Source organism: Coregonus lavaretus (assembly GCF_964263955.1).
Source record: "Coregonus lavaretus genome assembly, chromosome: 2".
Lineage (NCBI taxonomy): Eukaryota > Metazoa > Chordata > Actinopteri > Salmoniformes > Salmonidae > Coregonus > Coregonus lavaretus.
In genome coordinates, this window is record NC_139989.1 from 36462452 (window position 1) to 36534540 (window position 72089).

At 41.3% G+C, this 72089-nt stretch overlaps 4 protein-coding genes across 7 annotated transcripts; all 4 read right to left on the reverse strand.

Moving 5' to 3' along the window:
• Positions 1–5351: 5351 nt before the first annotated feature.
• Positions 5352–7328, reverse strand: LOC311150362 (homeobox protein Hox-B1-like; the record flags this gene model as incomplete). The annotated part of the gene is made up of 2 exons (XM_084187795.1): positions 5352–5671; positions 6692–7328. 2 exons carry the CDS (start codon positions 7326–7328, stop codon positions 5352–5354), a joined length of 957 nt encoding a protein of 318 aa, XP_084043921.1.
• Positions 7329–31520: 24192 nt separating this feature from the next.
• Positions 31521–33642, reverse strand: LOC311146412 (homeobox protein Hox-B2a-like; the record flags this gene model as incomplete). Its single annotated transcript, XM_084182917.1, has 2 exons — positions 31521–32276; positions 33222–33642. The coding sequence occupies 2 exons, from the start codon at positions 33640–33642 to the stop codon at positions 31552–31554; spliced, it is 1146 nt and encodes a 381-aa protein (XP_084039043.1). The 3' UTR covers positions 31521–31551.
• Positions 33643–37363: 3721 nt separating this feature from the next.
• On the reverse strand, positions 37364–39990 carry LOC311147282 (homeobox protein Hox-B3a-like; the record flags this gene model as incomplete). 4 transcript variants are annotated; one of them, XM_084183966.1, is made up of 2 exons in its annotated part: positions 37364–38759; positions 39510–39990. In XM_084183966.1, 2 exons carry the CDS (start codon positions 39988–39990, stop codon positions 37996–37998), a joined length of 1245 nt encoding a protein of 414 aa, XP_084040092.1. In that variant the 3' UTR covers positions 37364–37995. The 4 variants fall into 4 exon arrangements, with proteins under 4 accessions (XP_084040092.1, XP_084040089.1, XP_084040090.1 ...); XM_084183963.1 differs by having other exon boundaries at positions 39498–39990; XM_084183964.1 differs by having other exon boundaries at positions 37364–38754; positions 39496–39990.
• Positions 39991–64771: 24781 nt separating this feature from the next.
• LOC311146950 (homeobox protein Hox-B4a-like) lies at positions 64772–67881 on the reverse strand (the record flags this gene model as incomplete). Its single annotated transcript, XM_084183564.1, has 2 exons — positions 64772–66496; positions 67458–67881. 2 exons carry the CDS (start codon positions 67879–67881, stop codon positions 66168–66170), a joined length of 753 nt encoding a protein of 250 aa, XP_084039690.1. The 3' UTR covers positions 64772–66167.
• Positions 67882–72089: the final 4208 nt, after the last annotated feature.

Below are 72089 nucleotides of genomic sequence, written 5' to 3' on the forward strand. Positions count from 1 at the left end.
AAATTATTTTTATACTAACATTTCCAAACAATGCTTTAAACATATATCTTGAACGTTCATATTGATTGAAATATCATTTTTGGCACAGATAGCCTACCATTTTTTATGACGTTTTACACAACAATTTCTGTTGCAAGGTCTGTCTGTGCTATGCGCGGTCACGGGACATTATGCATCTCGTTTATGTGTGCATATATTCAGTGAAGGCCTGAACTTTGACATTTTACAGGCAACAAGAGGAACAACAAAACTCCCGTAATTCGTGTAGAAACAGGTTCGCTGGCCATGCGTTTGAAAAGCTGGGCCTTTTATCGCCTCCAAAATGAATATTTACAGTTCAGATATCCTTAAATAGAATCAAAGGAAAGAGAAATAGAAGAAACGAGAACAACTGTGAGATTGTATAGAATTTGAGCAGGACAAAGCGAGCCCCCGAGTGTTGCTCCAGGACGCGCGCTTGGAGAGAGAGACCTGCGGATGACCCCGGAGAGATGGAAGCTCATCCGCGGCTCCTGACAGGGTGACCCACGCCTTTCGAGAATTAATTTGGGCCTGAACTCGGGGTGAACCTGTGCCTGAGGAGAGCGAAGCTGGCAGGCCGGGGCTGTTTGAGGCAGGGACCTGGCCAAACCTATCCGCCTGTGTAAATATTGAAGCAGTCCGTCAGAGGGTTGTGGATGAAATGGAACTGTCAAGTCTGCGTAAACTTTGGAGAAGAGGTGAGGCCACGAGAGAGAGCTTGGAAGAAAAAAACGTTGGCAAACTCGTTTCCTCAACTGTTCAGATCCTCCCCCCCCACCCTACACCCCCACCCTCCCTTACGTTGTCAGCACCCTCCAGAACTCAATCCCTAACACCTTAAATAACGCTTGCCCCCGGACTAACCTGTCCACTGCGGGCGCATACTGTTAGCTCAGAGAGGCTAAATTGGGCATTCTAATTGCGTGGCAAATTTAGACCGGACTATCTCGCGGTCGTCGAAAATACAGGCGATTCTTGTTTTGGATGGAGGGGAAGAGAGGTGGAGGGGGGTGAGGGTTGAGATTCTTTCAGGGTGAACTCATCGGGTTACCCCCTGACTTCTGTTTTTTCCTTCCATAACTCATCTCCAGTTCAGGAGGATGAGGTTTCTGCAAATATTGTTTTCATCTTTGATGTAGCTCAGTTGCTAGAGCATGGCGTTTGCAACGCCAGGGTTGTGGGTTCGATTCCCACGGGGGGCCAGTATGAAAATGTATGCACTCACTAACTGTAAGTCGCTCTGGATAAGAGCGTCTGCTAAAATGACTGAAAAAAAATGAAGTATTTGAATTTGGGGAGAGTATGTGAGCCTGACATGAGTTGAAACGGAAGAAAAAAAACTTAAGGCAAATGGTTAATAGTTCAATAGTTCAGGGCTCCACTTTACAGATAATCAAAAAAGTTCACCTAGTGAAACACGGAAATGTCTTAAAGTATTTGTTATCAAAATAATGTTGCCTGTTGGCCTATATTAAATGTCTATATACATTAAGGTTTATCTGAAAGTTTATACCAGCATCATTCATGGGAATTTCAGGTTTTGGGCATATACCAGGAGTCTCCAACATTTTCTAGCATGACAACTACTTTTTTTTTTTAATGAAACATGTCTCCAACTACTCAAATTTTTCTAGCTTTCAAATAGACACATTCTTCTCTTCTCCTCTCCCCTGCAACTCTTCCCCATGTCCTAAGTGTACAAGAAAAAGTGCACTGTTTTTTGTCAATATACCTGGTAAAATAATGGTTAATTAACAACTCTAAGGGGGGCCCTATGAAATCGAATTTTCCCCCAAATGATGTTTTCTCAGTTTTATTTATCTTGGTTTTTTTGCCCCCCCCCCAAAAAAAAAAAAAAATTAAAAAAATAATAATAATAATAAATACAATTGTTCATAGAGAAACAACAAACAGGATGTTCTGAGTCCATGTCAATGCTTAAATCACATCTGAATACCTTTTTTTTTTCGGTCTGGAAGAAAACCAACAATTGTTGAATTTGTAGTGTAATTCCCCCTTTAATTGTGCATCTAGCTAGTGAGGAATGTGCCATCTAATGTGCCTGTCTAGCTATGGTTCTGTACTGCTGCTCAGTTCATGGCAAAGTTAGCAAATAATAGGTACAAATGATATACTTCTGCCAGGTAAGCCTACTTAGCAGTTAACATATAATTGAGAAGGTTTTCGGGAAAGTATTTCTGTCAACCCACAAGACGGTTATCACATCAACTGGCAGACTACCGCACAGGACAAACGCCCAAACAGCAGGTTTGAAATTAAAACATTTACATTATTTAGCAGACGCTCTTATCCAGAGCGACTTACAGTTAGTGAGTGCATACATGTTTCATACTGGCCCCCCGTGGGAATCGAACCCACAACCCTGGCGTTGCAAGCGCCATGCTCTACCAACTGAGCTACAGGAGGCCCCCCAACTGCACCACAGATGGTCGCAAGGGCACGTCATTGCCACTGTGTAGATCCACAGTACTATCATGCGTGATTTTATGTCGCATTATAATGTATATATTACAATGGAGCCTGTGCTTTAAAGTAAGTTGTTGTGATCTTACTCTTCACACTATAACGTTATGGCCTCGCTAAAAGTTTACATTAAAAGCAATAGTTGGTGCATTGTCTATAAAAACTCCTATATCACCTATTTTGTGGAATAACTAGTATACTTATGTCACTAATTAAGAAATAATATAAATACACTATGTCCAGAAAGAACCATGCTGTTGAGTATTATAGTTGTCAACCATGAAAGAAGCTCAGAAACTATCAAATAAAACCCCCACCATCAGTAGATATAGGGTTAAGTCATTTATCAGTTGATGGTTTTAAGTTATTAGGTTAAGTGGAAGCATTGAATTGATGCTGCAGCGGTTAGTTTTAGGGCTACTACAGTTTACATCCGTACCTTTAAGGCCACTGTGTGTGTGTGTGTGGGGGGGGGATGGACAGCAGCCTTTCACCAAACCCCAGTGGCAGAGACGAGCTGATGATTGAGCTTGACACACACAGTCAAAAAAGAACCCCCACATTCCTATTAAAATGTAACTGCAAATGAAAGTTCAGTGTTTAAAATAGCCAAACATGGTAACTAATAAAACTTTTTAACGTGTTTTTTTATTACAAATATAGTGGTCTGTATTACCACAATATTATGATGTACCTGCATGGTACTAATAATTGAAATAGCATCTATTGTGTTCTATGTAGGCCTAATTATCATACACCTGGCTTATTATCAGAAGATTGAAGATTGTTTAGTGAACAGTCTTGCCGTGGGCTAATGGCGTTGTACATAAATCTAGGTCGGCCGTCTACACCTGTATATGACTCTATTTTATTCCCAGTTGTAGTCTGTTTTAGTCTTCACCTGCTATAGGGTCATGCATGGGGACAGCAGTGTCATAGCTGTTGATGAGACCGAGAGTGAGACGCTCCTTGATAGGCCTGAACATTGACAAACAACACTGCTCGCTAAAGAATGCGTTTTTTTCTCTTGTGTTTACCTCTCCAAACCATTAAGGGTGTGTTTCAGAGAATGTCATACACAGTGCAAAGTTCGTACCAGTTTGTTTTGAGCCTATATGGAGAGTGTGAGGTAGAGAGAGACTTGGGGAGGGGAGAGTATGTTTGCATGTTTAGATATCCCAGAGGCGTCCATAGGTAAAAAGGTCAGCGCGAGCCACCCGCAATGCACAGCAACATTCCACACCCCACGCGTGCAGGACAACACTATTGGGCTTGTAGGGATAGTTTCGTAAGTTCCACGGGGGTCAAACCAAGGGTAGGCTTACTGTACTTAGTAATACCATTGAAATACTTTAGAATCTGTTTGTCACTTGTGTGATGTACTAGCTATCACATATTTTGGGACAAAACACATTCAAAAGGCATCGACCATGGCAACAAATAGGCTATAGGCTACTCTAGGCCCTGGTTCATGCTGCGTATTTGCGTAGGCCTCAGGGAATATATATATATATATATATATATATATATATATATATATATATATATATATATATATATATATACAATTAAGATAATTATAAATGCATGTTATCTACCATAAATTATAAAAAACTAACAACAAAATCTGCAATATCTTATTTTTATTTGAGGTAGACAGAGATGAACCAGCATTGATTGAGATCCTTTCCAAAAACATGTAAAACAGACATGAACTAATACAACTCAGTCGGTCTGCACATACGATTAATACAATTCACTCCTATTGCCTTGAAATAGAAATGTAGGCCTAACCTTCGTAAATCAAACTAACTTCAGAATACCCTGTTTTTCGCAAGACACTAGCCTATTATCAAAACGTTTGACTCCATACTCGAAAGGTACAGCATATTTATCCAAAAAGGCCCAATTCAAAAGTATATTGTCGAGTTGGTTTCACTAAGGCAGGTGTTAAAAGTTGCAATAAACTTTCGTTTTAGTTGTATGACATCATAAACGTTTTCTATCATCTGGCCATTTAATAATATAAATACTCCCTCTAATCATCATTCGTCATTTTGGAAAACGTCATCTTGCGTGAACCATTCCCTGTATAGGTTTAGTTCACGTCTCCTATTTAGACAATAACAATAGGCTGTACAGACATGTGTTAACATTACTAAAGTGAATATCATTGGGTAATCCACCGGCTCGTGTTTAAATTAGTAATTTTTCTGTATATTTCAATTAAAGAACATCCTCCAAGTCTCACACACAACTTCCCGTGTAAAGTAATACCCTGTAATTCTATAGTGCAAAGAGTCAGTAACACATGAACCCTTTCTACCTTACTTACTGACGGTAAAGTTGCTTCATGTCAAACCTCTATACAAATAAGAAGAACCAAAAAAATACATTCCAAAAAACACTACAAAATAGAAACAAATTCAACAATACTATAATGTTTTGCCAAGAGGCTCCCTGTATAAACATTATTATAAGGCTCACTTTGAGATTTGTAAACATGCATCACTCCAATAGTCCTGGGTATGAAGATTTACGACCCTGTACATCCAAACAGATTTTGTGGGGTGGAAAGAAACGTCTAGTCTAGAAAGATGCTGTGCACATCATCCACAGTTGTGCTTTTGTCACCTCGTTTTTTCTCCCTCGAAGTGTGCGTTTCGAAGTAATTATTTGAGTTTAAATCATATAAAAATTAACTCCTCTTACAGACGCGTTGCATAATGAGTGGAATAGTCTATTCAAGCATGGATAGGAATGTTTTGACTTTTATCAATCAATTAACTTTTTCTTCCCATTCGAGTTCATCATTTTGAAGTTCAGTGCCTACAAGTTGCAGTTTATTAGGTCTCTGAGTTGGGAGACGCGCCAGGAGATATGGAGCTGGAATGGTCCGAGTTGTCTTCCGGGTCCTTGGAGGAACCCGTGCTCGAGGCCGGGGCCAGGCCCTCTTTCTCGCGCTTCTTCTGTTTCATCCTGCGGTTCTGGAACCAGATTTTCACCTGCGTTTCGTTGAGCTCGAGGGTGGCGGCGATTTCCACGCGCCTGGCCCGGGTCAAGTACTTGCTGAAGTGGAACTCCTTCTCGAGCTCGGTCAGCTGTTTGGTTGTAAAGTTGGTGCGGATGGTATTCTGAGGTCCCATTCCATAGTCAGCCACTTTAGCTGTGAAAAAAGAGAGAGAAAGGGGGGTGGGACGCATTAGAATGTGGAATAGATTGTATGCCTACAATATTAAAAATGTTTGTGTAAAATATGAAAATTGTCATATATTCGAAGTCATATTAAATTCACTAATCCATCGTTCTATTTTTAAGCTCCTAAAGAAAAAAAGTGTGATTTGACATCAATACCGCATAAATCATTCTTAATGATTAAAATATTTATTTGGAATGAAGATTGGATAATGTGATACTAAAGGGGTCATCAATTACGCGCCCAACCATTTCAAGTCCCAAACTGTTGACTACTGTATATAGGCAAGTTCACAGACCCAACCTCCTACTTATTTTCCAATTACTCACTCCTGAAGAATGAAATAAAGCTGCCCCACGTTGGGGGAGATATAAACGCATATGATATGTGTAATTCCATATTCCGACCTTAATATTTTAAGATCTTCGCCCACAGTACTAGGCCTACTGAGTGAGGTTGAAACGTGGGTCGGTGCACTCAATTCAGACGGGCCAAGCATTGCGAGGAAGGAAAGGCTGGGGAATACAATGGAGGCCAACAAAAAACGAATGGAGCCAACCGAGAACTGGGACAAGTCAAAGATAACAGAGTTGGGTCACTTCCTAGGGCGTAAGAAAGCAGGTCTGCTCGATGCATTAGTGCACGGGCTGAGTAGATGGGGAGAAAATAACAAATCAGGCAAATCTACCAGAGGCATGTCTGGTCAGAGATACCACTATGACCCGGAATGGTGCTGAGAAATCCCCATATGTTGTGGATCAGAGATAGTGGAGTGAGGCAACACTATCCTCAGTCCTCAGTCATATCCCTTATGGGCTGGAGAGTGCATGTGCATTTGCATACCACATCCATTAGCCTACCTGAGCGGTGGGTCGACATGTTTGGGTCACCTGGTTGACTTGTAATGAACTTTGAATGACCTTATCTGACAAGAACGTTTCGATTTCGTGCATGGGTCAGTGTGATTATATTTGGACTCTCCCATCTCACCTGTTTTAGGGGGGTTCCTCTTGACTTTCATCCAGTCGAAAGTCTTTCCCTGTGTTGTTTGCTCTGAGTCCTTCTCCCTCTCCTGAGAGTCCGAAATGTCAACATAGGTGCTCTGCAAATAACCCCGCTGGTGGTCCTGGCCCTCGCAGCCGTGGTGCTGGTACTGTGCGGCGGGGACAGCCCCCTGCGCCCCGCAGTATGCCCCGGCCAGAGAGCCGTAATTGGGGCCTACATTGGAGGCGGAAAGGCCCGATGATTGATAATACATTCTGTCCTGCTCATTGATAAAGTACTGTGGGTGTCCATAGTCCGGGTTTGCGCACGCCTGCGTCCCATATCCAGTAGTCCCTGTACTGCCATATGGAAGGCCCATGCTGGCATGATGCGGCTGGGGCTGATGATGATGCGCGTAGCTACTGCTCTGGTGCTGATGTTGGGCCACCGCCGCCTGGGCGCTGCCCCCCACGTAAAGCCGTCCATCACCATTATAGCTGTCACTTGTTGTGCCGGATCCCGAGTGAAAAGGGGCCGAGAAGCCTTGGTCCAAGTGGTGGTATCCGGACTTCGGTGAGTAGGCGTTCGTCCCACGGTTACAAATTGAGTACTCTAAGAAAGAGTTCATTCTGGAATTCTCCATGCGCCAATTGATGACGGAGGGTGAACCTGCGTTTCGGGGGATTCCTCCTACCCTGCAACCTCTCGGTATGTCATGTGGAAGAGAAAAAAAGAAGAGCTCACCTCCCCGAGCAGTCACCCTGGGATTCCCTATAACACTTTTTTTTTTTTTTTTACCTCAGCTGCGGGTCACGTGAGCCATCACGGCGCCAATGGTGAGGGGGACCTCCAGAAGTTTGTCAGCGCACTGCGATCATCGATCACGCGGCTGACATTTGCATGACAAAGCCACTTCAATCAAACCAGCCCATCAATCTGATAACAGCGCGTATATGTCAAACCCCTCTGAAGGAGCCTCTCCCGAACCGGCAGAGAAAGAAATAAAGAAATTCGCTTCTCCCCTATTTTTGTATTCCCTATACTTCCTTTAAAAGTGTAGAAGTCCATTTGGTTAGGCCTATCAGAGAGTTGAGCTATGGTGAGAGGTGGATACACTTTGCTCATTGCTACAAGGAAATACATAATATCCACTGTATTCCATGGCCCGCATTACACAAAGAGGACTGCGTAATGTCATTAGATATTTCTGGCCCAAGCGAAAAGGGCTCACCACAGAACCCAATATCTGTTTTTGGCTTGAAATCTGTTTAACACTCGGATTGGAAGTGACGCCATCGTTTTCAGATCGGTCCCGAGCCTGCATTGGCCTATCTAATTGAATCATTGAGCTGATCTATTACAGAAACGAGGTTAGGCCGACAGCAAGCCTTCTGCTAACTCCGGACCAGCAGAAAGAAGTCGGGATATCTCTCACTGATACGGAGAGTCCTTTGTATGCACAGTTTCATAAGTGTTGAATGGAACTTTCTGTTCTATATTCTGAACTAACATGACTTTGCAATTCATGAAAGGCAGAATAATTATTACTGAGCATAATTACGAGGCATTCAACTTATGTTGAAATATGATATATTTTGTCATCCACATTCCACAACAACCAGGACCCCATCAATAGTGTAATGAATGAGTTGTCTAAACCAGTGGTTAACAAGCGTAGGTGGAGTAGGTGAAAAAATAGGAAATGGCAAAGGCTAATTATTAATTGTGGCGACAATAGGTAAGAAAGTCAGCCTGTTCATGAAGCAGCCCACGCTCAAAGGAGGGAGACTGAAGAATCTCCTATATATTTGCTCGTTGATACATGGTGAACAAGAGGGACTAACAATATGACGCCCACAGTAATTTGTTACTTGTCAGGATGTTTACTGTTGGGCTCGCATCCATGAGAACGGGATGGTTGCATTCCGCGGTCAAAAGTTCAAACCAAGTAGCTTGTTGTTTACCTTGGCGATATCTTTTCTCTCTTAAGAGTGCTCCAACCTTTTAGCTACCACCCCTCAAATGTAGTTATCGGTTTAGTAGAGCCAACCTATAGTGTCTTCGATATACTGCCTCACTGCAAAAGTAGTCCTAATTTTCTCAATATTATTAATGGGTTATGTAGTCTATCTTTATAGGTTTAGTAGTCTACTCAGTTTACAATCATTTTGTCATTGACGATATCGGAAAAAATCATTATTTTGGTTAACCTCAGCATGTTTATTCAGAAAACATTGATTGCAAGCAAGTCAACCAGGCCTGGTATTTCTCAGGAGAAAACCTCATCTCAACCTGCTTACCCCCACCATCCCCTCACACACACACACACACACACACACACACACACACACACACACACACACCCACACACTCAACACACTGCCCCTGACGAGTGACCCATATCACTAGTTGAGGAGCGTTGTAACGCCTTAATAACAACAATATAATAATGTGCTATCTTGCAATTGCTTTCTTGTTTCAGTTGGAGTTTTAAACTAGAGCTTAATATCTTTATTGACTCTAAAAACGGCTGTTCTTATTCTAAATATCTGTTTTTATAACTCACAATTTATCTTTGTTTATTCAATGCAAAACATAGGCTGGATTACATTATATTCGTTATCAACTCTGTAAAACGTCAACTCTAATCTGTGATGTTGTCATTTTCATTAAATATAATATGATATTAAATATTATTATTTTTAAACTAGCCATGCATTTAAGTCATTAAAATGCATACATGTCTATCCTTCACTTTAACATAAAACATTACTTATTTTTTTAATCCGAATTTCTTTGGCAAAGTTATTCAAACTGGCAATGAAAAGGTAAAAACGTCCAAACGCTATTCAATCTACCAATGAGCAGCCTGCAAAACGTTTTAAAAGCTAGGTGTAAACGAAATTGCCCACATTAGGCTGTGTTTGTTTGTGGTTATAGCAGGCCTATATGTTACATGGTAACTTTCAATAAACACTAACAATTGTTAACATACAACAAAAATGTGAAAATAAAATAAAAAGCAATAGCCTACAATCATTTAGAAATAACATTACAAGTTGTGTAATAGGCTACACTCCAGATATAACTAAATAGCTATGTGAAACGTTTTTTAAATATTCATTAACTATGGAAATTGTTATTGCTATTTTCCCATTGGATGGACAATTTTCCCATTGGATGGACTTTAAGCACTGACGCATCTGACTATGCATAGGCTATGAATTCCTTCGATCATTTGTGTTCGTTCATTTATGAAAATACTTTGTTGGATCATTGAAAAACCATTTTTAACAGCTAATATGCTCTCCAATGTATCAACGTTTGTGAGTTTATAATAAACATATACTTTTCCTAAACACAATCAGGAATTTACATTGGAAACTCTTACAGGCCATTGAGGAAACATTAGGCTACATTTCTGCTGTAAACAAACTGTTGTGGCAAAATCACCAGTTAGCTGCAATGTTAACAAAAGGTCACCGAGAAAGAAATCTTAATCCATCTAAAGATTAATTCAAATGCAAATGTTAACAGGGATTAGAATGGAACTCTCTGATCATTGCCCCCTTCTTAACACTTCACCACGTGTAATCCCTTTACAGCAAACTGCTAACAAATAGAACAGATAGCGCCATACACGCAAATGGTAATGACGCTAGTAGGATCCACCTAGTGGTACGACGAGGTAACAACAACTCAGGGAGTTCGATTTCTTCTTCTAGGCGATGTTTTTTCAGCGTCCCATTCCAGCTTGTCTTATCTGTTCAGGAGCGTAAAAGTTATAATAATAATATGCCATTTAGCAGACGCTTTTATCCAAAGCGACTTACAGTCATGCGTGCATACATTTTTTGTGTATGGGTGGTCCCGGGGATCGAACCCACTACTTTGGCGTTACAAGCGCCGTGCTCTACCAGCTGAGCTACAGAGGACCACTCGAAACGATAACATTTTATGAAAACATTGTACATTAATCCACTTTGATTGAACCGTCTGTAATCATAATTACACTATCATGACAATAGTAGGCCATATTACATTTTGGTCATTTAGCAGACGCTCTTATCCAGAGCGACTTACAGTTAGTGAGTGCATACATTTTTCATACTGGCCCCCCGTGGGAATCGAACCCACAACCCTGGCGTTCCAAGAGCCATGCTCTACCAACTGAGCTACAGGAGGGCTGCGAGGGAGGATAATAGCAAACGGAAAAAGATAAACAATAAATATGGCAACAATATTAATATAATTGCATTGATAGCCCAGTGGATAAAAAAAAAAAGCAATACTAGAATGTGGAGAAAGTACTGTAAATATCACCCTTTCTGTTGTGTTTTTAATATGATTCTCTTGCATAAACTCAAACCAGTTTTTCCCCCTTTAGTTGGTCTACTGCTCAGCGCAAGATTCCAGGGCTGACTCTAGATAAGGAACACTTAGGCCCTAAGTGTAAAGAGGAATCTTTGAGAATGAGTCAGGAATTCCTATAAAACTTTCTATTGAAGCTGAAGCATAGACCCTGAAACCTCTTCATTTTCCCAGACCATTATGTCTGGGTCACCACGCTCACATGATAAGTAACTTTGTTTGAGACCTGTGAAGACTTATGTTGGCTCCCTGAGCTTCAGCTTAGCAGGTCAACACTGTTTGGTTGCACATAGGAGACCTGGGTTTGTCACATTGGTGTCGTGGTTCGTGTGAATCCTTGTGACAAGGAGGGGGGTCAAAGGGGGGCAAACGTAGCTGAGGAGGTTCAGAACACCCGCTTGGGTTATTTGCAGTGTACACTCTGGATCTGAATGTGGCCTACTATGCTGCCCGTGGGTACTTGTCTGATGCCCAAAGCAGGCTGTGCCCTGATATTTTGTTAGCTGACTTGAATCATACAGTACCAGTCAAATGTTTGGACACACCTACTCATTCAAGGGCTTTTCTTTATTTTTACTATTTTCTGCATTGTAGAATAATAGTGAAGACATCAAAACTATGAAATAACACATCATGTAGTAACCAAAAAAAGTGTTAAACAAATCAAAATATATTTTATATTTGAGGTTCTTCAAATAGCCCCCCTTTTGCCTTGATGACAGCTTTGCACACTCTTTGCATTCTCTCAACCAGCTTCACCTGGAATGCTTTTCCAACAGTCTTGAAGGAGTTCCCACATATGCTGAGCATTTGTTGGCTGCTTTTCCTTCACTCTGCCGTCCGACTCATCCCAAACCATCTCCATTGGCAGGTCTCTTCTTCTTATTGGTGTTCTTTAGTAGTGGTTTCTTTGTAACAATTCAACCAGGAAGGCCGGATTCACACAGTCCCCTCTGAACAGTTGATGTTGAGATGTGTGTGTTACTTGTACTCTGTCAAGCATTTATTTGGGCTGCAATTTCTGAGGCTGGTAACGCTAATGAACTTATCCTCTGCAGCAGAGGTAACTCTGGGTCTTCCATTCCTGTGGCGGTCCTCATGAGAGCCAGTTTCATCATAGGGCTTGATGGTTTTTGCGACTGTACTTGAAGAAACTTTCAAAGTTCTTGAAATGTTCCGTATTGACTGACCTTCAAGTCTTAAAGTAATGATGGACTGTCATTTCTCTTTGCTTATTTGAGCTGTTCTTGCCATAATATGGACTTGGTCTTTTACCAAATAGGGCTTTCTTCTGTATACCCCCCTACCTTGTCACAACACAAATGATTGGCTCAAACGCATTAAGAAGGAAATAAATTCCACAAATTAACTTTTAAGAAGGCACACCTGTTAATTGAAATGCATTCCAGGTGACTAAATCATGAAGCTGGTTGAGAGAATGCCAAGCGTGTGCAAAGCTGTCATCAAGGCAAAGGGTGGCTATTTGAAGAATCTCAAATATAAAATATATTTGGATTTGTTTAACACTTTTTGGTTACTACATGATTCCATATGTGTTATTTCATAGTTTTGATGTCCTTACTATTATTATACAATGTAAAAAATAGTAAAAATAAAGAAAAACTCTTGAATGAGTAGGTATGTCCAAACTTTGACCAGTAGTGTACATCAGATGCAGATGGGTGGCTAAAATCATAATCATTACATCACAATCTAGAAGCCTTATTTTGTTAGCAATATCACTGCAGCCAGACTCTGTTGACTCTACATAGTGGTAGTGGCATCATCCTCTCCCCTATCCTCAAGTGCCCCGATGCCGTGATCTGGCATTGACCAAGGGTGTGTCCCAATTGGCACCCTATTCCCTATTTAGTGTAGTGATTTTTAACCAGGGCCCTATTCCATATTTAGTCCACTACTTTTGACCAGATTCCATAGGATCCCATAATGCACAATATAGGGAAATGAGTGTCATTTGAGACACAGCCCAAAGGACGCTGCCAAAGTGTTTTTGCAAATGATGATGCAAATAGCGCTAAGCGATTTGCGTTAGTATACGCTACTGTTTTCGTTTCGGCTGGCTGAGCGTGGAGATGCCATCGTCGCCAAACCCTTATGGACCCTTATTTTCAGACATGTCCTGCTGCTTCCAGATACGGACAACAATATTTACCTACATGCAAATCTACTGTCCTCCAGCTCTATCCAAGCAAGGAAAGCTTATTTGATGTGTTCTCTCAGGGATGTAAACTCACTTTGTGTACTGTACACAAATAGCTTTGGCTTTTTGCATTTTGTCTCACCAGCTTTGAGAAGGTGAAAGTAGTGATGCTCAGAGACACTCATAGGTGTACATAGATGTTTTTCAAGTAAGGTGCTATGTGTTATGATATTCAGAATTATAGAAGTGTGTGTGTGGCATGGATAGGTTACAGTCTAGTAGTATTCTGGTGATATGGACCAGTTGTGCTAAGCTCAATATACCAAAGCACTAATATAACACTTCTCTAGTCATTTGCCAAATTCATTTACAGTGCCTTCAGAAAGTATTCATACCCCTTTACTTATTCCACATTTTGTTGTGTTACAGTCTGAATTCAAAATAAAATAATAAAATAAAATTTCTCACCAATCTAAACACAAAACCCCATAATGACAAAGTGAAAACATGTTTTTAGATATGTTTGCAAATTTATAGAAAATAAAATACAGAAATATCTCATTTACATAAGTATTCACACCCATTTGCTATGACACTCCAAATTGAGCTCAGGTGCATCCAATTTGCTTTAATCATCCTTGAGATGTCACTACAACTTGATTGGAGTCTAGCTGTGGCCAATTCAATTGTTTGGACATGATTTAGAAATAAACACACCTGTCTATATAAGGTCCCACAGTTGACGGTGCATGTCAGAGCAGAAACTATACCATGAAGTCCAAGGAACTGTTCATAGATCTACAAGATAGAATTGTGATGAGGCATATATCTGTGTAAGGGTATAAAACAATTTCTAGAGTGTTGAAAGTTTCCAAGAGCACATTGGTCTCTATCGTTGGGAAATTGAAAAAATATGGAACTACCCAGACTCTGACTAGAGCTGGCCGTCCGACCAAACTGAACTACCGGGCAAGAAGGACCTTGGTCAGGGAGGTAACTAAGAACCCAATGAAAAGTCTGACAGAACTATGGAGTTCCTTGGCTGAGATGGGAGAACCTGCCAGAAGGACAACAGTCTCTATAGCACTTCACCAATCTGGGCTTTATGGGAGAGTGGCCAGACGGAAGCCACTCCTGAGAAAAAGGCAAATGATAGCACGCCTGGAGTTTGGAAAAATGCACGTGAAAGACTGAGATCATGAAGCAAAATATTCTGTTGTCTGATGAGACAAAAATGTAACTCTTTGGCCTGAATGCAATGTGCTATGTCTGGAGAAAACCAGGCATACAGTGGGGAAAAAAAGTATTTAGTCAGCCACCAATTGTGCAAATTCTCCCACTTAAAAAGATGAGAGAGGCCTGTAATTTTCATCATAGGTACACGTCAACTATGACAGACAAAATGAGACTTTTTTTTTCCAGAAAATCACATTGTAGGATTTTTAATGAATTTATTTGCAAATTATGGTGGAAAATAAGTATTTGGTCAATAACAAAAGTTTCTCAATACTTTGTTATATACCCTTTGTTGGCAATGACACAGGTCAAACGTTTTCTGTAAGTCTTCACAAGGTTTTCACACACTGTTGCTGGTATTTTGGCCCATTCCTCCATGCAGATCTCCTCTAGAGCAGTGATGTTTTGGGGCTGTCGCTGGGCAACACAGACTTTCAACTCCCTCCAAAGATTTTCTATGGGGTTGAGATCTGGAGACTGGCTAGGCCACTCCAGGACCTTGAAATGCTTCTTACGAAGCCACTCCTTCGTTGCCCGGGCGGTGTGTTTGGGATCATTGTCATGCTGAAAGACCCAGCCACGTTTCATCTTCAATGCCCTTGCTGATGGAAGGAGGTTTTCACTCAAAATCTCACGATACATGGCCCCATTCATTCTTTCCTTTACACGGATCAGTCATCCTGGTCCCTTTGCAGAAAAACAGCCCCAAAGCATGATGTTTCCACCCCCATGCTTAACAGTAGGTATGGTGTTCTTTGGATGCAACTCAGCATTCTTTGTCCTCCAAACACGACGAGTTGAGTTTTTACCAAAAAGTTATATTTTGGTTTCATCTGACCATATGACATTCTCCCAATCCTCTTCTGGATCATCCAAATGCCCTCTAGCAAACTTCAGACGGGCCTGGACATGTACTGGCTTAAGCAGGGGGACACGTCTTGCACTGCAGGATTTGAGTCCCTGGCGGCGTAGTGTGTTACTGATGGTAGGCTTTGTTACTTTGGTCCCAGCTCTCTGCAGGTCATTCACTAGGTCCCCCCGTGTGGTTCTGGGATTTTTGCTCACCGTTCTTGTGATCATTTTGACCCCACGGGGTGAGATCTTGCGTGGAGCCCCAGATCGAGGGAGATTATCAGTGGTCTTGTATGTCTTCCATTTCCTAATAATTGCTCCCACAGTTGATTTCTTCAAACCAAGCTGCTTACCTATTGCAGATTCAGTCTTCCCAGCCTGGTGCAGGTCTACAATTTTGTTTCTGGTGTCCTTTGACAGCTCTTTGGTCTTGGCCATAGTGGAGTTTGGAGTGTGACTGTTTGAGGTTGTGGACAGGTGTCTTTTATACTGATAACAAGTTCAAACAGGTGCCATTAATACAGGTAACGAGTGGAGGACAGAGGAGCCTCTTAAAGAAGAAGTTACAGGTCTGTGAGAGCCAGAAATCTTGCTTGTTTGTAGGTGACCAAATACTTATTTTCCACCATAATTTGCAAATAAATTCATTAAAAATCCTACAATGTGATTTTCTGGATTTTTTTCTTCTCATTTTGTCTGTCATAGTTGACGTGTACCTATGATGAAAATTACAGGCCTCTCTCATCTTTTTAAGTGGGAGAACTTGCACAATTGGTGGCTGACTAAATACTTTTTTCCCCCACTGTAGCTTATCACCCATCTAACACCCTCCCTACCATTAAGCATGGTGGAGGCAGCATCATGCTATGGGGGATACTTTTCAGCGGCAGGGACTGGGAGACTGGTAAGGATAAAGGGAACAATGAATGGAGCCAAATTTAGGCAAATCCTTGATGAGAACTTGCTTCAGAGTTCAAACGACCTTAGACTGGGGGGAATATTTATGTTCCAACAGGACAATGACCCCAAGCATACAGCCAAAGCAACGCTGGAATGACTTCAGAACAAGAATGTGAAAGTCCTTGAGTGGTTCAGCCAAAGCCTAGACTTGAATCCTATTGAAAATAGACTGCTGTTCACCGCTGCTCCCTATCTAACTTAACAGAGCTTGAGAAAATCTGCAAGGAAGAATGGGAGAAAATCCCCAAATCCAGATGTGCAAAGCTGATACAGACATACCCAAGACGACTCAAAGCTGTAATTGCCACCAAAGATGCTTCTACAAAGTATTGACTCGGGTGTGAATACTTACAGTTGAAGTCGGAAGTTTACATACACCTTAGCCAAATACATTTAAACTCAGTTTTTCACAATTCCTGACATTTAATCCTAGTAAAAATTCCCTGTCTTAGGTCAGTTAGGATCACCACTTTATTTTAAGAATGTGAAATGTCAGAATAATAGTAGAGAGATAATTATTTATTTCAGCTTTAATTTTTTTTATCACATTCCCAGTGGGTCAGAAGTTTACATACACTCAATTAGTATTTGGTAGCATTGCCTTTAAATAGTTTATCTTGGGTCAAACGATTCGGGTAGCCTTCCACAAGCTTCCCACAATAAGTTGGGTGAATTTTGGCCCATTCCTCCTGACAGACCTGGTGTAACTGAGTCAGGTTTGTAGGCCTCCTTGCTCGCACACGCTTTTTCAGTTCTGCCCACACATTTTCTATAGGATTGAGGTCAGGGCTTTGTGATGGCCACTCCAACACCTTGACTTTGTTGTCCTTAAGCCATTTTGCAACAACTTTGGAAGTATGCTTAGGATCATTGTCCATTTGGAAGACCCATTTGCGACCAAGCTTTAACTTCCTGACTGAGATGTTGCTTCAATATATCCACATAATTTTCCTTCCTCATGATGCCATCTATTTTGTGAAGTGCACCAGTCCCTCCTGCAGCAAAGCACCCCCACAGCATGATGCTGCCACCCACGTGCTTGGTTGGGATGGTGTTCTTCGGCTTGCAAGTACCCCCTTTTTCCTCCAAACATAACGATGGTCATTTCGGCCAAACAGTTATATTTTTGTTTCATCAGACCAGAGGACATTTCTCCAAAAAGTATGATCTTTGTCCCCATGTGCAGTTGCAAACCGTAGTCTGGCTTTTTTATGGTGGTTTTGGAGCAGTGGCTTCTTCCTTGCTGAGATGCCTTTCAGGTTATGTTGATATAGGACTCGTTTTACTGTGGATATAGATACTTTTGTACCTGTTTCCTCCAGCATCTTCACAAGGTCCTTTGCTGTTGTTCTGGGATTGATTTGCACTTTTCGCACCAAAGTACGTTCATCTCGAGGAGACAGAACGCGTCTCCTACCTGAACGGTATGACGGCTGCGTGGTCCCATGGTGTTTATAGTTGTGTACTATTGTTTGTACAGATGAATGTGGTACCTTCAGGCGTTTGGAAATTGCTCCTAAGGATGAACCAGACTTGTGGAGGTCAAGCAAAGAGGCACTGAGTTTGAAGGTAGGCCTTGAAATACATTGACCGGTACACCTCCAAATGACTCAAATGATGTAAATTAGCCTATCAGAGGCTTCTAAGGCCATTAAATAATTGTCTGTAATTTTCCAAGCTGTTTAAAGGCACAGTCAACTTAGTATATGTAAACTTCTGACTGACTGGTATTATGATACAGTGAATTATAAGTGAAATAATCTGTCTGTAAACAATTGTTGGAAAAATTACTTGTGTCATGTACAAAGTAGATGTCCTAACCGACTTGCCAAAACTCTAGTTTGTTAACAAGACATTTGTGGAGTGGTTGAGAAACTAGTTTTAATGACTCCAACCTAAGTGTATGTAAACTTCCGACTTAAACTGTATGTAAATGAGATATTTCTGTATTTAATTTTCAAAAAACTTGCAACAATGTTTTTACTTTATGGGTATTGTGTGTAGATGGTTGAGAAAAAAAATGTTTTAGTCAATTTTAAATTCAGGCTGTATCACAACAAATTGTGGAATAAGTCAAGGATATGAATACTTTCTGAAGGCACTACTATACTATTCATTTACTGTGGTTGATTGATGAAAATGTTGGAGGAATGTGGCCAGGCAACCTGTCACTATGGAATCCATATAGTTGGCTCCACCGCTGGCTAGATCTGGTACTGCAAAGGGTAATGTTTTGGTAACCAGTTACATGATGTTTTTGATTCTATGACAGTGGCGGCCCGCCCATTGGGGCGTTAGGGGCGGCACCCCGCTTATAATTGGTTGAAATATATATATATATATTACGTAATTCATGGATTATTTTGAAATGCTCAAAAAAGTGCGGTAAATGTGTACATTTTCCTTTTTCAAAAATATATTGTTCAAGACAAGCTGTTCAATTACTTACTACTACTCTACCCCTCAGTGACTGCCAGCAGCTCCGCAGGCATATAGGCCATGCAAACATTGCTTGGATTGTTTTTCCAGCTATTTGCTATGAGGGGAAATGAAATTGCATAATTTTATAGCATAAAAAACAGCACTAAGTAAATGGACTGTCCTGGGTCGCTCAAATGTGCGCTCAGTCAGAACTTCTGGGTCTGCTCTCCCTCCCAATGAGTCTCTCGCGCCAGACGACTTAATTCAGCATGTGAGACTAGATCTGCTCTTTCAGGTAAAGATGGCGCTAAACCAAAAAGCAAATTGTAATTAACTTGTAAATAAATAATCATAACAGCCATGGGAGCCTGGGACCTGATAAACCGGACATCTACATCCGACGAATCGAAGGACAGAGGGATTCACTAGCTAGAACCTTCTCATCGCAAATCTGGTAGGACATAAAAGCATGACGGTGGCTGGCCGATTTTATTGCTCATCAGGTTGTACTGTGGGTGACAGATCGACATGTTGTGTGTACTAAAACAGCATAAAACCGGGTGTATCACAAAGCATGATCAAATTAATTAGCCAGCTACAGCAATTTTGAGAAACATTGAGAAATAGTTTGGTCAAAGTTTTTGGGTCAAATTAACCAGTTATCTACCTTTGATAGTTAGCTCCCATGACAATTTCAAGTCTTTCTAAAGTAATATCTGACTAACTCCAAAGTTATTTCCGAGTGAAAGTTAACTGGCTAGCGCATCATGCTTTGTGACATTATGTTAGCTAGCTATCCCTAATTATATAATGTGTTTTCACTTATTGCATATGCATGCTTGTTGAGTTCTCCCTTGTGCACTCCTTCGTTCATGAGCTGGCTGTTCGTTCAAAATAGTATAATCTAATCTGTTCAAAACAGCAGCAGCATGTGCAGCAGTGGTTTTTTACATGCAAAAGTGAAATAGCTGTATTTATGCTGTTGTTCAAATGTACAGATAGCTTTATATATCTTCTCAAAGAAACTACCAGTAGTTCGAAAACTTGGCATCATATTTATGTCATGCTGCTTTGTTGACAACTCCAACCGCCCCGCGCCCTGGGTATTCAGCCAATCAGCGGCCGCCACTGTTCTATGATATCACATTACCAGTATTTCCTAATGTCATCTTAAAATTGTTCTATTGTGGGATGGACTTTCTTGTATTTCCCATTACATTATTTCCCTCCACACCCTCTTTCCAAACTTACCCTTCAGATAGATACACTATATATACAAAAGTATGTGGACACCCCTTCAAATTCAGCTATTTCAGCCACACCTATTGCTGACAGGTGTATAAAATCGAGCGCACAGTCATGCAGTCTCCATAGACAAACATTGGCAGTAGAATGGCCTTACTGAAGAGCTCAGTGACTTTCAACTTGGCACCGTCATAGGATGCCACCTTTCCAACAAGTCAGTTCGTCAAATTTCTGCACTGCTAGAGCTGCCCCGATCAACTGTAAGCGCTGTTATTGTGAAGTGGAAACGTCTACGACCAACAACGGATCAGCCGCGAAGTGGTAGGCAAGACAAGCTCACAGAATGGGACCGCCGAGTGCTGAAGCGCGTAGCGCGTAAAAATCGTCACCATCTGGCAGTCCGACGGACAAATCTGGGTTTGGCAGATGCCAGGAGAAAGCTACCTGCCCCAATGCATAGTGCCAACTGTAAAGTTTGTTGAAGGAGGAATAATGGTCTGGGCTGTTTTTCATGGTTCGGGCTAGGCCCTTTAGTTCCAGTGAAGGGAAATCTTAATGCTACATCATACAATGACATTCTAGACGATTCTGTGCTTCCAGCTTTGTGGCAACAGTTTGGGGAAGGCCCTTTCCTGTTTCACCTTGACAATGCCCCTGAGCACAAAGCGAGGTCCATACAGAAATGGTTTGTTGAGATCGGTGTGGAAGAACTTCACTGGCTTGCACAGAGGCCTGACCTCAACCCCATTGAACACCTTTGGGATGAATTGGAACGCCGACTGCGAGCCAGGCCTAATCGCCCGACCTTACTAATGCTCTTGTTGCTGAATGGAAGCAAGTCCCCACAGCAATGTTCCAACATCTAGTGGAAAGCCTTCCCAGAAGAGTGGAGGCTGTTATAGCAGCAAAGGGGGGACCAACTCAATATTAATGGTCATGATTTTGGAATGAGGTGTTCGACGAGCAGGTGTCCACATACCCTTGGTAATGTAGTGTACTTACCTTATTTTGTTCTTTCTCCTTCATTATGTATTTTTAAAAAGATAGACATAACGACAACATAGTTATTCCATCTTTGTATCAATTGACTGTGGCTTATGTTGACTTGATTTACTGTAGTTAAACCAGATGGTAAGACATTGAAGCCATTTTCTGAAGCCATTTTTTTATTAAGTCAGTTTTGACAGCTATTTTTTCATTTCATAATGGTACCTGTCACGTTGTGTGTCAATACTTCAGACTAAGGTATTTTTCAGTGATGATTTGTCAACTGCTGTCACCACAGTTATTGTCTATCCAGCCATCCAGCCACTCAATGTAACAATTTGTACAGTGCTCGGTGGCATCACCATTGTGAAGGGTGTTGCAGTATCTCAGAGGAGAAAATTACTTCCATCAGCAGGTAATAAAACACATTAGAATATTGTGATGTCATAATACAGTATACCCAGCGCCACATTGACTACATCGCTATACACTGAGTGTAACAAACATTAGGAACACCTTCCTAATATTGAGTTGCACCCCCTTTTGCCCTCAGAACAGTCTCAATTTGTCAGGGCATGGACTCTACAATGTGTTGAATGCGTTTCACAGGGATTCTGGCCCATGTTGACTCCAATGCTTCCCACAGTTGTGTCAAGTTGGCTGGATGTCCATTGGGTGGTGGACCATTCTTGATACACACGGGAAACTGTTGAGCGTGAAAAACCCAGCAGTGTTGCAGTTCTTGACACACTCAAACTGGTGCGCCTGGTACCTACTACCATACCCCGTTCAAAGGCACTTAAATATTTTGTCTTGCCCATTCAACATCAGAATAGCACACATACACAACCCATGGCTAATTGTCTCAAGGCATAAAAATCCTTCTTTAACCTGTCTCCTCCCATTCATCTACACTGATTGAAGTGGATTTAACAAGTAACATCAATAAGGGATCATAGCTTTCACCTGGATTCACCTGGTCAGTCTATGTCATGGAAAGAGCAGGTGTTCCTTATGTTTGTACACTCAGTGTATATGGTTCTGACAATACAATCATATATTTTGTTCTATATTTTCCAAATTTGAATATTGAATATAGCAAACAGATATGTGTCAAATTAGCTGATTTCATTTGTGCAATATCAGATAAAAAATATTTGTATGATCTCCTGCTTTATTGTAAGTGAGTGACTTCAATGCAATAACCTGCTACGTCATCTTCTATCCATCGTAGATATTAACAGTTTGATTCGATAATGACCTCAAGACCTTTGACCTGGTTAGAGTTCCGTCATTTGACTAAACCCACTTTGTGTGAGATGCCCTCCTCAAAGAGCCTGTCAGCTTCTGTGAGTGTGTGTCCTTCTACTTTCTGACAGTGTATGGGTCATATCATGACCTAGACCTACTGATTTTGATAAAACAACGCCCCTATACCGTATGGCCATACTGCTGAAGTGTGCGGATTGTCGCGGGCCAATTCTCTAAGCGCTGTGTCATCGGATCCTTCCGTTATACAGAGGAGGGCGGTCTGAGAACCACTGAGCGCGCTCTGGGCTTTTAGACAGTCACATGACCCTCCAGGCCCATTACCGCATTCCTGGAAGCAGGCCCCGTCTTTCCCGAAAAGTGTGGAATGTGATAGGCGATGGGATGAGGAGATTTCGCTCTCGACTGCTGAGTAGACAGCCTATTACATTAACACCGCCGCAATGTAGAATGTAGAACCACTCTCCAAACCAGAACCAGGAAGCAAATAAGACTAGGGGAGAAAAAAAGGGCTGGCATATAGTGATGTTCTCATGTGTCACAGATTATTGGTTTAAACTCGCCATTGTCTTTGTGTGTGTCATAATCACGTCAAAGTATCAGTGAGAAGTTGCTAATGAAGCAATGGGGTTGACACAAAAACAAACTTGATTGGGCTATAGTTTTCCCCCTCAGATGTGGATGGCCATATGGAAGCCTTAGTTTGGATGAGGCAATCTCGTATGGCTGCTCAGGTTCTGAATGAGGTGCTGACGGAGGGGACTATCCTGGCTCACCAGCAGCACGGTTGTCCGCCCTTGTTCTAGACCACAGGATATGACACTCCCCAAATCCCCCTCCCACAACCCCCCTTTCTATAGGCCCCTCCAGGCTTGTCATGCTATAGTCAGACATATTTCAGTTAGTCACAATGCACTCAGCTGTAGGCTGTTGAAGTTCTCAACTTGATATGTGGAGAAAGGCTAAATATGAGGAATCTACAGTATAATTCCATCACAGTCAATTTGTGTATGTGGGGTGGGGGTGGGGTGACACTTGTAGTATATATATATATGCATGCTTTGTAGTTGCATGTTTTTTTTATATAACTACATGGAAATGATGCTGGTAGTAACAGAATCTGGTCGGTTGCCAAACCAAGTGTCAAGTTGCCAAGTCAAGTCTTGTTGCCTGTTACTTCTCTTCAGTTACTGTGTGTGTAATGCTGAGAAGTTACAGTTCAGAGGTTACCGTATCGGTTATAGAGTAACTGAGGGCAATGTAATGTACGGTGTCAACTGTTACCAATGTTTTATCACTGTCTTTACTGTATATTGAGAAATTCATATTTAAGTGGTGGCAGAAACCTCAGTTATGATATCCCCTGAACTCTGACCTGATACACGTGCGTGAATGTGTCTGTGTGTATTGGAGTCTGGCACAGCTGTGAGAATATGGAATGATGAGATATGAAGAATGCTACGGAACAATGGAGAACTACTTCATCTGTATTGTCTCTAGCCTATCAGAAGATGTGGTGTATTTCACAGCTTATTTACATGGCTCTCAAACACAGTTTGTTTAGTTGTTTCTTTGCTTTTGAGCCTCTTTCCATATGGATTGCCCCAGTTGCATTTGAAGGACATCAGCAGTTGTGGGCTGAGACAATGTGTCGGCAGCCATATTGGTTCACTGCCACATTGGATTTGTCTTATCTGTGTACAACCATCGCTGACAAGGTAAAAAAGTTATCTGGCTGTCAACCAATGTTATCACCCCAGATTGCCACCTGGAAAAACACAGGGAAATACCAGGAGGAGCGATGGTGACATCATGTTCATATACAGTGTACTTTATAAGGTCAGACATCACGTTCCATACCATTTATAATTTAGGTCACTTTTTATTATGAAGTTGCCCAAACATCACATATAATTTCAATTTATTTGGTAATAATTGTGTAATTACCTATTATATTACAATATAGATATACATAGAGTAGTAATATGGAGGGGAGTGTAACGTGTGTAGGCCTAATAAGTGATTATGTATTATTACATGTTAGGCCTACTTTATCAGCAGATACAGTGACTTGCGAAAGTATTGACCCCCCCTTAGCATTTTTCCTATTTTTTTGCCTTACAACCTGGAATTAAAATGGATTTTGGGGGGGGTTGTATCATTCGATTTACACAACATGCCTACCACTTTGAAGATGCAAAATATATTTTTTGGTGAAACAAACAAGAAATAAGACAAAAAAACAGAAAACTTGAGCGTGCATAACTATTCACCCACCCAAAGTCAATACTATATAGAGCCACCTTTTGCAGCAATTACAGCTGCAAGTCTCTTGGGGTATGTCTCTATAAGCTTGGCACATCTAGCCACCGGGATTTTTGCCCATTCTTCAAGGCAAAACTGCTCCAGCTCCTTCAAGTTGGATGTGTTCCGCTGGTGTACAGCAATCTTTAAGTAATACCACAGATTCTCAATTGGATTGAGGTCTGGGCTTTGACTAGGCCATTCCAAAACATTTAAATGTTTCCCCTTAAACCACTTGAGTGTTGCTTTAGCAGTATGCTTAGGGTCATTGTCCTGCTGGAAGGTGAACCTCCGTCCCAGTCACAAATCTCTGGAAGACTGAAACAGGTTTCCCTCAAGAATTTACCTTTATTTAGTGCCATCCATCATTCCTTCAATTCTGACCAATTTCCCAGTCCCTGTCGATGAAAAACATCCCCACAGCATGACGCTGCCATCACCATGATTCACTGTGGGGATGGTGTTCTCGGGGTGATGAGAGGTGTTGGGTTTGCGCCAGACAAAGTGTTTTCCTTGATGGCCAAAAAGCTCAATTTTAGTGTCATCTGACCAGAGTACCTTCTTCCATATGTTTGGGAAGTCTCCCACATGGCTTTTGTCGAACACCAAACGTGTTTGCTTATTTTTTTCTTTAAGCAATGGCTTTTTTCTGGCCACTCTTCCGTAAAGCCCAGCACTGTGGAGTGTATGGCTTAAAGTGGTCCTATGGACAAATACTCCAATCTCCGCGGTGGAGCTTTGCAGCTCCTTCAGGGTTATCTTTGGTCTCTTTGTTGCCTCTCTGATTAATGCCCTCCTTGCCTGGTCCATGAGTTTTGGTGGGTGGCCCTCTCTTGGCAGGTTTGTGTGGTGCCATATTCTTTCAATTTTTTTATAATGGATTTAATGGTGCTCCGTGGGATATTCAAAGTTTCTGACATTTTTTTATAACCCAACCCTGATCTGTACTTCTCCACAACTTTGTCCCTGAGCTGTTTGGAGAGCTCCTTGGTCTTCATGGTGCCACTTGCTTGGTGGTGCCCCTTGCTTAGTGGTGTTGCAGACTCTGGGGCCTTTCAGAACAGGTGTATATATACTGAGGTCATGTGACACTTAGATTGCACACAGGTGGACTTTATTTAACTAATTATGTGACTTCTGAAGGTAATTGGTTGCACCAGATCTTATTTAGGGGCTTCATAGCAAAGGGGGTGAATACATATGCACGCACCACTTTTCCGTTATTTATTTTTTAGAATTTTTTGAAACAAGTTATTTTTTTCATTACACTTCACCAATTTCAACTATTTTGTGTATGTCCATTACATGAAATACAAATAAAAATCAATTTAAATTAGAGGTTGTAATGCAACAAAATAGGAAAAATGCCAAGGGGGATGAATACTTTTGCAAGGCACTGTATAATGTAATTCTGAGTGATTGTATTCTGGCTATCAAAGATGTAATCGAGTGACCACATAATATAAGGAGAACTACATGTAAAGTGTTACCTGTCCTATTGTATCAAAGAGAGTTTCATTGTAATTCCACCACTGTACACCATACAGACATGGCTTTACGTGACTCCACGGCATCAATGGGCATCACTTGGGGCTGTTACCTACCATTCTCTCTGATGTGTCAGGAGCAGCTCACACAACCTGTCTTTTTCCATCCTGGAAATAGCTCTTTGATGTGGCGGCCTCTGTGATCAAACCATAACAGTACCAACCAAAGTCTTGGTGTCGCTCATTTTCCTCAGCAATCACTTTGTTTAATTCAGACAATATGAGAAGAAATGTGATGAGTTCTCCACTTTGCAGTTACACTTTATTCCATTCTTGTGTGAGATTATGTCAAACCCTACATCATACAATAATGTCAAATATGAAATCAATGTTGTTATGATCATAATATGACATTTTAACTGCATATCTACTATTACAACAATGTTGTGGTCATAATGATCCATGTGAATCAAAGAACAAAGTCATGAATAGTGTCAGAGTTTGATACGTTACACTGTTATGGTACATCTTTAGCTGCAATGCCTTCGGAAAGTACCCATACCCCTTTACTTTTACCATATTTTGTTGTATTACAGCCTGAATTTAAAATGGATTAAATGTTTGTGTCACTGGCATACACACAATACCCCTTTTAATGTCAAAGTGGAATTATGTTTTTAGGAATTTTTACAAATTAATTAAAAATGAAAAGCTGAAATGTCTTGAGTCAATAAGGATTCAACCCGTTTGTCACGGCAAGCCAAAATAAGTTCAGGCGTAAAATTTGCTGAACAAGTCACATAAAAGTTGCATGGACTCTGTGTAGAATAATAGTGTTTAACATGATTTTCGAATGACTACCTCATGTCTGTACTCCACACAGACTATTATCTGTAAGGTCCCACAGTCGAGCAGTGAATATCAAACACAAAGACCAGGGAGGTTTTCCAATGCCTTGCAAAGAAGGTCACCTATTGGTAGATGGGTAAAAATAATGATGAAGCATGATGAAGTTATTAATTACACTTTGGATGGTGTATCAATAAACCCAGTCACTACAAAGATACAGGCGTCCTTTCTAACTCAGTTGCCGGAGAGGAAGGAAACCGCTCAGGGATTTCACCATGAGGCCAATGGTGACTTTAAAACAGTTATATAGTTTAATGGCCGTGATAGGAAAAAAACTGAGCTTGGATCAACAACATTGTAGTTACGCCACAATACTAACCTAAATGACAGAGTGAAAATAAATAAAAATATTCCAAAACTGCAAAACATTTGGCAAAGAACTGAACTTCATGTCCTGAATACAAAGCGTTATGTTTGGGGCAAATCTAACACAACACATCACTGAGTTCCACTCTTCATATTTTCAAGCATGGTGGTGGCTGCATCGTGTTATGGGTATTCTTGTCATCGGCAAGGACTAGGGAGTTTATTTTAGGATAAAAGTAAATGTAATAGAGCTAAGCACAGGCAAAATCCAAAACCTGGTTCAGTCTGCTTTCCAACAAACACTGTGAGACAAATTCACCTTTCAGCAGGACAACAACCTAAAACACAAGGCCAAATATACACTGGAGTTGCTTACCTGAGTGGCCTAGTTACCTTAAATCTGCTTGAAAATCTATGGCAAGACTTGAAAATGGCTGTCTAGCGATGATCAGCAATCAACTTGTGCAAATATTGTACAATCCAGGTGTGCAAAGCTCTTAGAGACTTACCCAGAAAGACTCACAACTGCAATCTCTGCTAAACGTGATTCTAACATGTATTGACTCAGGGGTGTGAATACTTATGTAAATGAGATTGAAAAACATGTTTCACTTTGTCATTATGGGGTGTTGATGGTTGAGAGAAAAAAATCTATTTTTGAATTCAGGCTGTAACACAACAAAATGTGGAATAAGTCAAGGGGTATGAATACATTCTAAAGGCACTGTACATACAGATTAACCTAGTCAGGTTTCCAATGTGAAGATAGTTTGTGCATGCAGCTGCTGCATTTCCTGGCCTACCTCCTCTCCTACACGTCATGTGAGCCCTCATAGCCAATCAGACGATGTATAGCCAACACGCATTAGGCTCATTCAAATGTCATTGGTTATAGCGAACCGTTAACCATCCCACATGTATGTGTAAACATAACTATGTAAACATCATATCGGAAAATCTGGGGCAGTGACATTCCTCTTCATGCAACAAACCTCTGCCTTGCTCCACCTTACTAGCCGGCACCGTCCAAGAGTAACGCCTCGCAAGAACTTCACAGCAATGGCCGCTCTCTAAGAGGGGAATAAACAAACGTCTTGATTCTCGCCGATTGTGAGGGGACCCAACTGATAAACGCTCGAACTTAGTAGTGGCAGGAGTCCAAAGAAAGCAAATACAGATGGATAAGCATAGACACAGGCACCACACCTCGAATTATCAAGCACATTAACCATATCAGTCGGTCATTACTTCCTGCTCCTGTGTTTACTGATCTAGTAAGGGCTTCAGGGCATGACTTCTGTTGTCTAAATAGTGGCTGGCGTCTTCCTTGTGCTTATGTCCGTGTTGTGGTCTGGTCCCAGGTAGAGTGGACTAGAAGTACCAACTGATGTTTCACATGAGAAGCTGAATGAACATGTCCATTCCCATAGCTACTCACTTCAGGAGGTTGGGAGTGCTAGCTTGAGCTAGCTGAACTTGAGCCAAGAAGTGACTCTCTGCTGAGATGCAGCACTGAGGATACAAGTTTGGACAGTTTAGATGGGCTTTCTTTCGGTCGATAAGACACCTCAGTTGCCCTTTTCGACCTTGACATGAATCATAATTCTTCGCCTTCCACTAATGCTAATGTTAAGTTTACTAATGCTAATTTTGTTATCATCTCACTTTGTCACAACCCATGTTTCAATGGCCTTCACAATGTATTTTGATCAGCTGATATATCATAGAAGGGATCGAGTGATTCTCACCTTTGTCAAATATGAACACACACCACCCCAACCCCCAAACCGCTCATACCACTCTCCTCTATCTCCGCCACATACACACACACAAACACACACACCAAGGTACACCAGTGAACTGAACTGACCCCATTCATTCCGGTGGTTATTTGAATGTTCAATTGATTCATACCTGTCACTGCTAGGGTCCCAGGGTTGTGAGTGTGCTCTGCCATTGACCAGGCAGATAGGGACCTCTGAAGTTGGGATCGATCAGGTGTCTTTGTCTTTCATGTTGACTGCTGATAGGCAAGCAACGATTCCTTCCACAGCCACACACACTCATCTTGGCTGAACCCTGTCTGGACCACTCCACTGTTTTTCCTCAAGGCCCCCTGAGTCTGGTGACTCCAAAGGCCTGTGACCCAGTTCTAGTTCTCAATTTCCTCTCCTTAAACTTGATTCCATGCACACTAGGAAGCCATTCTGGGTATAGCAGGTGCACACTATACATTTGGTTTCCCCACCAGGAGTACAATGTAAGGGCCATTACTTTGGCAGAGACACAGTAGGCTAAGTAATTGCAGTATGAAATAATGATAATATTAATGTTTGATATAGGAACTTCATATCAATGTCTTTAATAAAATAACTCTAAGTACCATCATAAAAGGGAATATTGGACTAGCTAGTGAGTTATGTAGTGATGGCATAGTAATACTGCTTTATAAGATAACATGTATGTGTGTAGACCATGTGATTATGGAGAGGCGGGTAGACAGGCAGTGGTAAAAGTGACAAGGAGGAGAGTGCTTATTGGAACACAGATCCAGGAGATGCATTTTAAATAGATAGGTACAGTAGACAGGCTAAGTCAGAGAAGAGCTTAATTTATGTCTTAGGAATACACATTATTCATTGTGAATTTTTGGCGTACTATATAATGCATGACTATTAGGCACATTAGGCCTACGATAAAACAATGCAATACTGCACATAATAATCATTATTATAATAATTATTTGTATTATTAGAATAATTCTTATTCGTATTATTCTTATTATTATTACGTTATTATTTTGGTTCTGACCATTTAATAATTGAGGGAGTAGCAACCAAACAAAGGTATAAATAGTCAATAGTCCTAAATACTCCAGACCTATCTCATTAACATAAGGTACGGTTCAACTACATAACTGGTTTATTTTTATCAATTTGGCTATAGGCCTATGTATTACCCAATTACCATTGAAAGTATTGCTGGATGCTGGGCTGTGAGGCCACATACACCAAATGTCCTATAATGGCTGCCGCATTATTGTTCATATCGCCCATTGTGTTCTCAGCGCCATTTTGCATCAGCATGACAGCAGCCATGAGCGCCGTTAGCTCAGTCATTCCCTCATGCTACAATGCTAGCTAAAGTAAGTTAAGCTAGGTCGGCTAGCCTACCATGCACCAAATTCCCACCAGGCTAGGCTAGACAAAACAATAACTTGGCCAACACATTGTGTTCTTTATCAGCTCTTGATTATGACGATTTCTCTTGGCTAATGTCTTTACCCAAACAGTTTTATCATATGTGTTGTGTTTATTTTTTGCACAGAATGAATTCACAATAAGAATGCATTTGCCCCAGCAATAGCTTATTGGAAGATAATAATGAAAACATTTCAATAATATTTAAAATAGCAAATTATTAGTTTTTGTATCTTTAGTACCCCAAAATCTGAAACAAACGGCCTATACAACCTTTGGAGATTTCATGTGTTGCCATACTATAGATGAAACCATCCCAACATTATTGTGTGGAAATAATATTAACGACAATAATATTACTTATTATTATTATTATTATTATTATTATTATTATTATAACATGCTGCATTTTGAACATATCAAATGTGCAATAGCAAATTATGCGTTTGCCAAGACCAGTAACAGACATTGGTAGACCAATACATCTCAAACAATCACTATTTGCAATATTTCTAGATTTTTCTTATCTGAAATAATTGTTTGAATTATCATCTATCAAAAATAATTGCACTTTTCATTTAACAGTAACTACATCATCAAAAACACTTAGGCCACATTATAAAAGTATGTTTTTATTTCAACTATGAAAATAATGTACAATAAATAATTTGAAATTTACTATTAAAGAATCTCAATAAATAAACTAGTTCTAAAACTCATCAACAGGATCAACGCCCGTCTCGAGAGAATTTCTAAAAGCAGTTCAACTATCCTTTAGGCCTATATATCTGATAGGCCTACATTTCCTGAGAATTCAGCGATTGAGCTGCACTGAACAGTTTTGAAACATTAAGGAGACAGTATAGCCTAATACTGTAACTGCCAATTAATACTGTCAGAAAACAAGAGGCAATAAATACCTGAAATTTGAACAAGGGGAAATCCGTATGTGATTTCGATGGAGTAAACCAAAATTATAATGCCAGGAAAGGACATAATCGCTCCTTTGCTATCTCAGGTTCTATGTTATCTTCAAAATAAACCCAGGATTATTTTTCTTAAATGTGTTTCGGGAATGTTGCCGAGAAGCATTCATACCATTGTAATACAGTGGGACATTCTCCTTAATTCGATTGTTCTGTATTGTTCTTGTTGTCATTAGAACTGTAAATGTTGTAAATCTATTGTACAAAGTGTGCTCGTAAATAAGTCAAAGTCCGCCTCGGAGAAATCTACCGGGCTGTCGAGCGAGCTCTGCAAACTGGGCGATAAAGCGTCAGGAATCTGGAGGCAGGAATCAGCAGAAAAGAAATTCAAATCGGGCAGTGAGGAGGCTTCCTGCTGCTCTGAAAACGAATGGTCCGGCCCAGATGCGCCACCGTCGCCCATTGTTGCGGGGTTATCTGCAGTGGGCGTTGGGAACAGGGTCGACCTCACAGTTGTGTCAGAGACTGATGCGGGCTCCTGGCAGCTCAGCTGGCCCTCCTCAGGCGTGGGCTGGTTATTGTCACTGCTGTTCGTGTAGGAGGCTGCCGAGTTGCACGTCTCCCCCTCCGACGCAGCCGAGCCCGAGGCTTCCAGTGGCTGGCTCGAGTAAGGCGAGGAGGCATCGGCACCTTCCAGGGGCTCGAACCCGCCGGGGTCGCCCTCTTGGCCTTCCCTGTGGTGTGTCGTTTGCCGCTTGTGCTTCATCCTCCGGTTCTGGAACCACACTTTGACCTGTCTCTCGGTTAGATCCAAAAGCGCAGCTATCTCCACCCGCCGGGGCCGACAGAGGTATTTGTTGAAGTGGAACTCCTTCTCCAGCTCCAGTAGCTGCGTGTTGGTGTAGGCAGTCCTCAGCCTCCGGGATCCGCTTCCGCTGTCCAGTCCACCCTGCGCCTCTGCAAGAGCCCAGACATAGAACATAAATAAATCCAAAATAGCAAGCAAATAGGGTTGAGCCTAGACATTTGGCACGCAGCTACTGAAAACCATAAAAATGAACGAGGCGTATCAAAATCCCAATAGGCCTACCCCATGTGCATTGTTTTCAAATGACTGCAGTGCTTCTCTGATGTCAGTGTATCAGGTTTGCAGAGAACACGCGTTATTCCTCTAAGCCCCATATTTTGTTTTGTCCCATTGCATCCACATTATATACTGACATCCAACATGGCTACCCCAAACCTCGAGACATGGTTATGAATATATATCATTAAGACAGCACTGACACTGACTGCGATTAAATCGTTATTCTAGGACAAGATTTGCAATCTGTATCTTGAGAAATGCGACTTTATCAGCAAGAATACACACACACACACACACACACACACACACATCCGCATTACGCATAGAATATCTGACACATACAAGCATTACAAAGACTTTGCAATATAGCTAACATATAGCCTATTATGTCTAGGCTATATCAATGTTTATATGCCTGACATCAAATCACACAATGCAAGAAATGGATATGTTACAGTGAAATACAACCGAAAGTTGTGTAATGGATTAGTAATAATAAGGATTATGACGGGAAATAGCTCATGCAAAGCAACACTGCAGTATAATGCAGGTCTCTGTGACTCCTCCATACACACGACACAGAGCAGAATGGCACTCATATTTCAGAAATAAATGCATGGTTCTTGTCCTTTTGTTAACATCAACATGATAACAATGCCCTGCAACAGTGATTGAGCAAGATTAGGATTCCATATGTGTTTCTATGAGGTGCAGTATAGACCAACATGCAATGGAACCATGCAAATAAATACATTGGAAAATAAAATAAACGGCAGCAAAAATGTATAGCCTTGTCTTTCACATCATGTACCGACCTGTCGGTGATTCAAGTCCTGCAGTGGCGTACCCGGAGGATGCAGGAGAGGGAGAAGAGGAGGCTACCGTGGCATTCCCAGATTTGGGTCCCTTTTTCGAGGATTTCTTCTCTTTCATCCAGGGGAACTCGTGTGCCAGCGGGCCAGCCGCGCTCTCAGGCGGGGCTGGGCCCTGTTGCGGCTGTGGCGTCCGAAGCTGGAGGCCATTGGAGGTTCGCTTTTGGCTCCTCGGTCGCGCCTGGCTGCTTGTGCAGGGACTCAGGCTGGGGATGGTGTGCTCGAAAGGAGGAGGAATTACTGTCGAGTCCTTGATTGATGAAGTTTGAAATGACTCCAGGACAGCGGGAAAAGACGTCAGGCACTCTGCAAGGGAAGGCTGGCTGTTTATGAACCCAATCTCCCTCTCAAATTCAAAATTCATAGCTTATCCTGGTCCACAGGCGGACGGCCGAGATCAAAACGAGCAAAATAAAAACAAAAACGCGTGATTATTAGCTCCCCGCTATCCCGTATTTGCGGGCTTTAATAATTGTGTATATTGGTGATATTACTAGCGTATGGGGACCTTGGTCTACTAAACTGAAGACTATGGGCGAAATTGCAGCCAATTCCTGGTCACATGACCAGATTCAACCAATGGAAAGCCGGGGCCTGGTGGCTAAAGAAAGCATTATTTTCAGCAAATGCTCAAAAATATCATAAGATATTGGTTTGTGTTAGCAGGGGGTATTATATTCGAAATAAATAAAAAAGTGTTCGGTTGCCAACTGTCTCACCTCGCTGTTTCGAGTGGGAGGTTATGTGAGGCCCTTCATGTCAAACAATGGAGATTTGCATGCAGAGATTCTGCCTGGACCCTGGTGATGAAATCCAGTAACATTAGGATATTGTTAAGAGCACATTTACAATATGGCAAACGGCGTGTTTATACAAAAGAAGCTCATTAATCTTAAAAGTTTGACAGGAGGAGCAGACTTAAGGTAAAAATAACTCCACCCAACCTAGATGGGAGATGTCTCAACAAGAGGCTGAGATTCGCTTGGTAAAATACTGAATAACGGTTTCCTAGAGCCTAGCATAGTGCAGATTAGCAGCATGCATGGTGTAATGGTAGACTGCTATATTTTTGTTTTCATAAAGGGAAGCTACAGAGTGAAGAGCCAGGTCGGTGTGTGTAAGTGTATAATTATATTATGTTATCTCTCTATAACTGCTAGCCTAGCTCTTTATCACCTTGCAGAGAGATATGCTACTAAATTATGTAGTGTGAGTGTGTGTGTGTGTGTGTGAAATGGTCCTAAAAATATGCAGCCCAGCAAGGCCTTCCACTGACTGCTAGCTAGGAGTTTTCTCTCGCAGTGTAAAAAATTGACGGCTTGTTTACTGAGTCGACTGACTAAAGTTCACAGCGAGGTCGCGTGTACAACTGGGAATCCTAGCTTCTTAAAAACTAAAAACCTGGCCTGTGTTTACACTAATGCCCTATACAAATTTGTGCTTATTGATAAGCAATAACATAGTGTATTGCCTATAGGTCTAGGTTACATGTATTGATTTGAAGGATATTGTAGAAGTTTAAAACGGATAGTAGCCTAGCTGCTAGGATATTTTTAGTGAAAAAAAGAACTGCGGTGATCAATCTTTTCCCAGGCAAAGCGCTTGACAGCAACCAGCCTCAAGAATGAGTCTCTTTCCTTCAAGATCCCAACAAAGAAACGCTCTTTCTATCCCCCAGAATCTAGGCCTACTGATTTTTACGCAAAAGACAGTAGTCTAACAACCCAAATGCAGGCCTTAGAATTGTTTTCCATTGCGCATAAAACCCTGTTGCTGAAATAGGCTTCAGCATTATCTCAAAATATAAGAAAATGGCCAACATTGCAGTGCACTATTCGACTCTATTTGACTTGACTTTAGGTTTTAAAAACAAAGACGGGAGAAATATGTGTGGGTGTTTCGCCCCTTTAAAGCTAAATACAAAGCAGTGAGTAGGCGGCGTTTCTCCCATGCATGCAGGCTGTAGAATAAGGAAAAGAGGTCAGAAGCACGGGCTCTCTTTGCTTATGTTGGAGCTGACTTGTGCAAAAACTGGGACAACTGGGGAGTATTTCTCATCATCAGGAATTTTATTCCCATTTTTGATGACTATTTGTTTTGACTTTTTATGTGGTTTAGAAGCTCTGCGTTTTGACATGTGGTTTGTTTGTGCCACAAAAATCTTTATGCTTGCCAGAACATGGACTTGCAACGTTATTTGTTTATTTATATATTTATTTATTGGGAATGTGCTCTTTCATATTTGGAGTGTGGTGGGAGTGTGCTCTTTTATTGCCTTTTTACAGCTAAGCAAACAATTCGAAAAACTATTAACAGACTTAACTACTGTTTAAATGACTATTAGCTATGCTATATGTTGTCTTTTTATTATTCATGTTGGGTGATTAGTGTTTTCACACATTTATATTTAGGTGTAAGTTGATTTTATCATTTTATGACAAGGCAAATGTGTTTTGAAGTAGCAGCATAGAATAAACAGTGTATTTTATTACTATTATTATTATTATTACTATTCTGTTGTTAGTGCTACTTATGTTATTTGTGTTAGTACTTCTATATTAATACACTTCCTCAGTTGCAGTTAGTTTTAGCAAGAGGATTAGTCTTGATGGTTGCCTTTTTAATATTTAACAGCATCTGAAAGGGAACTTAATTGAAATTTCAATGATAATGAGTATTTTCGGTAGCAATCCAAGCTATTAAACTATATTTTCTCATAATTAGGTATAGGCATATTCCAACATCTGTGATCTTCTCCTTTGCTTATTTGGCGATAAATTAGATTTCTATTAAAATAAATGTTATTTTCTATACTTTGATTGTCTTCATACAGTAGACCTACTCTCCTTAAAATATGATTCAGGATATGAGGATCGATCTATGTGTAAATGATGTACTAAACTATTTTGCTTTTGGGCAAAGATTGTGTTGCCTTTGGACCACGTGACCAACCCAAGCGCATACCCGAGGGATATTTCAGTAGTCTGGCACTAGCACGAGGAAAGATGCTCCCAAGAAGCTTTGTGCGCGTGCGTGTGTGTGTGTGTTTGTGTGTCACTGAAAGAGAGAGAGAGAGGGGAATAGAGCCAGCGAGGGAGCAATAGAGTTTGTGCACATGTCTACTATGCTAATTTATACCTCTACGTTTTTTAACAACTTTAAAAGTATGGCCCTCGTTTTGTCTCAGGTGAAAACTTGAAATGACCAGATAGAACTGAATAACATAACATTTTATTAAAGAATTGTTCAACAGACAACTCTTAACAATGAAATAAAAGGAGCTACAAAGGACAAAGGAAGTTCTCCAAAAGTGTTTAGCTATATTTCGTCTAATTCTCGACTATGCAGGAACGGTCTGATTCCGTCCTCGCGCCCCCTGTACAAGTCAATACATTATTTATGTACAAGGGTAACATAAAACTATTTATTTCTAAAATACAATAACTAAAATTAATTCGTTACAATGACAAGAACACAACGTCTTTATAACAGGTAAATACTAAAAAATTACATTTTTTTCTTGATATAAATACATGGGGGATAAATAATACAAAAAGAAAGTATTTAAACTGGCTATAACAAATAAATATATATTTATGAATGTTCACTTGAACACACATTGCGAAAGACGCTGATTGGAGGTCTTCCGTTTCCAAAATAAGATGTTTTTTTCCTTAACCATCAAAATGTAAACTCTAAGTGCAACAATGATGCCCAGACGAGAAAGCATTAGTGTAAACCTACACTTCAGCTTGGTTCCCGGACATGCATTTTGTTCAAATATACCCTGTTTCCACGTTAAGTCAAGACATGAGAAAATGTGGGCCTTTCGCATTAGTCATGGCTAATGTAAGTAAACCCTATAGATTGAAAGAGAGAGCGTGAGAGAGAGTAGGGAGAGCGAGAGTAGGGAGTGATAGAGAAAAATAGAGAGAGAGTAGGGAGAGAGAGAGTAGGGAGGGAGGGGGAGAGGGGGAGGAGGGGGCAATGAGCCTATCATAGTTTTCAAGAGTTCTCAACTCCTTTTTACCCTGTGACGATGATATAACACCATATGTCCTCGTGTGTGTGTTTGTGTTTGTTTATAGATGTTAGCTAGCATAGCATAGCAATCTGAACCCAAACACCATAAACCCAGTAGGGGTGTAGGCCTACTATGCATCTGTGTGATGCTGAAAGAGCTCTTCCCTTGAAGCCACAATGTTTGGCGAGGACATGTAAAAAATGTCACAGGACAGTGGGTTAGTGAGACATTTCCAAAGAGAGGTAATATGAATAAGGGAAGTAATCTAAAACAATCCAGTGGTTTGCTTGCACCAATTGAAAAATACATATTGACGTCAGTCAAGCTTAGCCATTTGTGCTGACTGCAGGGAGGCAGGCTAAACATAATTCCACGTTGACGTAACATGTGTTCCATCGAGTCAAAAAGGTCTGACAGTAATAAATCTCCCACCTTGTTAGCTGTCCATTAAGCCCAACTATTACTATTTAATTACTTGGTTTCGAGGGAGGGCTCAATATTCAAGGAAATAAACCGTTAATCAAAACGCAATTCAAGTGAATGTTACTAATACGCACAATGATAAAGACAACAGACAATACTTTTTTGGCCATGGCAAGAAACCACTGGATCATATTTTTTTTCAACCCCATTGCAGCGTCCCATGGGTTAGTTATTTGTAGTTGTAATTTATTTTTTCCCCCAAACCTGCTACTACAGATGAGTTAACTTGGGTGCTTCCTGGATTCTACCCTGAGAAGGATGGTGCGCTGCCAGCTCCGTGTATGTTGGGTGGGGGTCGCACGGTCCGTGGTGTTGGCTTGCTGACATCTGCGTGGCACCGTTGTAGTCCATGTTCCCAGCCTGGTGGTGTGGTAGATGATTGAGGCCGTACATGGACGGCCCAGAGGTGGGCATCGACTCCACGTAGTTTCCTCCCACATACACGGGGCTGCCCTGCATGTTGGGAGTCCCATAGTTGCCACTGTTACCCTGTAGCCCGTGCGGGTCGTATTCCGGTGCTGTGTTGGCATACTTCTGTTGGGAGGGGCAGCTTTTCATGGGGTTTTGGTAGACTGAGGACATGGCATAGGCATTTTGATGGGACTTGTTAAAAGATGTCGGGGAGGGGGCGTCGTAGTTGCCTGCCATTGAATGCATCGAGTTCATGAAGCCAGCTGAGGACTGCATGGTTAGGGGTGGGCTTCCGGTTGGAGAGGGCCCCCCTGATGACGAGCCCAGCCCTTTACATTTCTGATCCTTTTTGTACTTCATACGCCGGTTCTGGAACCAAATCTTGATCTGGCGCTCGCTGAGGTTGAGCAAGTTGGCCATTTCCACGCGGCGAGGCCTACACAGGTAACGGTTGAAATGGAACTCCTTTTCTAGCTCCACCAGCTGCGCGCTCGTGTACGCAGTGCGCGCTCTCTTGGAGGCTGCGGAACCCGGGGGGCTTTTTTCACCTCCGCTGCTCTCCGCTGGGGTGGGAATGAAATAAAACATAATTACTACACGCGGAAATTGAATGCATCATTTCCTAATAAAGCAGAGGCCAGGAAACGAAACTTATCCCCTTGATATTAGTTGTCAACACTTCATAACTTTGGCATTTATTAAGAGATTCGAGACCCTACATTGACCGTGTACGTAAATTGCATCATAGACAAAGCCCACAGCCAGAACTGTAGCCTACTATATTTGAAGGAGCTGCACGTTAACTGTTTTCACTTGAATTGTGTCACACATATCTGAGGTTCAATTAAATTGGTGTGCGTGCGTGCGTGTGTTTGTCTGTCAATATGTTCATATCAATAGATTAAGCATTGCTCTTATCTGCAAATAAACAAGAGCATTCGGATTCCAAACTTATCATCTCTGTCTGATGAAAATATATACAGTATATGCCAAACACTGCCATGTTTTAATGCAATTGTTTCAAATGCTACTCAATAAAGAGAATGACTGCTTCTATTTTTCGTGAGTTCAATTAATAGAGGTCTCAGTTATCAATTGAATATGGTTATGACTAGAGGGCTTTTCCTAACGACCTAACTAGGAAAAAACCCAGGCTTTAAATATATAAATAATAAGTTACGTCATTAGATACAAATCCATGATTATGTATTGTAACTGTATTGTAGTTAAGCTATCCAGCTTTGAATGTGTATATAAGGGGCATGAACAAGGTAAGGGGGATTGTGGAGGGGGGCACACACCGTTAGCTGAACTTGCGCTTGGAGAGCTGTTTTTTTGCTTAATATTCTGCCTCGACTCTTTCATCCAGGGGAAGATCTGCTTGTTGAGGGTGGGGTTGTTGGACAGAGTATACGTCTTGGGCGCTAATTTGGCGGCCCCACCACTGCCTCCCGGCTGCTGCGCGGTGGCACTGCTGCTGGTAGCTGTGGCACTGCTGCTGGTGGCATTGGCGGGGTTGACGGGAGGGGACACCTGGGGGGGGGGTTGGTGTTCAGGTGGCAGGCTGGGCCGCATGCAGCTGCCATTCAGCTCTTTCGTCTTGGCATGCTGCTGGGGAGGGGCGCTGTTGCCACCGAGGGACTGCAGCGAGCAGGCGGACCTCTGGTAGTCGCCTTCGAGGTGAGCCGCGGACTGGAAGGCGGGTTGAGGAGCATCATAGCCGAAGCCATTGGCCCCTTGGTACGAGTAACCTCCGAAAAGCGTCGAGTTGTCGTAGTAGGTCGTTTTCTGCATTTCCAAAAGTGGAGTTACCGGCTACCAGGGTCCTGACGACCTTCTGGAAGAACATTGGCACCAGATGTCACGTGACGGTCTCTTTCCAAAGGCCTCTTGGAAGCTGACCTGAAAGGTTATAAGAAGCACACAATAAGAGAGGCGCAAAATAAATCCATCTTCTACCGCTGAAAGGCGCCATGACATGAATAGCGCTTTCCCACAACACGGCTTGCAGATGCCATGCCAGGCCACGGTGCACTGGGCCTACTCTCTCTCACTATGAGCAGCACTCCCTCTCTCCTAACTCTCTCTCTCTCTCTCTCTTTCTCCTTCTCTCACACAGACACATACACACAACTGCACACACACACACACACACACACACACACACACACACAAACAACATCCAGCCAGTCACTCTTCACTCGCACCTGGGAGTACAGACACGATTGTCTTCAAGATGTTGTCCTAGAATAAACAACGAATATAACCTCACAAATATGTGGTCATTGCATTATTTGGGTAGGTATAACCCATCATTTGTGATTATTTTCCGGATTTTCACATTAGAAGATTTTGAATAATGTTTCAGCGTTGGCCTTTGTTATTTATATGATAATAAAACGTGTTTTCGTTATCATTCTTTTTTTTCATACATTGAAAGTCGTTTGAATTGCGATAGAGCGATGTGTTCGTTTTCATACGCAGGATGCAAGGTTGTTTGTATTAAAATACTATCCTAACATGTCTTGTGTTATGTTTGTAATAGAAAAGTCCTTATATTTATTTGCACAATTGAAAGATAAAGACAGAAACCTTCTGCGTAAAGAATGTGCATTTCGGTGTTATGAATGAAAACGAGCAATATACAATTAGTGATGTTTAAAAAAAATAGAATAGTCTTAAAATGCTGTCTGTAAAATGCTATCTAGCCTGTGTAGAAAGCTATGAATGGGCTTTGCCATGTTGTTGGGGGAAATCAGTGCATATGTTGCTCTTAGTTCCATTTCCTGCCAGGTTTTCTCAGGTTACACAATATTGTATTTGGGCAACATTAAAACAGAGAAAAACCGGCACTTGAGACTCCGTTGTGAACGTTGTTGCAGGTCTCCACAGAAGGAGAATGAGATAGGGTCCCCGGAACCTTCAGGCGAGTTCGATTCATTAGGGTCGCTCGGCCAAAGAGGACTATAGACCCTAAAAAAAGCTCGAGACCTTATATGTGCTAACTGCTGGGGTGGCCAAGAGGACAGTGTACGTGGCCCCTGCCAAGCACAATAACGCACCTGGGATTAATTTCGTTTGGACGCTTGAAGACCGAGATAAAACGTTGGAAAATAGGTTTGAAAGGACCATGGAAGCTTTGAGGAATAGTATTTTTTTGTAGCAGGCAGCCTTCAGTTGGAAAGCCAACTAGCAGGTTCACTTACATAGAAGTCAAAACAAAAACAACATGCTTTGCGTTTGTGGTTGCACTTGGTATTATGATGGCAAATTCCCCCAAATAAACAAAGTCTAATAGTGAATGTAGTTATTTCAATGAAATTGTTCTATTATTAGGCTTTTTGCATAATAATATGGACATATTTTATGTTATTACCTAATAATATCTATTATAAGTGACCCAATAGCCTACAATTACATAAATGGTAGACTGATGACGAAAATTGAAATTATATAATCACTAGAAAATCTCTGGACAAGAATAAGACAATACTATTGCCTAAAAATAAAAAAGACAATCTGAATAATCCAAAGAATAACCATTATACAAATTTGTAAGGCTAAAATCAATTGTCCATAAAAACAAGATCATTCTTACATGCTATTCCAAGAAAATACAAAGCTTGTGTTCATAAATAAATAATTAATCTTCATTTATGTATATCCTTTGTGAGACTTATAGCTCACCCTAATAATATAGGCCTACCGAAAATGGAATAGAGAGACATTCTCCAATTTGAATAAAAATATTTGTCAGATGTAAGGAATAGGCTAAGAAGGAAGGGGATCCTGGGCTACAGCTTTTGGACAAGAACTCTCACCACGTCACAAATGTCGCTCATTTATCTTTCCAGTAGACGGCTGGAATCCTAATTATTTTCTCTATGGAATTGTTCGAGGGAGAGACAGAGAGAAAGAAGGGGAAAAAATGGCTACAGGAATAATAGATATTAAATCATACCACAATGCCATTAAATGGAACATGTAATGTCCTGGCCTGCTTGTAACACTAACACAATAACTAACTTTCCTATAGATTCGCTCTAATACAATTATGGGGTCCAGAGCGAATGGGGGCTGGATAAAAAGCAATCCCATACAAGGACGTCAACAACAACAACATGGAGACGAGCTAGACACCAGTTTGGGTGTCCAATTTGTTTTTTTTTTAGCATTTTACCTGTAATACACACACATATAAAGACGTTAGGTATCGAGACATGTGTTAGCCCATTTACAGATTGAGAAATGGCAATTATTGCATCAAAACAACAAATGAGCAGTGCAATGGTCTTTCATGTCGAGCCGTCTTCATTCGCCCCTTGGCTTCATTCAATTAAAAACAATAGGCCTTGGACATCTAAATGGCATGTCAAACGAAAAACACCTTATCAAAACATTTAGAAATATGTCCAGATAGGATAAAAATGGAGGTTAGCTTAGCACGGCAGTCCAATAACATGGGGATCCATGCCTCGGTACTAGCTGAAAATAAACGCGTACCCATGTCTGAACATCAAAGCCCACGAAAACAGATTGGCCAAAAATTATTTCCCCGTTGCTTTGTAAATACATATAAGTGGGGGAAATGAATCCGTTGGAGAAAGATTCTAAAGGAAAAAGGGGGGTTGCGGCGTGGAAGGAAGCTTAAAGCATTGTGAACTCTTCTTGAACCGCGATTGGAGTCATATGCTCATAAATCACCGGGACACACTCGCCGCCATTCACAAACTGATAGCCTATTTCAGACCAGCTTACCTTAGCCTCTAACGAGGGAAGCACGGGCAGGCATCATATATTTTTCACATTCGGCCTCGATGCAATCAATAAAACGGGAGCTCTCCCCTTCCCTTCAAAAACTCGCAGCGAATATAAATCCGCCGGTATCTCGAGGACGGCTGCCCCGAGCCTGAGTCCGGGCGCTCCTGCACGGATCCCCTCGGCTTGGGAAGGGGGGAGACGGTCTGGCATGAAAGATCTGAGGAATGCTAGGGGGCTGCAAATGGACAGGCAGCAAGCGCCTGGCTGCCCTGTCGACTGGTACGCCCTGCTCGCTGATAACAATGGCCTCAGATTTCCCTTTCTCTCACAGCGCAAACCTTAACATCATAATCCGAGCAGAACCGCGGCTCGCCGCGAAATTTCCCCCATTGCATTTCCCCCATGCGTGTGTTTCTCTCGGTGGTTATTCCCGCTCCTCGTAGCTCTTTCGGTGGGTTATTGTATTGTCAACACAAGGCCTTGGTGCAGCTATTTGGATATAGCGGGGTTGACTTCGAGCGCCAGTCGCGGCTGTTAATCCCCATCAAACAGCGTCACTAGTGAAAAATTATGCTAATTGCAGACGTGCTGGACAGGACAGGGGCCTACAAGCGGAGAGACAGCGCTAGTACTTTTTGATTCACGTGTCTCCTGGTTAGGTGTCAAGCTATGGTAATTCTGTTTAGTATATGAGAGGAGCCTCTGTTTTTTCCTCCACTGGTGTAGCCTATATTAAATTACCAGGAAGTTGGTTTCCACAGCCGGCTCCCGCTTGGCTCGCGGCAGAAACCGAATTCTCCATGTATTGTTAATGTTTCAACACATCTCTCCCAACACACCCAACTAGTGTAATAACTAATGCGCAAAATGAAAAAGGGAGGCTGGTGGGGGGCTCAGGGAACAGACAACAGGCGCACTTGAAAAACGAGGGAGGGGTGTAAAAACAAATCAGTAAAAGGGAAAAATAAGAGATCATCTGTGATATTTAACAGCTATGACTAGCCGGTGCCACACAAACTTCTTCGAACAACTTCGATAGCTAGTCCATGTTAAAAATAGAAGAAAGTGTTTTTACTTTTCAAAAAAAGAAAGAGTAAAAACTGAGAAGGAAACGAGGAGAGACCAACATGGAAATGAAAACACGAAGCCGAAGGTGTTTTACCGGTTTTATATTCTCTCTTCACTACCTCTCACCACCTCTCCCTCCCTCCCTCTCTCTCTCACTCTCTCCATTTTTCACTATCTTCTCTCCCTCTCTCTCTCTATTTTTATTATTCAGGACACTACCCCCTTCGTTTATGGCTACGCAAGATGTATGACTTCTACCACACAGCACTAGCTGTAAACAGCTACTTTAAAAGATGCATTTCGGGTGGGAACTTGAATAGAGAGGATCACCAACGGTGTAGGAAGAAGGTAGGAGTCAGAAATGTAGGTGTCTGCAACTTTATCTGCCTGACATTGTTCTGGATTTGCAACTACTGCTAAATGGACAAATGCAACCCACTTAAAAGATTACTAATTAACTAAAAACCCAAACGCTCCAGTATTTTGTATCTACAACTGGTATTTTTTTTTCTCACGACTAAGCACATACCGGGAGAAGACAAGTTATTATTTCTGAGTTATGGCGAGAGAAGAGTCTATACTAATATGATTTTGGGGATTACAACATGCCGGTGCTTGTTAGAAGATTGAGGAAGAGTATTTTCGTTCTTTTCATAGGATGACAGATATGCATCGTCTTCCTGATATATTGGAGTTGACTGAGTCATGGATATACTATTTCAACGGTGGAATATATGGACAGATTTTGGGATCAAAGGTTTTCCTTTTTCCTGCACTGAACATTGCAACCAACATATTACATAAAGAGACTACAAACACAATGAGACATTTCGTTGGTATTTCCTATTTTGTTAATGAGAAGGATAGGTTTTTAGGTGGAAAGTGTTTTGAATGTTGTGTATTGTTTTTTCATTAGGTAAATGCTTGTGATTGTGTGGTGAATATGCCATTGAGTGTGAATATATTTAATTTAAAATGTATTGAGCATTGTCTACTGTATTCATATGACAGACCCCTTACATTGAACGACATAGCCTATCTATTTATATATATTGAAAGTGTTCATTTTCCATTTGGACAATAGGACATTGCCGCCTCTGTGCCTATTTGACTATTTGAGTTATCCTATGATTCTTCTGTCACACATGCTGTAAGAAGAATGCTATTGCATGGCTAATCTACATAATGCTACACGCCCACACTTTCATCATGCATAATGTTTTTTCTCTCCAGATATTACACTATGGCATTCATTGCATCATCGAAAAAAGTGAGCACAAGCACACCGAAGGACACACACACAGGCACCACCATTTTGACAATGATTTTGATTCATCTGTGGTGCTTTATGCTTATAGGCAAAGAGATGTTTATTTGTTTTAAAAAAAAAAGCTTAATTGAAAAGCTCATACTTGTATTCCAATGCCGCAAAAATATATCACAAGCCATTCTCACAGGCTACATGTATGCCATACTAAAAATAAATAAAAATACTAGAGAACATTATGATACACACTCTTGGCCTAGGACATTTTTACCGATTATGTGAATGTAATGTGCAGACTAAATCATCACTGTTGAATGTATGCAATGTATGCATACTCCATTCCAATAAAACATATTTACTTTCAAATATGTAAAAGTATGTTTTCTTATGTTAAGAAATATGATTATTTCAATGGGATAATGGAAAATATTCATCGAATAGATTGCATTCAATAATACATCCGTTTTTCATTCCTATTCATAAAAACGAGCAAATAATCCTTTGCAATGCTTAAATACTTGTAATAGGGTGACTTACCGGGATTATGTTGTTTTTTATCACTGGATTTTATGCAAAAATACAGCTTCCTGGAGGCTTGAAGGAACTGCAGATGGGGAAAGGAGAAAGATGCAATCAAAGGAGGTCATAAAAAAATCCAATACAGTGCATATGACCTCTTGTAGACAAATCGAAGACACAGGCAATCTGAGTTTACCACAGGTGACAGATATCGTTAACCTTAAATTATTCCTGTGGAATCGCGGAATAAATGCAAAGCCAAAGGATAGAATCCAGGGTTTTCTCATGAGCCCATTGTATTGATTTCAATGATCTATCAGATTACATATCATATTTCTCATTATTTATTTTTGAGATTCTGTAATCTCACGCAGTAGGCCTACATATGGCGCAAGTCAATCATTCCACACGACAGTGAGGTTCATGTTGAATAAATAAACAAAAATGTTCCCACAATGTTCATAAATGTAAAAGCAATTTTGTGGATATTGATGTAATGTTATTTTCCTTCAAGGTAGCTCATGTAGCAAGCATGAATGAAGAATAAAGCAAAAATCATCCATAATAGTAGGCTAGTTGTTGCTATGTTGACATTGACTAATTATTATGAATTTAGCAATTAATAATAGCCTACCAATAGAGGTAGTAGGGATCAAAGTATGTTCTAATGACAATCATATTCTAATAACAGCAACAACAACAATTATACCCATAGGCTAATGATAATGAAAATAATGAACACAATAATAATATTTTTTAAAAAATATGATAATTATTATAACAAAGATAGCTATAAAGGTGAGAAATAGCTTACAAAGTCCCAATAAACGAAACAGTTCAACGAATGAAATCGAAAATAAACGAAAGTCAGCCAATAGAATCTGTAGCGCCCATTGAGAAACACGGTAAATAAAAGCCCCACCATTCTGGGAAAAGAATCCCAAAGTCTAGGTAAATGTAACACTATATCCAGTTCCAGAGTAAAGGTAGACAGAAAATGGCTTTATCCAGAGACAGGGCCGGTGCAGAAATGAAACCAAATGGCCATGATGGTCTGCATAGTAGCTCTTATTAAAAGTGGAATAAAAACGTTGGACGCTCTCGTTCGCCGGCTCCTGACAGCTACCCCAAACACATAAATCAAAACGAGGATTCCCCGACCTCCCCGACTTTGCGGCCTATAGCGATATAAAGTTATTTATTGCATCCCCGCACTCACGCACAGCATTGGCTCGCTTCCATCCTCGTCGCCCCGGTTTTTACTCCACTGCTACCCTGGTAGTTTTTAAGATTTTCAGCACCGATAGCTCGCTCGACCCGGAGCCCTACTGGACTAACCTAAAGTTACCTACAAAGTGCAGGGTGCTACAGCCCCCGCAGCCAGCAACGCTGCACGCTCAGAACAAAGGGAGGAGGCAGCTACAAGCAGAAGAGCTGATGAGCCAATTTTTTTGTGGAAAAAGGTTGGAAGAAGCCAGGGAGCGAGGAAATTCAGAAGAAATGACGACTAACCAAGCACTAATTCAACGAAAATCATCCAAAAAGGCTGGCATGTGGGCTATCGGAATAACGGAGACAAACAACATAGGGATTTGGCTGGTTCGTTTCTGCACGGGTTGCAACAAAGGGCTCCTGCATAATTTATCAAAATGCATATTAAGTGGATGCACAGGCATTAGGGGAATGGGGAATGCTTGCCTGCTCGAAAATGTTCTATAAAATTTACGCCAATGATCAAATCCCACAGCCCTATTGCTACACACTAGAGGCCAAGTACACAAACAGTTTCTTTCCAACTTTATTATAAAGTTTTTTTTCTCCCCCCCCCCCCCCCTCTCTCCCCCTCTCGCTCCACTCTTATCTCAACACTCCGTTAGCTGTGCCTTCACCAGCCTGCATCTGGCCATGTTTCCCTCACACCCTCCGTGGCCATTCGTTTACCGAAAAACGGTTCCCCACCATCACAACTTCTACGTGCACCATGTTTATGAACACGAGCTGGGTGCAAAACAAGCGAAATTAACAGGCACGCAGCGGGGCTACATCTCGATATAACGGATTGGAGTTCGGTTTACCAAGTGACCTTTGCGTTGAAGAGCAATAACTCACCAGATTAATGATCAATCAACGGAAGAAGTCTACTTTGGAGTCCCCTCTTAATGAATTATATTTGTGTATTAATCCGGGCCTTGCTGTCCAAGGCTTTCAAAGAGCCTGCATGGGCTTCAGGAAGTCAGCGAAACGCCGACATAAATATAAAACAAATGTGTTGTGTAATTACCAGGCAGTTGTTAACAGCAGAGTTAGTGACTGTTCGAAAACACAGCCAGCAAGAAACAATAAGGCCCTTTCCATATCCAAAATAATGCCCCTATCATGCGGTCACGTGACGTGCGTACATCAACAGACTCTGGTTTTGATATAATTGTGGCTACTCTCCCCCTTGATTGATGCCTCCAAAACGAGGGAGAAGTATATGTTTCTTCACCTTTGCCGAATTTGTTGTTTCTCTGACTTTTGCCCCATTTTACAAGGCACCACCCACCCCCAAAATTATATTTTTCTCCCAATCTCTGGGAGGGTGTAGTTTTCATCGAGTCCATTCGCCGAATTCCGCCGCCTTGAAATGCAATGAGGTCGAACGACTGGCATCCCAAATGGCAAGCGACAAATTGTTCTAAACGGGGAGAGACATGATACATCTTATTTTCTCTCCCATTCTGCTGGATGACATGAGACTTTCAACACGACGGACTCAATAGTGAGCGAGACCGGTTGGGATGCGAGGCCTCTTCCTCCAATCTTTGGGTGATGAAAGGGGTTTGTGCACTGCTCACTGGGCGACTGGTGGAGCAAGGGGGCTTGGTTTTACACCCACGCAGATAGCCCTCTACTAAAGATCTCCGGATTACAATTAAACTCCCATTTGAACCCCGGTGACCTGAGCGTTATGTCTGTATCGATCTCCGTGGAGCTAGTTGTCATTGCGCAAGAGAACCTACGCAAGTTCAGAAGGGGTGTGCTAGTGTTTGAATATGAAATATGGGCAAATATGTCTATGCAAGATTAGCTCTTTGTGCGTTTAGAGTGAATGTCATTAGGTTACATAGTTGAATGCACCAATTTGTAAGTCGCTCTGGATAAGAGCGTCTGCTAAATAATGTAAATGTAAACATTGTTATGATGGCGTTATAGCTAATTTTACTAAATGTTTATTTAGTTTGATCACCTTATTTGTTGAAGGTGCGAATGGAGAGAGACAGGTGCCAATGTGGAGTGAAGAAAATTGATGCATTTCTATGGCATCAGTGCCACTGATGCCTCTGCATATGAGGGACTTCAGCATATTGGCTTTTGGTTGCAGAACATAGAACATCTTCATGTTCGAAATGCTTAACAAGGATTCCCTTCCATTAGCTAGTTTCATTAAGAGATCAGGGTTAATCTTTATGAGAGAAGGGCTCTAGGTGGTAATCTTTAACCCAGAATTCAAAGAGGACACTGACTTGGAGACGGTTGGGGTGGGGGGCCTTATAGGTCACAGTATCCTTTCTGCTCCAGGGAACTAAAAAGTGCCAACCTCACCAATATGACATGTGAGGATGGGGTAGGGGGGATGTGACCAAGCTTTAGTGAATGAATGGTTGGATATAGGCCTACAAGGCTTTACTGGAACCTGGACCTATTTTCAATATAAAAACGACTTAAATTGAAAGTAGATTTTCATAGTACCTTTTGACATTTAATATGCTTTAGAGATCATGCTAATGATTGCTGTGTTGCAGAGTGATCCACGTCGTCTTAAGCAGATTCCACTATAGTAAATAACTTGCATAAAGATCATATGGATGCTATCCAAAGCTGTCAGATATTATACACTGACACACAGTAGTTTTACTTTCACTTTTTTCCATTGGAGCTTGCCTATATTGTCAGTGATGTATGATCAAATCAATTAAATCATGGCCACTTAGACTTTTGTGGTTTCATTCAGTTTTACACCCCATGACGCACAAACGGCCAGGTCATGATTTCCACCGAGCAGTACAGCTTATAGTCTATAGACAAAGTTAGTCTATAGAAGGAAATGTAGTTTATAGAAGTATAATGGTATTGTCAAAACATGGTCGTCGTGTAGTGTGATAACCCACGGACCATATTCCAAATCAAATCAAAGATAATTGCACACTTTAGCAGATGTTATAGCGGGTGCAGCGAAATGCTTATGTTATTAGCTCCTGACAATGCAGTACAATGTCAAACAGGCACACAAATAATCAATTTTTTAAAAGAAAGAACAACAAAAACAACACATATGTGGGAGTCTATTGTTTGGTTTTCCTTTTCGCGCAACTAGTTATTGTGGGTTAAAGAAGTTATAGTTGGCATGATGTTCGTGTAGCATCATTGGTTTCTATATAAGTCCACGTGTCTTGCAGATGTCTTTCACTGACATCTTGCTCGTGTTTATCTCGAGGGTAGTTTAGATAATGTTTGCATAGATAATGTGTTTACAATGTGTAGTTGTAAAATGGCAGTTGCAGAAATTGGTTTACAATGATTTACAATGTGCAAAGTTCACATCTGCATGTAATAGTATGGCTTCATTTACTGCATCTTTTGCTGTACAAAGTCCTCTTACACCATTTATTTTCATGTTCTTGTAACATTAGAACATGTTGTTAGTGAGGTTGTGCGCCAGAGGCCTTTATCTATCTCAATATTTCACGGATGGGTAGTTTAGAATAGAACCAATATATTTAATCGATTCAAAGTATTTGGTGTTTGCAGATGTACACACCGAGATGCATGGGAAGCAAAATTAGCAATGAGCGTATAGGCTCACAGAGGGCCTATGAATGACTATCTTACTATTATCAGTGAGCTCTCGAGGTCCTCTGAAGTCAACATTTTCTATTTTACAATAACACTTTCTATTTTACACCCCTAGAGGTTAACAGTTACAGTATGAAAAACAATAGCTTTCAATTGCCCATGAACCTGCAGGTCGTGTTAGAATTAATAGCGCTAATCTACATTACTTCCCATAGCCTAAAACGCCATTTGTAGGTTTATGTGGACCACCAGTTGTTCCACAAACAGCAATATTAAAAATAATAACAAAGAGAGTAGTGATGGTATTGAAAGGATTTTGGGATTCCTGGGGGGAGAGAAAAAGCCGAGGCTAAATTGGGAGCAGCTAGAGTAAGCAATCCTTTCACACCGTCATAAATCAGGAGCACATGAATCTTCTTTTTACACCTAGCCATCAGATCCATTCACGGCTCACCCCACACCGCGAGTCCCCCACTCCCCTCTCTAAACATTAGATGCACCGCACTTTACGCAATGAGTAAACTTTTAAATGGGGGTGTGGGAGCCCAGATATTAATGCTTGACAGAGAAGTAGAAAGAAGAAGGAGAGGGACAGTCAGGGAGAGGTAAAGAAATGCACTGAGAGGGAGAGAATGGAGAGAGGGTGAGGGAAAAGAGAGTGAGGGGAGCGAGTCGCCCTTTAGCCCTCCTCGGTTGCCTATTCGAAGGCATCTGTCTTCGGCTGTTCGAAAACACAAAAGTTTGCGAGCTCAGGCACACCCAAAGATGGGTCACACAACGGATAATTAATGACTTGTCTACAGAGGAGCATAGGACACTGGGAAGAGCCCAAGCATCCGGCGTCAGTCGATGCCTGAAAACCTTACCTGACTTCCAGCACTTCTCTGGGTCTCACGAACCAAGCTTGGCCAGCGTTTGGGAGATTATCTAGTGTAGACGCGCCTGGAATATATAGTTTTTTGCTTTTTGGTGACCTTGGATGCGTTGTGCATAATTTGGTAATTATATCTTTCCACTAAACAAAACAAAAAAAGAGAGTTTACTGGGTGGCTTTGGAAAGCTATAAATCCTAGACCGCGAGCAGAACGGACTGCTCACAACACACGCGCGCGCGCACCCATCAACACGACGGGTGTCTTCCGAGCCCGAGCGCTCCTTTGCACTTCCGAACTCTTCGAACCCTGCTTGCGATTCCTTCGGGCTTAGCAGTCAGCAGCAGGCGATAGATTCCACCTCTACCCTCTACCTATTTTTCCCGCCTGTAACTGCTTGCGTGGAGCGGGGTGGATTGACACGGTGAACTACTGAACCAGTGGACTGACAGGACACACAGGGTGGAGAAGGCAAAGGGGTTCTTCTGTCCAATAGGGATCTGACTGCACGGCTGCGAGGCCGACACGCGGGCCATATGGTGGTTACAACCTGCGGGCTTCTGCAGGGGTGAACGTGGTCAACCTCATTCCGATACTGCCATTTTCTTGCCAGAGTTAAATTCATTTTTAGGCTGGTGATGGTTGGCGGATAGCAGATAGTACGAATGAAATAGGCTTGCATCATAGCAGAGGGCTAGTAAGGGGATATGAAAATAAATGACCTCTATCTTGATGTGTTTAAAAGCTCTCACCCTTTGATTGTTTTTATTGCACTAACGTTTCTAAACGTAGATTATTACGTTTTAGATATGTGACTAAGTCGGATGCACTTGGCTTTGTTTCTTGGCCGATCCTTTGTGTGTCTGAGTGTTATCTGCCTACGCTCAACACAAAGAAACACACTCACACAAACACACAAAAACACACACACAATCACACACACACGCACACAGGGAGAGAGAGACAGGGATAGAAAGAAAGGGGGAGAGAGAAGGAGATAGAAGGTAGTGAGAGGGAGGGAGAGATACCCACACGAATAGTGGGAAGTTCAATTATACTGATGCAAATGTACCACGATAGTATCCGAGCTATTTTTAGTCCCGCATGAAAAACCTTGCCTTTCTTCTGAACATTTCCGGCTTAGTACTCTTATCGCTCTCCTGCATGCTCTTCAGCCGGGTGAAAATTATCCTTGCAGCCTCTGGATACGGTTTCACCGGTCATTTTTCATGCGCTTTTGAATTGCTGCTCTTGCAGACCATTATAAATTAGCGCGGGGCTTCATATTGATTTATTTCCGAAGGGGTAATCATTCCTGCATTACTGAAGGCCGGGGAAATACCTACCTGGCCAACCAATATCTACCTGGCCCTCTGAACAGAATTAGGAGATGGAAATAGACTACTCACAAAGATAATAATAATAATAGTAATATAACTTAGGGGAAATAACAGCTATTTTTTCAAGTTTAAGACTCAAGTTTAAGACTAATCTGACCACTACATTTATATATTAGCTGTATTTTCACCTGTTTTTTAATAGATGGTTTGGGGAGCTAAATAATTATATAGCTTTTGGGCAAGTCATTCAGTAACATTACATCAAAACTGTATTAGGCTACTCGTAAGCTATTATGTTAAATTTCGGCTTATTATTATGGCTAAGGGTCGTCGATGTAACTGAAATAAAGAGGATATATATTACGCTTTTGTTTTAGAGGCATTTGGATAAGTGCAAGATATGTTAGATGGTTAGATTTCCATTGCGTAAAAGTTAACCTAATTCTTTGCGATATTCGTTTACAATGAAAACTATTGCAAATATAGAGCTAAGTTAGATCGAGGTAAGGACAGGCTTTAGAATTAACAGTTCTCTCTTGTTTGGATATATTAAAACAATCCCATGGCTTTTTGTGGACCTCTTGTCCAGGCTATTATTTGGTAGATACATGTGTTACTTATTTACGCGTAAATTAATGATTAATGGTACGTCATTTGTTCTTTGACCACAGGAAAAGTATCGTGTTCTAGTGAGTCTTTTATCGCCTGCAGTGTTATGTACCATGTATGCTATTTTATATAAAGGTTCCATTATTGTTTTTATACTACAATGAGTGTAGTAAGCAGTGTCGTAGTGTATAATTGTAAAAACGAAGTGCAACAATCGAATTTAAGCTACCTCCAAAATAATAGTATTATAGAGCCACCATTTTCTTTATGTAAACATATTGCAGAAAAACGGATGGAAATACATTTATCTCGATATTTTTGCTGTAGCACTACAAAACAAATACTTGGAAGTAAGCGAGAGAATAATCTGGAGGAAAAGGGCTATGCTTATGAATGGTGTATTCTTGGAGGGTCGCACCTTTTTTGTGAGAGAAGGGCTCAATATGGCTGCCATATATTTGTATTGTTCCCACCGCTGTTGAGCGGGAAGATGCGCTCGTGCTGCCTCGTCTCTTATGCGTGGGATTCTAACGACCTTGTCTGTGACACAAATTATAAACAATAATCAGACACACTTACGCATACATAAAGCCCTATAGAGATATACATATACAATCTGGACGCAGTGAATCAGTTGCAGGTTGCTGAAAGGGTTTGAAGTGCAATAGCCTATCCTATAGAATCGAACCGAAGAGCCATTCAAACAAAGGGCCCACTTTCAGCTTTCAACCTCTAGTTAAGGCAGGGAGGGTAATATAGATTATTTGTAATAGTATTATACTGATGCTATTATAGAAGCCTCATAACCCACTGTTGCTACCATTACATGCTACTTAAAAGTGTTACTGCTAATTTATTTGTAGCCTATTTACGTGTATTAGAGCTGTGCTTAATGCTAATAGTTAGTTTTTGACTGTAGGTTATTAGCATTTGTCTTGACACCATGATGATGATGCACCATTGTTTCCACCCAGAATCTGAGCACTCAGCCTAGCTACCCATCTGACTGGCATTTGGAATCATTTTTCCAACGCTGGGCTGTCATTGAAATCAGACATGAGGCGGTTTCAGTGAGCAACCGTGATCTCTTACGCGCACAATGTCCCCTTCTCATCGCCCCCTGTGCGTCCACCGAAATGAGCTGGAATATTGTTTTTGACACAACGCCCGACAAGAAGGAGCGCCGCTGGAATATACATTTTCAAAAGTGCTGCCCCTTGCTGCTATGCCCATTAATATTTGATGGGAGCCACAGAGTTGTTCTAATTTTGTTACACAAAGGTTTACACTAGCGAGGCGAAGGGGATGATTGTGGAAGGAGCCAGCCATGGTAATGAAATTTAAGATGGTTTTGTATTCATGAATACAAAAAGGAAGCACTGTATTATAAATATATATTATTATTATTATTATTAGGCCTATTTTATTATCCTACTAAATACTGATTTCATTATCTGTATTGTCATCCTTCTCAAACCTAAATGTGAGTAAAACATTTTCAAATGGAAAACTGTTGCAGTCTCTGTCTGTCTGTAGTTTCCTCTTTCAATAGCATCAATGCACCATACACATATTTTATCCACACCAAAACAACGTTAACGCGTCATATACGACATTTACTACGGTTAGCCCAGAAAATTGCCCCCCCCACCCTCACCCCCCCACCCCTCCCCCCCGTAAAGGCACAGGCACAATAAAATGCGCTGAAATGCCACCACAACCAATAAAAATGGTGCCTGTGCTATTCTCACAACCTGCAGACATTCGATGGCATAATGGACACAATAGTACACCAAATAATAATAAAAAATACTATATTCTGTTTACTAAACACCACCATACACTCAAAGGTCTCATTGTGCGTTATGGTGAAATGCAGAAAGATAGGCTACTGACATAAGTTATCGAATGTTGCATCATTTCATAGTCGAAAAAAATCCACAGTAAATTCAACGAAAACATCTGTCGAAAAATGTTTTTTTAAATGAATCCTCCAGTCCCTTTAGCTACAGTGTCGATTCTATGCTCTTCATGCTACCCCTCTATACAACAATTCCCATCTAGCTGAATTATAGCCTACTCTTCTACTAAGTTTTTATTCCAATTAAGTTGTCTATCCTGTCCGAAAAACGGCTTGAACTAAGGTATTATACCCCTGGCTACGAATAGGCCTATGCAGGCGAGCTCCGGCGCTTTTATTACATTCACATGGCGACGAGGCGTTCCTGTTTCGCCAAATTTAAACAAATCTTCTCTTAATTGGTAATCGCATATGCAGTAACTCAAGACCTTGAGCTACTTAGCCTTCATATTAGTCGCTGATCCATTGCCGTAAATCGCCCGCGATAACCAACTGCCCCGGGAGAGAGGAGTGAGAAAAAGGCAAAAGCGTTTCTCGACCCGCGAGAGACAAGAAGCACCGAAAAAGCCAGAGTGAGAAACGAGGATCCAGGAATCTCTTCCTCATTCCCGCGTATCATCACTCGCCAATCATTTTCCAAGAGAAATGATTTATCGTGGAGACGGCCATAAACAACACAACTCCCTCACAAACACACAATGGCAGCCCGCTGCCGCTGACATACATATCACTATAAATCAAGCGAAGTAGCTGGCTGAAAAGAAGAGAGAGGGAGAGAGACATGCAGACATGAGGAAGACAGAGATGGGATGGGGGACGGATGATAATAGTAATACGACTGCTTTTAAAATATATACATCGCTATCATTGCATTGCAATACAGTGCAGTACTATGACATGTAAAGGCTAGTATCGTTCATGTAACCAAGGCTGAAGTCAAACGGGATGATGGGTGCAAACACACATGCATGATGTCAAAGTACGGCAAGATGAGTATTTTTGACATATTTACCACAATATTACAAACAGCATATAATTCATTGACTCGGGTAAGCCAACGGCGCAGCAATGCACTTGCGTGGAAGTGGCGTCCCCGTTTCCGCTATACTCACAATGTCCACACGACGAGAGGCTCCCGTCCAAATTTGTTTTATTGCAGCCTCTGTGTGTCTCTCCCTCTCTTTTTTTTCTCCGCTATAGGGCTTGTTTTTAAAAGGACAGTTGAATTTCACGTCAGACACAGGGAGACCATGTCTGCGATATTCCTGACGAATACATATCTATTCTGCAACCTCTGCATTAATTATTTAATGAATCACGTGACCATGAGGGGGATGGGGGTACCTCTCCTTGCACGCTCGCGGGACCACTCTGACCCAACACTCCAGAGCCCACGTTCTAACTGAAATATTTTACAGAATATACAATAAATACTAGCCTATAGGCCTACATCGTTTACTATAAAGCTCTTTGTGAAAGGGAGAAATACGTCTTAGGCTATGTGTGTGCTATGTAGGCTACTGAAAGAAGTTATGGTAAGTGGCTATTTGAGAGAGATGACATGATACAAATAGAGAAGGATAGTGGAACACTTGGGTGCTTTCGTTTGGTATTTATTCCTTACCATCCCGCTCTGTTTATGTATTTCGAGATAAGGGTGTTTTTCTTTCGCTTGAAAACAAGCAATCCTTATTTAGATATAGATTTATGCACAGAAGGCGTACACTAAAAGCTAATTTTGTAACAGCTAAACTGGTTTGCTTGGTCTATTGTTGAGATTATTTATGTCCTATTATTCGTTGAAGTCCTTGTTGGTTTGCACAAATGTTTTGTTTACACAATAATTAAATACATGTTTCGCCATTCTGGAAGAAATGAAAACGATGCATACACTGTTTCACCCACAGTAAATCTCATAATAACACTATCATTACTGATGGTGATTCAATATGACACAATTGCTAAAAGATCAATGAAAACAACTACCTTTTTAGTGGTATCCTCATTTTCGAATTACTTCGATAGGAGTTGTGAAATGATGGCACACATAGCTGCGCGGACGAGCTCTCTAAATAGCAGGCATCTAATTATTAACAAGTTTGGTGGAAGCCCGTGTTACGAGGGTGATTCATTTGTACAGGGACCATTATGGAGCGAATAAAAGACAGGTAGCACGCGGCAGAAAGGAGAGAGTTGTATGGGGAGAGACCCTGCCGCAAGCACTTAGCAACAATGGTACCAATCCTTTGGTGTGCTCTGCCATTGCACTCTCTCAGAACAATAGACCTGGGGCTGTGTCCAACAAACCCATGCAGCTATGTCTAAAGGAGAATCCTGAAGGTCAAACAATAGCAAGACTTGGTGCTGTGCCTATGAGTAGCAGAGAACAACACAACACTGAAGCTGCTTGCCTTTTCCCCAGGAAAATAAAATTACACAAGAAATTAAACGGCTCGAAGGGAAAAGGCACAAAAGGGTTTGATATCAAATGCAATTACCCCGAACTATTTGGGAAAGAAATCAACGCTGTGTAGATAAGCTATTTTGCAGCTATAACTTTGCCCAGCAGGTTATTTGGAAATATTTGCGGTCGGGGGAAAATGTGAAAAATGCACTCAAGATAGACCTACATGCGGATGCCAGAGTGGAACCATAAAATTGTGAATATCAGATAAAATCGTTATTGTAGCTTTACTCTCTTCTATAAAAGAATAGGGGAGACACAAAGGGACAACTGGGAAACATAGAAATCCAGAACGAATAAAAACATTTCAAGGAGTTGTAAAAGATCTCACACATAATTTAAATCAAATATTTGCAGGGGTGATAGCACTATTAATGATAGCTATACATTACACTAATCACAGTAGGCCCATATAATTGCAAAAAAGATGACTAAAATAAGAACCACAAACGAACACTACTAACAAAAGAATGACACCATATTGTGTAGCCTTATTATAATAATCATATTAATATCAACAACACCACCACACCAATAGCTTAATGAGAATAATAGTGATGATTATACAGGCCTAATAATAGCCTTTAAAAAAAAAATTATTGACGAAATACATTGCAAGAAAAGGTCTAAGACAAATCCATGATCGATGGGAACACCCAAAAGCCTTATCCTTGTAAATGATTAACCTAATCACTCTAGAATGGAATAAAACTGCACTTAAAAACTGAAGTGTCCATAAAAAAAGCTATTGAAATAGTGTGTAAATAAAGAATATCTGTGGGTTACTTTAGCTAATAATAATAATCATCATCATCATCATCATAATAAATAGTCAATAACAATAAATACTCATAAAAAATACTTCAAACAGCAGTCAATGAAAATCAAAGCTGAAGTTTGGCTATGTAAACACAACGTTTTGCTAAAGGCTAGGTTTATATAGGGTAGCAGAGATTGATTTGCGCAGCCCAACATCCCGGCCTTTATTGGGGATCGTAAATCTGTCAGAGCCGGCAGGACACACACTACTTTTATATATATATATATATATATATATACTCTGCGAGAGACATGGACTCCATAGGACAGCATCCAGCCATCCTCGCCAGCATGTAACCTAACCTAACATTATACTATAGTTATTTTAGGCATGTTTCAATCAATACTGTAAGCTTCTGAACAAAATTTTAAATCTATGGAAGCCAGTCTGAAATATGATAAAACATCTAGCTGGGCCTACATGATGAACGGTATCAAGCTATTGGCGTTGCGATCATAATTATAAAGATGACTTATGGATGCTGTTAGTGTATGTACTGTAGCCTTTGTATTGTATTTATGTACTATATAGCCTTTGTGTGTATGTATGCATGTATGCATGTACAGTTGAAGTCGGATACATTTAAACTCAGTTTTTCACAATTCCTGACATTTAATCCTAGTAAAAGTTCCCTGTCTTAGGTCAGTTATGATCACCACTTTATTTTAAGAATGTGAAATGTCAGAATAATAGTAGAGATAATTATTTATTTCAGCTTTTATTTCTTTCATCACATTCCCAGTGGGTCAGAAGTTTACATACACTCAATTAGTATTTGGTAGCATTGCCTTTAAATCGTTTAACTTGGGTCAAATGTTTTGGGTAGCCTTCCACAAGCTTCCCACAATAAGTTGGGTGAATTTTGGACCATACCTCCTGACAGAGCTGGTGTAACTGAATCAGGTTTGTAGGCCTCCTTGCTCGCACGCACTTTTTCAGTTCTGCCCACACATTTTCTATAGGATTGAGGTCAGGGCTCTGTGATGGCCACTCCAATACCTTGACTTTGTTGTCCTTAAGCCATTTTGCCACAACTTTGGAAGTATGCTTGGGGTCATTGTTCATTTGGAAGACCCGTTTGCAACCAAGCTTTAACTTCCTGACTGATGTCTTGAGATGTTGCTTCAATATATCCACATAATTTTCCTTCCTCATGCCATCTATTTTGTGAAGTTCACCAGTCCCTCCTGCAGCAAAGCACCCCCACAGCATGATGCTGCCACCCCCGTGCTTCACGGTTGGGATGGTGTTCTTCGGCTTGCAAGGACCCCCTTTTTCCTCCAAACATAACAATGGTCATTATGGCCAAACAGTTCTGATTTTGTTTCATCAGACCAGAGGACATTTCTCCAAAAAGTACGATCTTTGTCCCCATGTGCAGTTGCCAACCATAGTGTGGCTTTTTTATGGCGGTTTTGGAGCAGTGGCTTCTTCCTTGCTGAGCGGCCTTTCAGGTTATGTCGATATAGGACTCGTTTTACTGTGGATATAGATACTTTTGTACCTGTTTCCTCCAGCATCTTCACAAGGTCCTTTGCTGTTGTTCTGGGATTGATTTGCACTTTTCACACCAAAGTACGTTAATATCTAGGAGACAGAACGCGTCTCCTTCCTGAGCTGTATGACGGTTACGTGGTCCCATGGTGTTTATATTTGCGTACTATTGTATGAACAGATGAACGTGATACCTTCAGGCGTTTGGAAATTGCTCCCAAGGATGAACCAGACTTGTGGAGGTCTACACATTTTTTTCTGAGGTCTTGGCTGATCTCTTTTGATTTTCCCATGATGTCAAGCAAAGAGGCACTGAGTTTGAAGGTAGGTCTTGAAATACATCCACAGGTACACCTCCAATTGACTCTAATGATGTCAATTAGCCTATCAGAAGCTTCTAAAGCCATGACAACATTTTCTGGAATTGTCCAAGCTGTTTAAAGGCACCGTCAACTTAGTGTATGTAAACTTCTGACCCACTGGAATTGTGATACAGTGAATTATAAGTGAAATAATCTGTCTGTAAACAATTGTTGGAAAAATTACTTGTGACATGCACAAAGTAGATGTCCTAACCGACCTGCCAAAACTATAGTTTGTTAACAAGAAATTTGTGGAGTGGTTGAAAAACGAGTTTTAATGACTCCAACCTAAGTGTATGTGAACTTCCGACTTCAACTGTATGTATATATGATTGTATGTATTTATGTCTGTCTGTCTGTCTGTCTGTCTGTCTGTCTGTATGTATGTAGGCCTATCATTATTAGTGCTATTATCATTAGTAGTATCATTAAAGTAGGAGTAGTAGGAGTAGTAGGAGTATTAGTAGTAGGCTAGTATAATAATAATAATAGTAGTAGTAGGCTAAGTAATAAAGAGTAGTAAAGAGGATTTCTAGAAGTACGCTATAGATAGGAGCAGTGCTATTATTAATTACATTATCTATTATTTATCATGCAGTACTATCCTTGAAACCAAACGAAAAGGGTTTAAGTTATTCGCTAAAATAGTAACATGGAACTTCACTTTTATTTTCACATTCTGCATTTGGTGATTATATGATGAAACAACATCATATTGCGCCACACATTCAGTCGTTGCTGGCAGCAGTAACAATGGTGCTTTGCTTTACTTAATGTCTCCTTTAAAAAATAATAATAATACAGCTTTCAACTTTTGCACACGAAGTGCGCGTGCGTTAGCTATATATCTCTGTGACTACATGGCGCTGACCTCCGCTCCGCGGCTTTCCACAATAATAATTCAGCAATGCGCGTGGGCTATTTGTTTCGCAATTAGCGGGGTGATCTAAAACAGGCACCGCACCACAGCAGCTCTACGGGCCAAGCGGCAGAGGCTTCCAACAAATCTTGGACGGGTTTTAGGGCCAAGGAGGGAGGGAATGGGGCTGGAGAGGGACTGAGGGAGCATGATACAACGCAAGGCGTTGGCATACCATATAGTAGTCATATCTGGGGGGAGGGGGGGAGGGGCAAAAGCCCCATGACTTCCTGTGTAAAGCTGAAGCTGCTGAAATGTATAGTCTTACTCATAGCGAGGCCTATCAACGAGATGTGGGACACAACCCAAACATCTCCTATAGCAACCAGGGGCTTAGCCTATATATTTGTGAATCTGAGGGGAACGAGAGAGAAAAAAAAGAATCCACGCAGCTAGATAGCTCTGGAGAAGGGCACGGCTGTCTGTTTTCTTAAGGCCCTGTTTGGTTTACGTGGGTGTCTGAGACGAGATAGCACCGTGCCCCGAGGTTACAGTGACCTGGCAGCGGTGTTATGACTAACTCGCCCGGGGTCTTTGTTGGAAATGTAACACGGAGCGGTGTCCAGTCTGCGAGGGGTCAAGGGGTACCAAGGGTCAGTCTGTGACTTCGCAACGGACCTAATCGGTCAGAAAACGTGTCCCCTGGTTGAACTCGCGCACGGCCAGGCCATTCTGTTGTCCCTTCCACCCATCGATTTTTTCTCTCTCTCTGCCTCTCCCTTCGATGCCAGTCCTTACATTTTTATCATTTGTTTCTGTTACTTTAACACGCATCATGCCACACAGGTCCGCAGAGGGAGCAGAAGCCATGGCGCAGAACCTCTGGACTTTTTTAAATACCCGCAGAGATTGATTTGGAGGGGTGAAACAGCAGTGAATGCACTTCTTAGGCATTCGTGCTCATCTAAGCAACCACTAAATGCAATTGCGTTGCAGGGATGTGCCGCAAGTCGTTAATTTCGTGGTAAATTATTTTTTTGCTCTCGGTAGCCCCCCATTAATCGTTCTTTTAATTTTGATTTGACCAATTGATCATCGAATTACTCATAGCCAAGCCTCTGTTGCATTTACGCACCTGTATAAAAACGATAGGACAGCCTTCATATTCAAATTCAAATCTAACTGCCAGTAATACTAAAAAAGTATCTTGAGAAAAATATAAATAGGCCAATTATAGGACAGTATTCTAAGAATGTAAATATCCTAACCCTGGAAGAATGCAGTGCATTGTCAAACTTTGAAGACAAGGATGCTGTCCAATCCAAAGGGCAACATTACGCATGGGTGTGTAGGCCTATTACATAGCCTATACACCCATATCCATATATACAATGTACTAAAAACATAGGCCTATTGAAGTAAGCAACAAATAGAGAGAGGGAGAGGGTGAGCGAGAGAGACATCTGACATGTTAATACCATTTCAGAGGTGACGCTTGGAGCCCAAGAGAAGTAAACAGTTGCACAAATTCTCAGGAAAACGCAACTTAATATCTATCCTCCACACCGATCATGGATACACAACAGCAGGGCTCCAAAAGTCCCCACACTATATCAAAGCGACCATAAAACCTAGCTAGCCTTTCCCGACCTCAACAAATGCGCGCCTGCTACCCGGCTGTGAAAGCAAGGGCTATAAAGCAATAAAACTCCAATCAAAGCAAACCAACGAAACAAAAGTCATTACCTTCGTCGCTGCCATCCTCCGTAATGCGAAGATTCTCAATGCCGTTGGAATTCTATGGGGATTTTCTTCAAGAAAAAAAGTTTTCTTGTGGCAAGACTTGGTCAAAAAGAAGGTGGTGGGTTGAGAGGGGGGGGGGGGGGGGGGGGTGGTATCTTCAAGTGTCTTCCAAGACTCCTCTCCCCTCCTAGCAGAAGGTCCGTGCAGTTGTGCTGCTGAATGACAATAGAGGAGAAGAAGTGTTTAAAGAGAAGAAGTGATTAATGATTTTTCTGTATAATTCTCACATTTTTCTTGGCTCTGTCCGCAAATAATGGAGGTGAACTTTCGGGGCCCCTTAGAAATCTGTTCGCTCCTATTCACCCTCCAAAAGCAGAAGGCTTCTTTTTTTTATATAAAGGATAAGAATAGAATTCCAAGGTGCATATTGTATGTGATGTCACACGCAAATTCATTTATTTTACTATGCAAGTGCTTGGGGGCTTTTTTTGTGAAGACACATGCGTGGGGACCAATGTATCTATTCAAATAAACGACGTTTGAACTGTTGTGAATATCACAACATTTGGACATAAAATCACTTGAAATCTGAAAAGTATAGAGACACTGCCTAAGGGCCCACATGAAAATAAATGGTGTGCATCTATGTGTGTGCGCCATAGGGCCTACCGTCGGTTTCACGCGAAAACACCTTTAGAATTTAAAAAAGAGCACATTCAAGAATACTGTGAACGAATTCGATAGTAGGCCTATCACATTGTATGTATTTCAATGGTACCATGTGTGTGTCTTTGACTGGACTTGCTTCAATGTCTTGAGGCATAGCATAGGCCTGGAGGACGCTGGTGGTTTTGAAAATACATTTCATAAATATATGGTGAGAAAACAAATCATATAAGTGGATTGGAGGAGGTTATATGGCACAAGGGCTTACATCAACCAACAAGTAATAGAAAATCTTCTCTGTTCCACGGAATGCTAGCAGACCAATTTGAGGCCACACTTTTGTTTAAAGTTCAACACCCAAATGGAATGTTATTTTCTCCTGCTCTATATTTTCGATACCTGCTCTAAGAGAAGAAAATGAAAATTAATACAAGAGCCGTGCCTTACAAAAGAAGCCATTTGTCTTCTTGATTATCTATCTGGTTGTCAGGGTTTGAGCTATGGCCCGCTCCTTTGTAATATAAAAAATACACAGCTAGCCAGCAAACACCGAGAAACTGTTGTGCAAAAATTACACTCATTAAAGCATTAAAAGCCCACAAGCCGAGAACCTGTTTTTTTTTTTTAAATCAAAAAGAGGATCCATATTTTCAGGCTGTTCTCAGCACAAGCGAGCAGCGGGTGTGTGAGCACCGTTAAATTAACGAGGGAAGAGAGTGAAACGAAGGGGTTTGTGATTTAAAACGAGATTACAAGGCATAATGTACCAGGATCACTCATGACCATAAGATATAAATCACCACGGAGACATTCAGTGATTTTTTTAAGACAGGCTACATAGAAAGGCAAACGAAAACCCACCATGGGAGGGCGAAATTAAATTGAATCATTTTGTTGTTTTTTTACACATCCCTTGCTATTAAAGGAGCTGTTCTGAAGAGAGCGACATATCTCAGTATCTTTGGGACCCATAGCATTGGGGAAACAGCGGCAGGGGGAAAGGAGGACACACAGAGGACAGATGGATGCTTTTTCAGCCATTTATTACATTTCTATAGCTATTTACAAATAATAGTTAGACACAGAAGAATAAGCAGAAAAAGAGCAACATTCAAATATGGAGGAAGAAAAAAATACAATTTCGACATTATCAGCGCCAGGACTGATCTTTGGAATGTAAATAAAAGCAAGACATACAATTAAAATACCCAAAATGGCACATGGTGAGAGAGAGAGCGAGAGAGAGCGCGAGAGAGAGAGCGAGAGAGAGCGAGAGAGCGAGCGAGAGAGAGCTAAAGAAAGAGGGAGTGTGCATGTTTCTGTGCCAAGAAAAGATACCAGATAGAGAAAGACAAAATATAAAATAAATGTGTATTCAGTCATGCAATATACGCACCTTTTTTCTCTTTACAACCCTGGCCAACAAAATTGCTTAAATTACGTTTCACTTACAAGAAATGAATACGTTTGTATTGCAGATACTTGCCACAAAATTCAAATGAGCTTAACCTGTCACTTCATAACACAAGGCAAGAAAATAATGAACATAAGTACAACTGAGGTAATTATAATAGCTAGGTAGTACATTGTAGTGTTTATAATGCTTAGGTAGGTTTGTACCTGATTTTGGTTAATATATTTCTATAAGTCCAGCTTTATCATTCCACTGCGACGACTATCCTTTGTGAATACCGTGATTTACCAGCTTGTGTTCAAATGCACCCTGTCTCCGCTAGAAACAAAGAAGGAAAAACGAGTCCCTGTAAAAATGAACTAGCAACGGACCTCACAATCGTTGTCAGTCTTAATATAATTGCATTTGATAAACATAGAATATAACTGAGAATCAGCTATATTTTCTCTTACAAAAAACTTCATGTTCGGAGAACATATTCGGTGCATTTTTTAGTATTGAGGAGAGAAAAAGGAGTAAGAAAACGTCTCTTGACGAAATAAGGGGGCTCATTTATTAAACACAACGTTGGACGTCGAGGTAATGGGCAGGCCCACGGTTCATCCTTTGTACTGCAGAGTAAACATGACAAATGGGGCCGAGTTTGGCATGATGAAAGATGAAACACGGATCCATCTTGACCAAATCTGAAAAGTATCTGCCGCCCTCTGTTCTAATGGAGGGGGAGAGAGAAAGAGAGAGAGAGAGAGAGAAGGAGAGGGGCACGGGATAAAAAAGGGAACTGGATCAGGTTGTGAACACATCATTGGAAGTGTTTGTGTTTGAGTCTTCTCCCCTTTTACATTTTTTGAGATAGACATTTTCTCCTCTTCGTTTTTTACCCCCCCCCCCCCCCCCCATTTAATTGAAGAGGGGAGGTAAAAACATGGTGGAATCCATGTATCCCACTCCAGAAACGGAGGTTTCAAAGTGCATGGTGGATGGGTGTGTGGTGGATGGGTAGGGGAGGGTGGAGGCTATAGGCTCGGTGGAGGCCCGCTGGTTCGGTTCTGAGAGCTCCCCAGCGCGAGCCCGCTGCTTTGCGAGTTTGTGTTGTTGGAGTTACTGTTGGAGCGGATCTTGGTGTTGGGCAGCTTGTGGTCCTTCTTCCATTTCATCCGCCGGTTCTGGAACCAGATTTTGATCTGGCGCTCAGACAGAACCAGGGTGTGGGCGATCTCCACTCTGCGTCTCCGGGTCAGATAGCGGTTGTAATGGAACTCCTTCTCCAGCTCCAGGACTTGCTGTCGCGTGTAGGCTGTCCGCGAGCGCTTAGGCTCACCCACCCCTGTGTAATTTGGATTCACTGTGGGACAGAGAGCAATATATTACAGGCAATCCCCAAAACACACATGTATTGATTGCATTTGTAGGACTAAACATACATTATTAATGCACAGTTCAAAACATTTGAATATTATATTAAATCGGCCTCAGAACGTGTCACAAGGTAGGCCTATATAGACATAACCTTCTTGGATTATGGTATGCAAAATTCTACAAGTAAGCCTACGTCTATGGATGCTCATTGTATTTTGTATACGTTCACTGTGAATGGGGGGCGCATGAGGGTTTGTAGAGCCTGAATGGGTGATGGATAATGATTCAACTAATTCAAAACTAGACAAAACACAGTGGATAGTACCCACAAAAAGTCTAATAAAATACAAACCTAATAACCTATCTAAAAGTAAGGCCCTAACTCCTTCATTTTGAATTTCTGGCGAATGGCGCTTGCAGTATGCACAGGGAAACGTCTTTAAACGGTGACTTTGCAATAGTCGCATTTGTTGTTGTCTGACTGCATGGTCTAGTTCTCAAAGCACACACTCTAATCATTGCAGAATAGTTGTGTGGGTCCATTATATGGTTCAACTATAAATATGAATATTTTAGCTTCCATAAAACTTTTCCATGAACAATATAGAGGTGACAGAGGAAAGTACACGTTTATACATCCAACCACTTAAAATCAAATTACCAAAGCATAAAACTTAACTTATGGGATAGTCGAGTCGTCATAAAACCAATCTTAGGAAGAAATTAGAAGGGCTAGGTTGCATAGACTTCAAAGGTGCTTGGCGAAGAAGTGCAATAAAAATTTATGGAGGATGTAATTATATTGCCCTGCAAACAGCCGATCGTAAATCTAGACCAAGGGCTACTTCACGAGGGGAGATTTAGCACCGAACACTCAGCTTCCCACCTTAGGTAAACTGATTCACGCTCACAAAGACGCAGAGTAGGGAGAAGTTAGCAGCACTTACCGATGTTTACATGGACTTTTTTCATCCAGGGGTAAACCACGGGATCCTTGCGAGAGCTGGCCGTGGAAGGGCTTTGGTTGAGGGGATTCTGGCCACAGGCGGGTGGAGGGCTTGGAGTTACGGAGTCGCAATGGTGGCTAGGCTCCGGGAGAGGGGTTGAGAGTCCGGCTGGGGGGAGGACGTGACCCCGTGGAGACATCACCACCGCGGGCTGCCCCGGACCCTGGCACGTCGTGTAAGGTGGGTCGGCGCAGCCCGACCGCTGGTGGTAGATCGACTCATTCTGAAACGCAGACTCTCGTCTCTGGGCGCTGTAGTAGTCCGGAGAGTGACTGGGTAGGTAGTCATTCTGTGAATATTCCTCGCAGGGTGGAAATTTGGGGTCCACATAGTTGGAGTTGATCAAATAGGAACTCATGGCCATTAATTTCTTTGAATTGCACACAAAATATACTAAAATTTATATCTATCGCTTTACTCGTTTTCCTGTTTCGTAGAACCCTCCTACTTTCTGTCAAGTGAACAAAGTTAAGAATCCATGTGACAGTGGGAGCCAATGGCGTGGATCCTGACGATTCCCGGATAAGGAAATAGGATTAGGCATAGCAGAACCCGCACATCATCTTGGCATAGTTTGTGGCATTCGAATTCGAATGTGACATACTTTTTTACACGCTGGCGATAAGCAAGCGAGAGAATCACAACAATAACAACCCGAAGCAGACACGCTAGAAATACATACCACCGGAGTTTTCAAACGGTCTATAGAGCAGATCAACTAGCCAGCCCCCTCACCTGCCCAACTCGTTATACAGTACATAAACATGAAAAGTGTTGCGGCCCAAGCTTGTTCATTCAAACGATTTTTTCTTATTATTTTGGCTGGAGCTTTTGAAAACAAGTGCTGGGAAAAGTGATGCCGTGTGCTCATTCTTGCCAAGCTTTTAAATGCACTCGCTAATAATGGTGAGAGAATGCCCTGGCGTGCGCTGCGTGCAGCAGAAGGCTGTCAGAGATGAATCTAGGCTTGTTTAGGATCGATAGAAAATTCATCAACTAATTCAGGTTACAAAGCCTCCTAAATCACAGCTAGACCTTTGCATTAAAGCGAGTCCACCGTCAGTCCCCCATAAAGACCACGTTTATCCTGCACACCAATTTACACACCTACCTTGAATAATAATTGAGACCATGCGCCCTTGCATTGCCAACAGAATAATAGTTTTGGTCCTTATCAGGATTGCATTATCCTAACCCATGCAATGTTATCGTTGGAGAAGGCTCACATGCATGGTGAGTGATCATGCGATAAAACTCCTTTGTTGTCCAAATTGACTGTTTCTCAACCGAAATGGTGACACCGTCAATACGCTTTTCAGTGGAAGACAAGCAAATCACAGCATTTGACAGATTAACAATAAAACCCATTATAACTTTCGGTTACCTTTTCTACTGAAATTATAAACAATGAAAAACAATAACAAAATATCTCACCCCATTAGCTTACATTGGGATAATATAGCCTAATGCTACAACAACATTAAAATAAACAGTCGTCTGTATCCATCGATGGCTTGTAGTGTATACATCAACTACATACTCCCTTAGATACGAATTTGTGACCGTGAGTCTGTTCACACAAATCCGGATCTACAGGGTATATATAGATGACAGGTATTCTCCGGACAGGTATTGAAAGGGGCTGCTCACCTTGACTGCGTCATGTGAGGTATCAAGGTGTTGCGCCCAAAGCAGGCTTCCTTCAAGTGTGTCAGCAATGTGCTACAGCACTACTTAATGAAAGGTGCTTTGCTCGCAAACATAGCTAGCTCGTGATGTTTAGGGACCAACTTTACAAATTCACATTTGTTTCTGCCATGCATTTATGCTTTGAAACAGACAGCATGACTCACCAAAATGTATTGCACAATAGGTGAATGGCACAGTGATTTTCGGTAACCACAAAAGAACAGTAAGAGCAAATCAGTGTAAATAATTGGTTTTTTAAAAATATTACTATTCAGAGGAGACTGAAGCTCACACTTCTACAATTAAAAGAGGGAGAGTAGCTCGTTTATAACCAAAGCCAGTAATCTATCTGACAATGCAGAGAGAACAAAAGCCAAGTGAATAAACGTGAGGGTGTACGGGATGATAAGATAGCCAGCTCCTTATCGACTACTGTACACAATTTTGACAAGCAACGATACACATTGTAAGAAAGATCAAGTGAGTCAAACTGTAGAAAAAGGTCAACCGAGGCTCGAGCCCAGGCTGTAATGAAACATGTGTTTTTTTATGGCAGGTCATTTTTGTTTACAGGTCGCCGGCAAACACCACTCAAACAGCGATATCCGGAGGTAGGGTATATAAAACAATAAAATATGCAGGAAGGAAGAAGTGGCCAACTCCTCTCACATCCTTAAAGCAGCACAGCAGAATTTACGACCTTTTAAACAAGTTTCCCCCTCACAACAAGCACAGAGTCTCTCATTTCGGTTTTAAACGTCCTGAAAAAACCACATATACTCATTCTGGCTACTCAAGATCCCAACCTTACAAAGAAGCAGGCATATTGACCATATACAAAGGCAAAAATATCGTCCATACTATCAAGGTAAGACCTGTGTACGACAGCATTTATAACCACAATTATCTTCTACAGAGTTGAACATTTGATATCGACTTCATTGTGTGAGCTAAATGTGTGTTAAATGTGTTGTTAACAATACCTAATAGGAATAGGTTGCGTTGGCATTTTATATATGTAAATGACTTACAGAGTTATATTAAAATGCATATCAAACTATGTCGAAATATTTAGGATAAAATATGTGTATAGGCTACCTCTGAGAATGATATAAATAGTCAAATAGTCTCTGGGTACAGCTTTTACTTTCCAAAAATAAAATAATGCACACAAACACATTCAACAAAGACCTTCACCTCTAATAAATCTCAAGGCATGTTTTTCAAACCATCCTCTGTAAGAGACATTTGGAATTAGATTAATATACAAATGTGTTGAAATAAATTGCAATATTGACTTAGAAAATATATTTTTTACATATTCAAATAGGCTATTTATTTAATGAGGAAATATTATTTATTAATCTAACACGATACCAGTGATAGGCTACTCCTATGATGCAGAATTAAAATATTTTGAAATATCTTATATTGTGCCATTATTTAATAGGCTACCAATAAGATAGAGTACTACAAGCAAAAAAGTAGGCCTATTGATATTTCATAATCCCATATGTCCATTTTAGTCAAAATATATTTATCTCAAAGTGTTCCTATATCAATGAGTGTAGGTTATTGTTTGGATGGGTCTTTGTTTAGAAATCGCAAGGGTTCTTTGCTATGGAATTTGGGACCAAATTCAATTTAAGAAACTATTAGTGAGCAAAAGCCAACGTCATTTCAGAAAAACGAAAAAATAGAGATGGAATCGAAGTGAACCTCTTCACCAGAATTCTCTTTGTTCGTTTCATACTTTGTAATGAGGAAAAAACTAACCAAATCTACATTACGAAATCTTTAGCACCCCTAGCGTTTACATATTCGTTGGGCTGCTTAATTCACAAATAGGCCTTAGCAATGTCCTGAACACTCAAATCGTCCTTTTCTAGCATTGTCTCAGTCTATTCTTCTAGCTTACTCCTCAGAACAATTGGCATTCTTTATATCACGGCTAAATGAATCAATATACAATGTGGACAAAATGAACAAATTAATCCAGCTAGTCCTAATCATACCTGTATAAGAAACATGTCACACGACTAAATTCTAATGCACAAAAATAAGACCAATATATGTTCATAGCACAAGGGAGAAAGTCCAGCCCTAGTGTCCACTCTAACCCTTTCACCCCCTGGAGTCCACGACCTCGCCTTCACCCCCTTAACTATCCCCTCTGAACCGCATTGGGACGCCTGAGCCATCTGCCCCTTCCGGGGTTAATGTGTACACCGACAGGCATTCAAGGAGAGCACCCACAAACTATAGCAAAGGTAAATATTCACCCCAAAACCCCACACGGTGCTCAGGGTACAGCACCTCAATGGGTTGAATTAAAGTCATAACTACTCCGAATATGAAAGGAGGGGGAACAGTACCACTCACCGCAGTGCAAAGCACGTGGTCCGACCAGGCAAGCACCTGCTCTATGGAGAACACCGCGATATGTAAATGAAGCGCCAATTTCTTACTTACTTCGCTCCTTGGCACATTTCATCTTGTCTTCGATTACCCCTTTCCCCATCTCTCCTGCTGCACACAGGACGCGGTCTTGCTCCAGTTATTGTCGATTCTCCAAGCCTTTCTTTCTCTTTCACCGTACCGTGAGCCCTGAAGCCCCCTTTTCCTTTCTCTAACGCCACAGGTTTAGCCCGTGACCTCTCCGTGATACCTTTCTGCGTGAAACTCCCTCTCATTTCCGCGGTGTTCCCCTAAGCTTCACTCCGGTAGCATAGGGCGACAATGGGCAGGCGGGCATTAAACTATCCAAAGGGCGCAAGCCAATCTCCGACGCGTAGACTACACATACTATAAGAGGAAGAAAATAATACGATAAAACAGCAGGAGACCAACTTCATCAGTCGAAAGAATGCGACATAGTCGCTT